Here is a 72089-nt window from a genome sequence, read left to right as displayed (position 1 = left end):
ATTTATCTATTTGAACCTATAGGGTCATGTGAGGCTCTTCTACAATGACCTATCTCAGTTTTTGACGACTCAGAGCCATTTTCAAATGGTAGCATTTTTTCACTTGGTGCAAAAATCGTTAGCTGAATGCAATGCAAAGTTGCAAGATGGGCTAGAGATAATTCCATTCATCGTGGGAACAAACTAGAATCACGAGCATGTCTAGGTGGGAAAATTTATGCTAGGTATTCTCCTATTGTGCCTCCCAACTAGCCAAGACGTCAAGAGCGATACCCTACTGGTGGGATCTCTCAAGTGCCCTGAGTCCAAAAAATTGTCAAACTTTGACAAATTGTTTCTTGTAATCCAAGATGTATATGATTTATCTATTTGAACCTATAGGGTCATGTGAGACTCGTCTACAATGACCTATATTGCTTTTTTACAACTCAGAGCCATTTTCAAATGGTAGCATTTTTTCACTTGGTACAAAAAGCGTCAGTTGCATGCAATGCAAAGTTGCAAGATAGGCTAGATTTGATTTCATTTGTCGTGGGCACAAACCAGCATTGTGAGCACATCTGGGTGGGGAATTTTATGCTATGCATCCTCCTTTTGTGCCTCCCAATGAGCCAAGATGTTGAGAGCCATACCCTACTGGTGTGATCTCTCAAGTGCCTTGAGTCTAAAAAAATGTCAAACTTTGACAGACTGTTTCTCATAATCCATGATGCATATGATTTATCTATTTGAACCTATAGGGTCATGTGAGGCTCATCTACAATGACCCATATCAGTTTTTGACAAATCAGAGCCATTTTCAAATGGTAATGTTTTTTCATTTGGTGCAAAAACTGCCTGTTGCATGCAATGCAAAGTTGCAAGATAGGCTAGATTTGATTCCGTTCATCGTGGGAAAAAAATAACATCACAAGTGCATCCAGGTGGGTAGGTTTATGCTAGGCATGCTCCTATTGTGCCTCCCAATGAGTTGAAACATCAAGAGCCATACGCTACTGGTGTGATCTCTCAAGTGCCCTGAGTCCAAAAAATTGTCAAACTTTGACTGACTATTTCTTGCAATCTAGGATGCATATGATTTATATGTTTGAACCTATAGGGTCACGTGAGGCTCTTATACAAGGACCTATCTCATTTTTTGACAACTCGGAGCCATTTTCAAATCGTAGCATTTTTCACTTGGTGCAAAAATCGTCAGTTGCATGCAATGCAAAATTGCAAGATGGGATAGAGATAATTTCATTCATCGTGGGCACAAACCAACATCATGAGCGCATTCGGGTGGGTAGGTTTATGCTAGGCATGCTCCTGTTGTGCCTCCCAATGAGCTAAAACGTCGAAAGCCATACTCTACCGGTGCGATCTCTCAAGTGCCTTGAATCCAAACCAAGTGAAGCTTCATAAGATAACACACTTTTCAATATTTCATTATGTTGCACAGTTAATCTTATTGAATAAATATATTGAATCTGAATTGCAGGGTCCAACAAAGCTAACATGAACAACAACACCACAAGTAAGTGGTTTGTTTTTTAAGTTTTTTTTTCATGTTAATCTGGGAAGATTCATCTGCAGTGTTATGTGTAACTGTGAAGGTGAGAAATTTATATTTTTTGTGATTCTGATATTTATTTTTTGTTTCAGGTGGATGACTTAGAAGAGGTCAGTGATTACTATCAAAATAGGGGTCGCTTTGATGAACTCATATCCATGTTTGTGATGAGCAACATCACTAGAAGGAACTTACATATTTATATATTCAAGATGATGAATATGATAATGTTGCCACTACTAACATGAACCATTCTCCAGAGGCATGGGATCATATGCAATTCAACGATGTTGTAGTTAAAGTGGCCAAGGTTGAATTGTACTACAAAGTTGTACACTTTTATTTGCAAGAACATCCAGATCTTATCAATGACCTCTTGAATGTCCTTGCCCTTAGGGTAGACCACACACTAGTGGTTGACATCATGTGTAAGGTATGGCTCTCAACTCTTTTTTTTGTTACTGTTTTTAGGATTATCGAGATGTCTTTCACTTAGGTATTAAGTTTTTCTAGATGTTCTCTTTCGCAATTGTATACACATAAAAATGGCTATGAGCAATTAAATAAATATTTTATATTTATTTAATGTTTATTCTTCTATTAAACAGTTAATTTGAAAAGATTAATTTGTTTAATTCATTTCGTGTCTTTCTATTAATTAATTTAATTAAAATATTTTATTAATTAATTCATCTATTTTATTCCTCTAATTAATTAAATATCTAATATTTAATTATTCTTCTGATCAATTAATTGAATATATAAATATTTAATTATTTCCTTCAATCATTTAAATATCTAATATTTAATGAGTATTCTTCTATCCTATAGTCCCAAATATTAAATTATTTCTAAGTTATTTAATCCCTTATCCAACTCACCTTCCATCTCCACTTCATCTTTCCTTTGCCAACTCATCAATCATGTGGCTAAAGATATTAATATTTCTTAAATATTAATTTATCATTTATCTTCAACTTCCAAATTTAATGAAATATTGTGTACGTACACATATTTCATAACCTTCTTCTATATTCTCTCCAACATCCCTACATCTTAGGAAGGACTTGAGTCCGATTATCCTCTCATGCCTAAATTTTCTCCAACCATCCCTAGATTCCCTCAGTCAACAACCCAGTCAAGGTGAGATGAGTGACACTTGTCTTCTCCTTCCCCCTTTCTCTCAACCTTAACCTTTGCTCATAGCCATCCAAATTTGCAAATCTGATCATGACTGTTGATCTAGGCCACATCATCTTATCCTCTCAAAGTCCAGAAAATCAGGAATTTGAGTTGAGAAAGAGTTAGTCTTCAAGTGAGTTTTCAAGCTAATCATTTGTGAAAATTTATGCATCCGTGAGTTTTAATCTTGAAGCAAATAGCATAATTATTTAGCATAGTCATTTAGCATTGCATATCATAGTATCAGTTAACTATCAGTTATGAGTCCATTCTTCATATGCCATCTTGGAAGTTATCAGTGCTTGTCTGAGAGCACACCATCTGCAACCGAGAACAGTGGAGTTAGGACACAATGATACATAAATCATGAAGGTAATAATAGTGTTTTTAATTTTATATCAATTTCATGTAGTTTCATTGGTTGAGTTTGGATTTCCTGTAGCATTTCCTTTATATTTTATAAAACTAACATGTTGTAGGTAGTATTCTGATGATGAAATTCAAGTCGACACATTTTGGTGCCCACCGTGGGGCTTAGAGCCTCGCATATTCTTTCTAATATCCTGTCTATTTCTCGTAAAAAACAAAATTTAACGCATTTGTAATACAGATTCACACTTGTGTGAGTTTTGATAGCACCTTTATTTGATAGGTTAGCGAATTTTGTCCTACAAGTTAGCACATTTTTCATTTAGGTTAGTGCTTTTGTATGTAAATCAATGCATTTAATCTTCAGAACAACGTTTTTGTCCTTGAGGTTAAAGCATTTTGTAGTTTGGTTAACGCTTTTGTCAGATAATTCTTGCTTCTTAGTCGACATAGCAGCATTTTTGTGTTTTAGGTTAGCGCTTTAGAGGTGAAAGACAATGCATTTGTTAGGATAACACTTTTATTTGCAACTGACAGAATTTTCTTGCAGGTCCAAATGTCCAAGAACTTAAATTTTTCAAACTACTAACATGTATGTGCAAGATTATTTTTAAAGCAAATTTCATGTATTTCCTCACCTGGTTAATGAATAGTTTTATTTTGCAAAGTAATACATCATGTCATGCTCATTTAGCTTAACTAAGGGAGATAAATTAACAACATGCAACTTGCATTTTTAGTGACTTCTTTAAAATAGTTGCACATAGATTTTAGAAGGCTAAAATAAACTTGTGTTTTCCATGCTTGATGAAGTAGTAGGTAAGTATGCACTAACCATCATATAGTGATCAGAAAACCAGACCTACTTTCTTTTATGTATAACCTTTAGAGGGCTTGCCTTCCTGAGCTACCTTGAGGGGACCAGTGAGAGGGGAACAACCCAAAGTGGAAACGGGCTAATACCGAGTCCTTCCAATCCACTCTAAATAAATCATGTTTGTGATGAAAGTCACAAGCAACATGTGCTGATAAGTTCATACCGACACTATGTTTACCCATAAACCCTATGGAGCGTAACCTCTATAGGCTAGGAACCTTCCGTATTTACAGAGCTAAAAGTGTTGCATGTATGGCCACATGACTGGAAGCCTTTACTAAAAACCACTTGTACTAGTTGCCAAAATCCTTCTTATTGTTCGCGCAGGAGGTCATATTTCTGAAGCAACTCACACACATATGATTCTTAGTATAGATATAAAGTTTTCCATGGAGAATTTTCATGGAAACTAGTGCTTGGCTGCCCCAGAGAAGTAAGTGCTGAGGGTGGAGCCAGTGGGGTCAAGCATCTAAATATCTGATTTGAATAGCGTAGCCTCAGGGAAACCCCCTATGAGATTCAACAATTATTGTCTCAACCTACCCTAGGATTTGTACTTGCTTATGCATTTTGTTTTTCAAATGCATTGTGTCTTCTATGTCTATGACATGTTCAAAATGGTCAAAATTTGAAGAAAATCATCATCTAAAAATGAGCAAAAATCCAACAACTTGCTGAAGGATTTGAGAAAAATCCTTGAAACATAATTAGAATAGCGCTTTCAAGCAACAAAATAGTTCTTTCATCCCATAAGTTAACACTCTTTGCCACAAGAGTTAGCACAAAGGCTTTTTAACATCTAAAAAGCATATCAAATCAAAATTTCAACATCAGTATCAAAACACTTCTTGAGTAGATCTGTCTCTAAACTATCACACATTTTCAAACTAGTTCAATAACTCGGTCACTAATCCAACAAGCTATTTCTGAAAGGTTTCCATAAGCATAAACATTCAACAAGCTATTGATTGAAGCATTTTAAGTGCAAAAATCAACATCATTGTCAAGTTTCTCATCAGGATATATCAAATCCTCTATCACGAAGCTTGATCAATTCATCTTGTGTTCATTATCTTGGATATATCTTTCCTATTTTGAACCTAGGTCAGATCAAAATTAGAATTGCACCAACTTTGGAATCAAACAAACTTGTAAACTATCAGATGCTTATATGACTTTTAAGTATCACATTAAGAAAAGAAAACCCAGTTATAAAGCTACTCAAAAAAGAATAAGATTCTTGTATATCAATCATAAAATCTTATTAAAACATAGGACATTCCTTCACCGTTTTCGTCACTATTTACATGGCTGCGGGACAGAGTTTGATGGAGAAATTTTGCAAGGACGTGCTTTTCAACAAAGAGACACTTTATCACAATGAACAAACAATAGTGGTAAAATCAACAAAGCATGTCTTCCTAAACCAATAATCACTTATTGAGTTGTCCTTTGGAAACTTCAAATTTTTTGAAGCAATCACATGCCAGTTTGGACTAGAGCTCAATACGAACAACTTAGAAAACAACAAAAACAAATGGAGGAAGAAGATAATCCGATATTCCAAACTTTTGGGTATATCGTTGTTGACGAAGAAGCGATCAATAACACCATTAGAGACCTTGAGAAAGATTTCAAATTTGATAGACTAATGGAAAAATTATTGGCAAAATAAAAAGAGAAATATCTTTTGATGTTGGCAAAATCAGGAGCTAAATTGCCACAAGACTTTAACATAGAAAGCTTGAAACAAGATGCGGAGGCAAGTAACACCCAAAACACAGATGATCTAAATAACAAAGATGTAAACAAAGAAAGTCATAAAGAGACAAGAAAAGAATGTGATGACACAAGAAGAGAGCGTAGTGATAAAATAACTTACGAAGAAATAAGGAGAAACTATATGGATAAGTCGTTGTTAAACCTTACTCAACAAATGCAAACTCTACAACAAAATATACAAGATATGCAAAATGGAACAAGCTCCAAGAAGTATTCATTGGAAGATATTTTCCCATATACTTCCGATAAAAATTTGAATATGGTACCATTTCCACAGCATTGCGAAATCCCTAAATATGACAAATACGATGGAAAATCTGATCTTCGGGATCACATTAGGGAGTTTTGTACACGATGTATGGAATTTGCACACGACAAAACTTACCTGATGCGTCTTTTCCCTAGGAGTTTAAATGGACAATCAATGGAATGGTTTTCAAGATTACCATCCATAATCAAATCTTTTGAAGAACTTGTGAATAGATTTATTTCACAATACTCCTACAATGTAAGGAATGAGATAACAATGCTGGATTTATGCAATGTTAAACAAAAGAATGAATCTTTTATGTTCTTCTTGCAGCGATGGAAACAGATGTTTAATAGGTATCCAAGAGACGTACCTGATCAAGAAAAGATGGACATATTCATTGATAATCTTATTAGTGAAATGAGTTCTCGACTAAAAATGCAATGTCCTCCCTCCTTCGCCAAGATGATTGAGAATGGTCTAAAAATAGAAAACGCAATGGTAAAGAAAGGAGAGCTAAAACTTTACAATAATTCTTACAACAATGGCAACAATGACAAACCCAAGTTCTGGTCAAAGAATAGGAATGCCATCAATGAAGGAAATGACGATAATAGTGCTACAAAACAACAACCAATTTTAATCTATCAAGTCAAATCCCAAACAATAACAATCAAGAAAGCAATAAAACCAATTTTTTCTTCTCCAATCCTTGCAGGAAATTCACAAACATTGGAGAACCATTGGAATCATCTTTAAAAACTCTTCTTGCAAACAAACTGATTGTTTTACCAGAAGCAAGAAGTTATGAACCACAAGTCAAGCCTAATTGGTGGAATGACAATTATTTTTGTAATTACCATTGAAATAAATGACACCAAATAAATGATTGTCAGGGATTGAAACACCTTATCCAAGATCTAATTGATAATGAAACTTTAGACGTATAAAAATGACCATATTCCTAAATGAATATCTTATGTTCATTTCTCTATTTAATTAAATCCAATTTAATTGAATTACTCTTATTCCTCTATTTAATTAAGTAAATTACTCCATTTATTTAATTAAATTCACTAGACCTCTTTTACCATTTAATAGGATAAATCATTTTATTCAATTAAATCCCCTATCCACCTTTTAATTAAATTCAAATTTAATTAAATAGTTTATCCTAAATTAAATAAATCTAATTTATTTAATTTCCCCAATTGCAACCAAATTGAATTAAATTCATTTTATTCAATTAAATCCTATTATCCCTTCATCCTCTTGCAAAATCCTACATCTCCCATTTGCTTCCTAAACCCTATTCCTAACCCCTTCTAGACTCTTCTAATCACTTCTAAATTAACCTAACCCATCTTCTAAACTTTGTCACATCCCTAAGCAAGGGGAAGTCACTTCTCAAACCCTCAAATTCTTTGAAAACCCTTAAAGGCTTCAACCACTTAACTTTGAAAGTCTCCCAAACCATTAACGGTTAACTCAACCCTCTATCATGATTAAAGAATTTCCCTAAACTCAACCTCCATGTAACCCAAGGGTCTCATCAAGCATTTATTGCTTTGACCATGGTTATCCTTAATCCTTTGCACAAGAGTTTATCCTTTGGGTAAAAGCTTTATCCAATGGGTAATCCTAACTTAGCTATAACCCTTACCCCTTAAGATAACCATGAGGTCTTCTCAAGTATTTAATGCTTCTTACATCTCCTCTCACCCAACCCTATGTTGCCAATTGTCACCATTTCATTGGTGAAAATTGTGAACATGGATTCCCAACTTTCAAACTCAACCCTTGATTACCTCTTTCAATCCTGGCCATTCGTTGCCCTATTTTTGCTATAAATAGAGCTCTCATTCCTCCATTTTAAGGATCCAAGTCTTTAGCATCATACTTATACTAAAATCCATCCAAGATTTAATATATCATTTGTGCTCATCATTTAGCCTCTCTTTTCAATAGGAATTAATCTAAATATGCATGTTTAGAGTATTTTGCTTATCATTTAGCTTAATCATAGACTAGTATATCTTGCTAGGATAGTCTTGCTACTAATTTTGTCATCTTATAGTCTAGGTTATTGCATTTATAGGATCATGCATAGATTAGGATGCATTTCATCTTAAAATCAACCAAAGCATCCCTTGTTCTTGCATTTGTCATCCCTAAACCACTTTGCTCAGTGATCTGAGAGCAAGGACATTTGTTTGAGGGACCTTGTGAGATAGAGAACCATGGAACCAACCTTGGGAAGTGGAGCCATACTTCATGACTCCATATATTTCACCAAGAAGTCTTTGTGGGTGTGTGAGCAAGGCTCCGTAGGTTTCATTTTTCACATTTTAAGTTCTATTGACCCACTTTTCCCGCATACATTTCTGGTGCCCACCGTGGGGCCCGACCCCATATATCAAATCGGTTTTTGAATTTAACCACTTTTGCATGTCCACGGGAAACAAGAATCGGTGCATGGGAAACATTCCCTAGCGCATCTGGTTAACAGTCTAGCGCATCCTGCTTACTGTTCAGCGCGTTGGGTCCATCTTGTAGCACATAAAGTCTTTACCTTAGCGCATCATCCCACTAATATTTTCCTTTAGGTCTCAGCGTGGGAGAAAAATAGAGCAGTGCATCCAGAAACCATCGTAGCGCATCCTGAAAATAGTATAGCATATCTCTGCCATCTTTTGGTGCATCATTGTTATATTGTAGCATGTATAGTTTGTTTTGTAGTGCATCATAGATAGATAGAGACAAGAAAAATAAAATCGGTAACCGAGGATAAAATTAGACTTGTTGAAGTCCACCAGTTATCTAACATTTTTTGCTTGTTATTTTGCAGGACTCTAATGATTTTATTGTAGATAGGAGCTTAGTTTTAAGACTATTAAGATAGTTAGAGTTTTTACTAACTTCATTAAGTTAGTTTAAAATTTGAACTTATTTTTCTTAAAATTGAACTCATCTTTCATTTGGGTACCTAAAATGAATCACAAATCATAATCTTTTCTTGCTTTTCTAGGAAGAAAATCCTTAATTTGGGCTTTTAAAAAGAACTAGCCAAATTTTCATTTTGCAAAGGGCTTAAAAAGAATGTCACCATCCTTTGGTGCCTAAAAGGATCCATTTTTAAAATTTGGGCAAAGTAAAGAATCACACTAAGTCACAAAAGTCAGTTACAATCAAAGAGGGAAGTTCTTCCCCTTTTGATCACTTTATTTTGTTGACCACACATCGCTTTTGTTTTGTTGACCAAGATCAAAATTTTGCTTTGCTGACCTTTCCTTTTCAATAAACTAGAAAATCATTGCTTTAAAGGAAATAAAAAGAACACCATGTTTTCATGGAGCAACATCTCCATATAGATCTTAGAAAATCACTGATTGGAAAGGTAAAAAGAACAACTTTGTTTGTCTTGTCTCGAAAGTAGAAGGTACATGCTCTCCCCTTAACTTGTTGATCAAAAAGCTAGACTACTCTTATGCTTTCGGTATTTCAACTAAATAAAACCCTTTAGCAGGCCTGCCTTCCCGAGGGGTTGAAATCAACTCTTAAAGCCATTTATGGCCAGTGTGAAGGGAACAACCTAAGTGGGAAATGAATTTGACGCCAAGTGTTCCAACCCACTATAATCAAAAGTGGAAAGTGACGAAAGTCCTTTTCAATGGTTGTGTGCAGCGATTAGCCTTCCCCTAGTATCCTTGAGATACGTAAAGCCTTTGTTCTAAAGGTTGGGAAGCCTCTTGAGAGAGTTCATCACTGATGGCTAAACTAGAAGCCTGATTACGAACCTTAGAAGTAGAAACCTTGAGCCGAGTCAGTAACCAGACATTTATAATATCATAGTGCAAGGGTGGGGAAGAATCCGCCCCCAAGATTGCTCACCATATATCTCCCAAGATAACTACTCAATTGTGAAGCAATTCACTTTGGGTTAATTTCTGGCAAAAGGCGAAAAAACGGGCGCCCTAGGGATGTTTGAGCTGACGGAGTATCGAGACTAGTGGGCTATGGTATTATTTATGACCCTTTAATAAAGAGTCTTTCTGAAGTGTATTATTTGTATCCAAACCTGTTAAAACATTGGGGATTTGAACACATCCTCATAGAACATACACTTATTGTTAGATTAAGCAAAATGGTTGTCTCTTTGGTGCTGTGTTTGCATTTATTACTTCAGAAAATCATCTATCAGTACTGAAAAACTCAAAACAAATTTCAAAAATTACAAACAACCGAACAAAAGAAAATATCAGGGTAGTCTAGCGCATAAAAGCAATTTCTTAGCATGTCTGATACATCTTTTAGTGCATCAAACCTTCACTTTAGCATGTCCAGTTTTAACAGTAACACTTTACCAAAATTTAGAAACAACGTTAAATAGTTAGCACATCCAAAAAAAAGTCTAGCGCGTCAAAACATCAGCTTAGCGCGTGGGAGTCAATCTCTAGCGCATCAGGTTTATCAGTTAGTGCGTGGAAGGCCCATACTAGTGCATGATCTTTTAAGTAAAAATAGAAAACAAATTTTAACAGTCTCAACCAATTAGCACGTAGACTGGGGCAGCCTAGCACATGGGGTCTTTTCCCTAGCGTATCAAGAAATTTCTGTAGCGCATTCAGTCTCGGTTTTAGCGCGTGATCAAACCCAGAAAAATAGGGGGCAAAACAGTGGACAATTTTAAAAATTTAGAAAGCATTTTTGGGAACATCCTTTCATCAGCATCATTTTCATCAAACAATAGTATAAAAAACAGAGCTTTAAAAACCATTTCTTGAGCAAATTTCGTGTCAAAACAAAAGTTGTCCAGAATCCAAAACTGATCGCATGATAAACATATCTATCCTATCAAAATCGGGAAACATCATCGCAAGTGACAGATAGGTCCTTTATTATCTCACAGATTATATCTCAAAAACACTTGTTCAAAATCTCAGGTTGTCAAATCAAGTTTCCATATCGAGAGACTTTATCCATATCATTTGACAGGCTTTGTTGTGAGGGTGCATCTAAACCTTCACTTTGATAAAGTAAAACTTGAGTTTTCAAAACAAGATCAAATAAATCCAAAACAATTCAAAGGAAACCATTAAATCACTTATGCATGACTAATCCCCATATTCTGAGAAGAAAGAATATTTATCATAACACCACGTTGAAGAAACAACAACCAAGTTTTTCTAAATTTGTCAAAAGAAATAAATTTATATACATCAATCGTCAACTCTTCAAATCTCATCGAACATTCCTTCATCACATCAAACTTTATATCTAGAACAAATCCAACGAATTTGACAAAGAGCCTTTGAAGACTAGGGCATATTGTCAAAAATCTGCATTTAGTCAAATCATAAACCGGGGAGGAAAGATCAATCCTACATTCTTTCTCGATGAGTGCATCACTTATAACTTCCCAAGATTACCACCACCAATCCCCGAGCAACATATCGAAGAGGATTTTGTCCCCTTTGTCACAGAAAGCTTCTCCTAAAAATCCATGTTACTCGCTCTCAACAAAACAAACAAAGCGAGCCACAAGCAGAATCTAGTATGAATCAGAGGTTATCAAATCCTTTTGAAGGTCCACATCTAGAGGATACTAACATTTTTGAGGAACTTCTTCAGGAATGCCAAGAAAGTGCTTCATTCCAAAAACTTGTGGAAAGACTCATGGAAAATGACAAGGAAAAGTACCTACTCATGCTTACAAGAAAAGGGGTTAAACTCCCTGAAGACTTTGACATAGACATGTTTAGAACAAGGTCTTAACAATACAAGTATCAAGAACGACAACGAGAAGGGGAAGCACGCGACCCTAAACAAGATATTCCTGAACAAAACATACCAGAACAACATACACCAGGGCAAAACATCCCTGAGCAACACATCCCCAAGCAAAATATACCGTTTCGTAGACCATTTTAACCCAAGATTAATGGAAGGGAAGAACTCTTCCCTCAGCAAAACAATGCGCCTTTGGTTGCCCTTACTCAATAAATGCAAATGTCACAAAGACAAATGCAAGATATGCAACAAGGGACAATAGTACGGTATTCACTAAATGAAATTTGTCCTTATCCATTTGACAAAAGATTGCACATGATCCCTTTTCCTCCAAATTTAGACGTACGTAAATTTGACAAGTACGATGGGAAAAGTGATCCTTGTGATCACGTTGGAGAATTTTGTACCATGAGCCTTGAATTCACTCATGACGACACCTATCTGAAGAGGTTATTCCCAAGAAGTTTGTGAGGACAAACAATGGAATGGTTATCCAAAATCACACCTCCTGTCAGATCATTTGACGAACTAGTCAACAAATTCATCACTTAGTATTCCTATAACATTCAACATGCTATAAACATGCTAGACGTCTGTAACACCAAACAAAAAAACAAAAAAACATTCATGTTATTCCTTCAATGTTGGCAATGTATGGTTTCACGATATCCTCAAGATATTCCTAAAAAAGAGAAAATGAAAATTTTCGTCTACAACTTGAATGGTGAGATGAGTTACAGGCTCAAACTCCAATGTATACCATCTTTCACTAAACTGATTGAAAACAACATTCAAGTAGAAGAAGCATGTGTCAAGAAAGGAATGCTCAAATTCTTCAAAGAAGGAACAGGTTCATCAAACTACAATAACCAAAATAACACCAACTTAGACAAATCTAGATTCTGGACTCAAAACAAAAACAATGGAAATGAAGGTGGCAATGAATCACATGATCCAAAATCTAAACAGCCAGTGCTCACATTATCAGGAAATCCTCAAGCTACAAAGAACCCCAAAGGTGCTAACTTGGACACTAACACATATGCACCGAATACCAATCAAGGTCAACCCAACACAAACAACACCAACAATACTCAAAACAAAACCACAAATCGAGGACCTAATAACAGTTCATGAGACGATGCCAACAATTTCCAAAAACGTGTCTTCACACCATTGGGACAATCATTGGAGTCAGCATTCAGAGAACTCCTGGTAAACAAGATTATCTCTTTGCCCACAATTAGCAACAATGAACCACAAATCAAACCACCTTGGTGGAATGACTCACACTTTTGTGATTTTCATTGCAACAAAGGTCATCAAATGAACGATTGCATGAGATTGAAAAACATTATTCAAGACATGATTGATAGAGGTGATTTAATGGTGGATGGTCTCAAGACAAATGGTGACCATGGAGCCTTTAAAAATCCTCTTCCAAACTACAACAAAGATGGAGCTTCAACCTCGAACGATACACATGGAGCTCGTATCAATCACATCTACAATAACACCATCAATCACATATCAGCTGAAGACAATCATGTAAACTTCATCACAATCCGAGACCAACATAATCATGAATCTGTCAATTTAACAACCAGAGCTCAAAAATATGTCTTGAAGGGCCACACAACAACAACAAACACTACACCAAAAATCCAATATGATTTAGTCAGCCAACTGCGCAAAACTCCTGCTCAAATATCTATACTAGAATTGCTGAAACTGTCACCAAAACACAAAGACATATTAGAACAAGCATTGTTGGAAACCAATGTACCTCAATATCTGGATGCTAACAAATTCCAAGCCATGGTCACTCATATGAGAGGGCCTCATAATCTCACCTTCTCAGAGCATGTTAATACTTCCTTAAGTCATCCGCATAACACTCCTCTCCATATTGAAGTCATCGTCTATGAACACCAAGTAAAAAGAGTATTGATAGATGGAGGAGCTGGACCTAATATATGTACCTTAAAACTTATCCGTGCATTAGGCTTCTCAGAGGATTCTATTGATCCATGCAAAAAAAATACTATAAAGGCATATGATGATGAGGAAAGATCCTCTAAAGGGACAGTATTGTTACCAATTCAAGTTGGCCCCATACAAAGAGATACTATGTGCCAGGTCTTAGACACAGACCTCATATACAATATTTTATTAGGTCAACCCTGGATACATGAAATGCAAGCAGTGCCTTCTACATATCACCAGTGTGTCAAATTTCCCTATAACAGACAAGAGGTCTCTATATCTGTTGATCACAATCCATTTCAACATTGTAATGCAATGGGGGCAACCCAGGACAGTTTGGTTCCCCATAATAGGGAAAAATAGAAATCCTCAACATCAGATCTACAGAAGGCAAAGTCTGAATCATTACCTGAAGATTTCAAGAAGAAAATGCAAATCAAAGAACAAGGCATGGGGGAATACTCTTTGGAACCCATGTGTTTGGCTAACTTACCAACATCACCTAGATCTCATGGATTACCTACAACATCAACACATCAGGTACCTCAGCCCATCACCAAATTTGATGTTACCTTCATCCAACTCGGCACTCTAGCACATGAATCAGAGGAAAAGGACATGCTTAGCTAGTTATATAAAGATGAGGAAGAAGATAACAGAGCAGCTGCTCTGGATATAGTTCCACCAACACACGTATATGGAAAGGGCTACTTAATCATGCAACAAATGGGATATAATGGTAAAGGACCTATTGGAAAATACAAAGGAGTCACTGAACCAATAGACCTTCCTTCATAGCTCAGTAGAGATAAAACAAGATTGGGTTGTAAACTCACTTTCCTACTAAGAAAGATACCATGCAAGAATCCAAAACCTCAATGGAAAGCAAAGAAGAAGTACAAAGAATAATCCTGGCAAGAAGCACTATTTGAGTTAGCAGAAACAATCTGCAAGGACCGTGAACGTCAAGAATAGAAGCAACATCAGGAGAAACTCCTCAATCACAAGAAGGCCATATCTATAGCAATAGCTCATATTCAAGCACCAATATCTAAAAAAGTAGAACTACCTCCTGATATCATTATTCCTCCCCAAGGAGGAACAATATATGAGCAAATACAAAAGGTAGAAGTAGGATCTGACACTGAATCAGAAAAAGCTAGCAAACTGGTATCAATCATCAAAGATCTATTTTTGCCATACAACATACCTATTTACAGCATTGAAAAGATCTGGGATGATAACTCTGAGACTAATTCCAATGAATATGAATGGGGTAGCTGCTCAAATACTACTAGAGATATTGCTGACAATACTAGTTCCATATCCCTTTCTCAAGAAGAGCATAATGCAGAAATTAGACTACCTGAATTTGGACCACAGAATATCTATGACGCTAAGGAAAGTGAGCAGAAACATTATGAACAAGTCTATAGAGAGGATGATACCATCGAAGACCTCGACAGAATCCTGAACTTCTTTAGCACCTGAACTAATCACAATGAAACCTCTGTCTTGACACTTATAGTAGCAGAACTTGATCCACCAAACGATTCCTTACCACTTATCTTTCCCGACCTCATTGACTGGGATGAACCTGAAATACATGATATACCAATTTTCCCAGATGATGAATCTATTATCCACTACCTATGCACCATTAACCTGGAAACAAGCTCTGCTAGTGAACACGTTAACGATGTCTGCAACCAAGGGAGTGCCAAGTCTCTCAGTCACAAAAATGAACCAAGTAAAAGATTTGATGCTGAAAAGCAATCAATGGCAACTCTAGATCACAAAAAAGTAAAAATAAAGGACGCATCTGAGGGTGAAAACCTTTATAAGGCACCTAAAGATGGGAGACTTGACACTCTTCCTGAACATTTTCATGAGCGATCACCCATATTGATTGAGACCACTTAATCAATCAACATTGGTACTACAGAAGCAACCAAAAACATACACTTGGCAGAATCTCTAACAGAGGAGGAAAGATCAACATTTATCATTTTTTTAAAAGAAAAGCAAATTAACTTTTCTTGGTCATACGCAGATATGCCCGAAATTGATCCACACTTAATCATGCATCACTTGTCCATCTCTCCAGGAGTTAAGCTAGTCAAGCAAAAGCTATGAACGATGAATCCATAGGTGGCACTCATGGTCAAAGCTGAACTTAAGAAACTATTAGATGTCAGATTCATTTGACCCATCAACTATGCAGAATGGATTTCCAACATAGTACCAATATCAAAACCAGACGACAGTATCAGAATTTGCATTGATTTCAGAGATGTCAACAAAGCCTGTCCAAAGGATGACTTTCCTTTGCCCAGTATCGACATAATTGTAGACCTCATAGTAGGCCATGCAATGCTCTCACTAATGGATGGTTTTTCAGGCTATAATCAAATAAAAATAGCCCTAGAGGATTAAGATAGAACAACATTTACCTATCCTTGGGGAACGTACAGTTGGAATGTTATGCCTTTTGGCTTAAAGAATGTAGGAGCTACTTATCAACGAGAAATGACAACAATCTTTCATGACATGATGCATACCTTCATGGAAGACTATGTGGATGATTTACTAGCTAAATCCTTCACCAGAGCAGAACACCTTATCATCCTAACAAAGATTTTTGATCAATTGGAAAAATTCCAAGTCAGACTCAACCCTAATAAGTGTGTCTTCGGGGTTACATCAGGCAAGTTACTAGGCTACATAGTCTCAACTAAAGGTATTGAAGTGGGTCCAGAAAAGGTACAAGCCATTATGGAGATGCCACCACCAAAGAATATCAGTCAACTCCACTCTCTACAAGGATGACTTCAATCAATCAGGCAATTCATCACTCAAGTAGCTAATAAAAGTCTACCATTCAATCACTTGCTACATAAGAATGTACCTTTCAGATGGGAAGCCAAGTGTGCTGAATCTTTTTATCAAATCAAACAGTATCTAATAAACCCACCACTTCTAGTACCACCAATAGAAGGAAAGCCACTCATTTTATACATTTCAACAACAGATATATCACTGGGGGCACTATTGGCACAAGAAGATCAACAAGGAAAGGAGCGAGCCATATACTACATCAGCAGGACATTAAATGGCTATGAACTCAACTATACATTCATTGAGAAGGCTTGTGTAACAGCAGTCTTCACTTCTCAAAAGTTCAAACATTATATGCTAGCACACACAATTAAGCTAGTGGCAAAAATTGATCCTCTCAAATATCTACTCAGCAAGGCAGCTCTTACAGGCCGATTGGCTAAATGGGTCATGATTCTCAGTAAATTTGATATCCAATACACAAAATGAAGAGCTATCAAAGGACAAGCAATTGCAGATCAACTAGCTGAAACACCACTACCAGGAAAACAAACTATGGAGATTGAATTTCTGAACAAAGACGTTCTTGCTATTTCTACCAAGCAATGGACCCTATACTTTGATGGATCCTACACACAACATGGTTCATGTGCTAGTATTCTCTTCATCACTCCTGAAGGACACACTATACCAAGATCATATCAGCTTATGTTTCCATGCACAAATAATGTGGCTAAATATGAGGCATTGGTTATAGGCATCAAAATGGCCGTAGAATGGAAAATCATGGAGTTAATGGTCTACAGAGATTCACAACTAGTTGTCAATCAAATCAACAATGACTATCAGACAAAAGATGACAAGCTACTACCCTACAAATGAATGGTGGATGACTTCAAACGGTATTTTGTACACATTACCTTCGAGCAAATACCAAGGTTGAATAACAAAGTAGCTGATGCAATGGCTACTATCGCTTCATTACTATAGATTCCAAAGCAACAGAGTCGTTATGAGTTTCTGGTAGAGCACCTGTTCTCCCCAGCCTATGACCACTCTAAATCCCATGTTGTCTATACCTTGACTGGTTTGGATTCCCCTTTGTATGGACTAATATATGATTATCTAAAGAACAATATTCTACCCATTGACCAGTCCCGAAACCAAAAACGTAACTTTATCCGACAAGCCGCCTGTTATACCCTTACTGCTGATACTTTGTATCGTTGAGGTCTAGATGGTACTCTTCTTTATTGCCTTGATCGTAATGAATCTGATTCCGCTTTACACAAGCTTCACGAAGGTATCTATGGCACACATTCAAGTGGGACTACTCTTGCTAAAAAGCTTCTAAGAATGGGATATTACTGGCTGACAATGGAAAAAGATTCTTATCATTTTGCAAAAAAGTGTCCTAAATGCTAGATCCATGGTAATCTGATACATGCACTAGCACAGGAACTGCAGCCATTTACAACATCCTGGCCCTTTTGTCAGTATTGACTCGACTTGGTCGGCAAAATTCATCCTTCATCTTCACATGGACACAAGTTCATTATAATTGCAACAGAATACTTTACCAAGTGGATAGAAGCAGTCCCCATGACCATAGTGACTAGAAAACAAGTTGCCTCTTTTATCTTAAACTATCTGATCTACAGATATGGTATTCCAAGCTCCATCATCACCGATAATGGACGACCTTTCAAAAACCAAGATGTCCAAGAACTATATGAACAATTCAAAATGCAACATCAGTTCTCTACACCATACTACCCACAGGGGAATGGTCAAGCAAAAGCATCCAATAAGACAATACTGAAAATCCTAAAGAAAGTAGTGAATGATGCAGGCAAAGATTGGCATGTACAAATCAATCCAGCACTTTGGGCATATAGAACTAGCATCCGCACACCTACAAGAGCAACACCTTTCTCATTGGTCTATGGATCAGAAGCTATTTTACCACTGGAGGTAGAAATTCCATCTCTTAAGAGTCTCTCTAAAAAGGCTTAATCCCAGATGAAGAGTATTGAGTCAACCGACTACAAGAACTGTAACTCTTAGATGAAAGACATCAGCATTCTTACACTCATCTCACAGTATAACAAATCATACATCTCATTTTCATGATACATCTCAAAGCATATCAAATCATACATCTCATTTTCATGATACATCTCACAACATATAAAATCATACATTTCATTTTCAAGATACATCTCACAGCATATCAAATCATACATCTCACTTTCAAGATACATCTCATGAACATCATACATTTACATCATTGCATTTCACTTCATCATATCATCTATCTAAGCATTGTATTATCATAAAATAAACACAAGCATATAGAAAATGCATCCATAACACATCACATGATCAAAGAAAATGGTGTCATATATATATATCAAAAATGATCAAAATGTAAAATATCTGTCATGTCTGTACCCCGTACAACCAAAAACAATGATAAAAAATACAAACGGAGACATCGTCTCTCAAGTATGACTATCTCCTGGAGGAGACAGTCTTGTCGCAGAAGTCCCAGCCCCTGGATCTCCAGGTGGATCATGTCTCGGTGGCCCTGTCATGCCTCTGCTCTCTGACCACGATCCAATCTCTTGAGATTGACTTGATCTCGACTGCGTAAAACTCTGCACTTGGCACTCCCTGGGCACCACAGCCTCATAATGTCAACAGTAGTACTCTGCCTCCTGGGCTCTCAAAGCCAGCTCTCTCAAGGTGTCCCTCATCGGACCACTTGCTGCTGCTCTCTGCACGCTCGCTGCAACCTCCTCTGCTTGACCACACCGCTCTATCTTAGTGTCATGCTTGGTGGTCAGTTGTGTAATCTAATGCTGATGCCCTAATAACTATGCCTGCAACTACTGCACTGTCACCTGTAGGGTCCTAATCTGGGCGTCCTCCACATGAGTTAGAATCTGGACTTGTAGGGGCACCTGTGAAGGGGTACTCCCTATCCCTCTACCCGTCCTTGGTGCTAGTGGAGGTAGCACATCAGTCCTCCTCCTCTGGGCTGGTCATCTCACCTCATCAGTCCCTCCTGCTACTGCTATCACCTCTCCTACCATCCCCTCACCCCCTGCTCCAATAGCCAAACCTCCTCTACCTCTATCCATCACAGCTCGTCGAACTGCTCTCTCCACCCCTCTATCACCCCTATCTCTACCTCTGTCTCCTCTCCTACCCCGACCTCCTCCACCTCCTCCCTCATCCTCATTTCCCTCTCCCTCTCCCTCATCCTCATCATCATCAAAAGCGGGCCTCATCTCCACTGGATCTGATATCCTCGCCATGACATGAGCTGCAAACAATCTGGCAAACTCATCCGTCATCCCAGCATCCAAAATCTCTAGGGCATAGTCCCATATCTAGCCTACTAATTACACAAACTCCTTTACGACCGCTGCACTGTCAATAGTCAGACCCCAATCTGGTATGTCTTGCCTCCGACACACATACAAACAGGTCCCCTGTGGTATCCCCTGCTACTGACCAAACTGCTGCAAAACTCTCGTAACTAAAAATATCTCGATCACAAAAGGGGTCCTCCCTATCAAAAATTTGGTCATGAAGATATATGGCATCTCCAACCCATCCTCAGCCCAAACCTCGCAACCTGTGTATGGTCGCCATACGACCGTATCAATGTCATCCAATACCCTCCTCCAATGCTCCAGCTTGCCCAGCTTCCATTGGACAACTAACCCCCTATATCCATATGCATAGGCATGTCCAATAGGCGTATCTCTATCCACCAGTGGCCTAGCTGCAGGAATGTGCTCCCAGTACCATACCTGTAGAAGTGTAATGCCAGCTGACAAACTGCCATAACCTAGGTATACTACCTCATGCAAGTCCCTGTACAAATGGGCTAGCATAGCCGATCCCGATGCGAACCTATGGCCCTGTGTCACCATCTCCTCCAACACCAGTCCCCATCCCACAAAAAGTCCCTTCGACCTGCGGTCGAGACATAAAAAACCACCTACAAAACTTGCCAGTACTGATGGAAGAGGCACATAGTCCAAATCCAGAAATTCCCGCCATAGAATCTCATATCCGCACACTGTATCATTGTGAAAAATCCGGCGAAGTGCCTCTGTCTTGCCCTCGTCTGACTGCTCATAAGGTATTAGTGCACCTACTACAGGTATGCGCAGGATCCGATAATAATCCTCTAGGGTCACTGTCATCTCCTATGTGGCAAAGTGAAAGGTATTCATGTCACTGTGCCATCTCTCTGCAAGCACTGTAAGTAAACCCCGGTTCATAGTAAACTGAGGCATATCCAATATGGAAGACAGGCCGCATCTCTCAATAATGTCTAGATCAGCCAGTACCAACCGTGGTATCAATGCCCATGGTCTCAGGAACCGCTCGTGTGACTGAACCACTCCCAATCGCTCCTGTCAAATAGCAAAACAAGTCCAATATCAATTTCCTCATCAAAACATAGATATCAAAATCAAAATCACATCATATCTATCCATATCAACTCGTAACACAACTCAAGTTTTCAAAAACCATATCAAACTTGTAACACAACTCATGTCCCCACATCACATCAACTTGTAACACAACTCAAGTTTCCAACCCATATCAACTTGTAAAACAACTCAAGTTCCACAATCATATCAGCTTGTAACACAAATCAGGCTCCACATATATTAACTTGAAACAATGCAAATCAAATCAAGTTTTTATCAAATTTCACATCAATATCTATGAATAACTTGAAAAATCGCAAATCAAACCAAGTTATATCGGCACTTATATTAGACAAACTATCAAAACCATGACAGCGAACACAGAAATGAAACATTTTACACCTATCCTAGCAAAACTGACCTTATCCTATCAATTTTCCTCACTCGCAAATCATCTTTTCTCACAAAACTGACTGCATTCGCTAACTAAATTTGGCTACGCGCTAGATTGTCATTTAGGTTAGTGCTTTTGTATGTAAATCAACGCATTTAATCTTCATAACAACGTTTTTGTCCTTGAGGTTAGCACATTTTTTAGTTTGGTTAATGCTTTTATCAGATAATTCTCGCTTCTTAGTCCACAGAGCAGCATTTTTGTGTTTCAAGTTGGTGCTTTTGTCCTTTAGGTTAGTGCTTTAGAGGTGAAAGACAATGCATTTTTTAGGATAGCACTTTTATTTGCAACTGACAGAATTTTCTTGCAGGTCCGAATATCCAAGAACTTAAATTTTTCAAACTACTAACATGCATGTGTAGGATTGTTTTTAAAGCAAATTTCATGCATTTCCTCACCTAGTTAATGAAGAGTTCTATTTTGCAAAGTAACACATCATGTCATGCTCATTTATCTTAATTAAGGGAGATAAATTAACAACATGCAACTTGCATTTTGAGTGACTTCTTTAAAATAGTTGCACATAGATTTTAGAAGGCTAAAATAAACTTGTGTTTTCCATGCTTGATGAAGTAGTAGGTAAGTATGCCCTCACCATCATACGATGATCAGAAAACTAGACCTACTTTCTTTTATGTATAACCTTTAGAGGGCCTACCTTCCCGAGCTGCCTTGAGGGGACCAGTGAGAGGGGAACGACCCAAAGTGGAAATGGGCTAATACCGAGTCCTTCCAATCCACTCTAAATAAATCATGTTTGTGACAAAAGTCACAAGCAACATGTGCTGATAAGTTCATACTGACACTATGTTTACCCATAAACCCTATGGAGCATAACCTCTATAGGCTAAGAACCTTCTGTATTTACAGAGCTGAAAGTGTTGCATGTATGGCCACATGACTGGAAGCCTTTACTAAAAACCACTTGTACTAGTTGCCAAAATCCTTCTTATTGTTGGCGCAGGAGGTCGTACCTCTGAAGCAGCTCACACACATATGATTCTTAGTATAGATATAAAGTTTTCCATGGGGAATTTTCATGGAAACTGGTGCTTGGCTGCCCCAGAGAAGTGAGTGCCGAGGGTGGAGCCAATGGGGTCAAGCATCTAAATATCCGCTTTGAATAGTGTAGCCTCGAGGAAACCCCCTGTGAGATTCAACAATTATTGTCTCAACTTGCCATAGGATTTGTACTTGCTTATGCATTTTTTTTTTCAAAAACATCATGTCTTCTATGTCTATGACATGTTCAAAATGGTCAAAAATTGAAGAAAATCATCATCTAAAAATGAGCAAAAATCCAACAACTTGCTGAAGGATTTGAGAAAAATCCTTGAAACATAATCAGAATAGTGCTTTCAAGCAACAAAATAGTGCTTTTATCCGATAAGTTAACATTCTTTGCCACAAGAGTTAGCACAAAGGCTTTTTCACATCTAAAAAGCATATCAAATCAAAATTTCAACATCAGTATCAAAACACTTCTTGAGTAGATTTGTCTCTAAACTATTGTTGGCATTATGTGAACTGGCATGAAGACATAATGATATTGTATGTTGTCATTGATGTCAATATGTGACATGGTGAGAACCGACAGATGAGATAGGTGAAAAGAGAGAGGAACCGGCATATGTATGAACCGGTTTATATACCAAAGTAAAGTGGCATATTTGTTCAAGATGAACCGACATGCAGTTATGGGAACTTGTTGGATTTTGCCAAGATCAAGAAGTCATTGAAATGTACAAGATAGAGACATAATATGGGACAAGAATAAACTGTATTCTCATCAATATAAAAATGATCAACAATCAACTGGATTATCTAGTTACATACAATGTAGATGAGCCTGCTTATATAGGCAAGGCTAGGGATATGTATGAGCACACAAATATGACATGTGGCTCAATAAGAAACAAGGGTAGGTAGGAAATAGGTGTGGGTAGGTAGGATAAATAATATAATATTCCACATGAGGTGGATCACCCACCGAAGGTGGAATTATCACTCCACAATAAGTGGATATGATAGTGTAATAACAATATCAACACCATAAGAGGTGGAATTTCTCCTACACACACTATCCCAATGTGGCACAAACACCCAAGTGTCTCATATCCAAACTACTATGAAATGCATTATCCTAAGTAAACTTAAGTAAGTGTAATAATATCCATGATGAATAATTATTTACACCAACACCCCCCCTTAAGTGCAACTTAGGGGAATGCACTTAAGTCTACAATGCAACTAAGCAATGCAAGATGGGTCCCGGCTACTAGGCCATGTTAGGTACCCATGAACAAATGCAAATGCATGCAAACCAATGCAATGAAATCTCTCACAAAGTGGGGAAAGAGAGAAAAACCCAATGGGAAAAAACCCTCCCCCAAAAGAGAGATGAAAGCTATACATGAGAACTCTCAAAGAAGAATGTGAGGAACAAAACCCCATGTGAGGAAAATGTCCCCCCCATATGAGAGAAGAAGAGAAGTCAAACTGTGATCATCCCTCAATGAAGAATCTGCACCAATGATAGAAGCTCGATGTATGAAGAAACTGCTCCACGAACGTCGAACAACATTCCTTCCCTTAGGAAGAAACAAAACCAAAGGTGTATCCATGAAGTCTCCCCAATCATGAAGGGAAGATGTATGAAGAAAACTCATGATGAAAGGAATCTCTGAAAACTGCTCAAGTGTCCCCATGTCGATGCTAAAAGATACCCCTTCCAAAGATGGTAAACTGTGCCATACTGCTGAAAAAGGAACTCCAACATCTAGTGAAGATGGATGTAGAACAATGTCCAAAGACTCATGTGTCTCCTCAAAGAATAAAGAGACCTCCTCCAACTGCTGTACATAAGTATCCACAATCATGTCAACCTCGAAAGAATGATCATGTAGAGAATGAACAAGAGGGTCAGAGTGTGCCCTCGCAACAATCGAAGAAGGATCATCTTCATCAAAGAGAAGATGAATGTCATCAATGATGTCTCCCAAATCTGCAATGTAGGATTCCACAACCAAACCTGCAATATCTGTCATGTAATCATCCCATGAATCTGAAGCTGGAAGACAAGGTATATCCTGCTGCACTGAATCACATGAAGGCAAAACTGTCGCACTATCCACATAATCAGGTGCAATAGGTGATGTAATATCAATATGAGGAGATGAAATACAAGACTCAAGAACTGGGTTACATGTGAGAATCCCCAAGTTCAAGTGTCCAAAGTTCTCCTCAAAATCTGAATCATCACAATAAGTGTGATCATCATGTGTAGAATCATCAAATGTGAAATCATCATCATCAACAAAATCTGAAAAGGAGTATAACCGAGATGCATGATCAACCACCCCAGTTGCAATGATTGCTCTAGTCTCCATGTCTCTAATAAAAACTGAGTCAGGTGTGAACTCCACAACTCTCTTAGTTGCGCCATGCGTGATTTGATAGATAGAAAGGAGATTGTTTGTCAAGTGGGGTACACACAACACATCATTGAAGGAGTTATCCCCAATGTCAATAGATCCTTTCCCAATCACATCCATGTATGTATGATTGCCCATCAAAATCTGAGGCATGGTGCAAGGCTCAAATGTAGAGAACATAGACTGTGAAGATGCCATATGATGAGAAGCCCCTGAATCTAGAAGCCATCTCTTTGAAGTATGATTTGTTGTAGCACATAGAGCTTGTCCTTTTCTTGTTCCAAAAGAGTGAGTCTTTCCACTTGTAGAAGCCATGAATGCTTGCCCTTTTCCTTTTGAATGTGAGGAAGTGGAAGTTGATGAATCATCCTTCTTGTAGACTTTAGGCAAATCAATGTTATGCTTTTTGATGATATGTGTGAGCTCATCAATCTTCTTAGTATGGCAACGATGTTCCTCATGACCAATCTTCTTACAATAAGCACAAGTAGGTCTCTCTCTCTTTGGTTAATTATCTTTCTTGGAAAAAGATGAATCTCCTTGTTGTGGAGAAGATGTTGCTTTGTCTTTAGGCTTTGATTGCCATTTCTTCTTGTTTGAGTTGTCCTTTCCTTGATTTCCTTTGTTTCCTTGATTTGCCACTAATGCTTGAGACTTAGAAGAAGCCTTAAGAATGCCCATGCTTATCAACTTAGTTTGTTCCATCATCAACATTTCATTGAAAGCATCAAATTTAGGCATTTTGTAGCTTGAACCCATTGTCATCCTATGAGTTTGGAAACTAGAAACAAATGCTGCATATTCTTGTGGAAGCTTCCCTATCAAGTTGAATATCAATTGAGTATCCTTCTTATCAATGCCACAATCTTTGAGTTGTGCCCTCAACTCATTTGCCTTAGTGACATAATCTTGTATAGTATCAAAGTTCTTGGGATCTAACATGGTGAGATCACTATCAATTTGATATCCCCTAATCTCATCAACTTGACCATACAAGTCTTGAAACTTTTGCCAAGCATCCTTGATTAGAGTGCATTTCTCAATATGAAAAATGAGATCCTTTGATACATACTTTCTTAAGGTACCAATTGCCATGATATTTTTAGTGAGCCAATCTAAGTGACCAACTGGATCAGCCTTAGGATCAACTGGAGCAACAATAGTTCCATCAATGTAATGAGTGAGTCCTTTTTCCATAAGTTTACTCCATGCATCAATTTTCCAAGTAGCATAATTATGTGGAGTTAAGAGAGGAAACTTAGAAGAACCCATAGCAGCAAAAAGGAAAGAACACAAGAGCACAAAAGCACAAGAGACACCCCCCAAATTCAATCAATCAAAGTACCCCCCCTAGAGTGATGATTTTGACACTTTATACTTAGTGCGATTACAATGAGCCACTTGCAAAACAAGGCAAAGTGGGCTTATGATGCAAATTTTACAACTTCTCAAATGAGATACAAGAGACTTCAATCAATAGTGCAATGAATCTAACTGAGATTCAAGCAAATATACAAGTACCAAGAGAGCCAAAAAAGGCCTAGATCTGAAAGTACAATTTCTACTTACAATGACATCAATCTGATAGCATCATGTGAAAGTAGACGAAAAAATACGCACTTTCAAAAAAAACGGCACCTAAAAAGGAGGTCGGATGACCCCAAACGAAGCCTCTGAAGTTGCAAAAACTGAGATTACTCAGGGACAATCACCAAAAACTGCATTTTCTGAAAAATCCATGCATCAAAATCAAAAAATTCTTTCACCACTGTGGAGAGCACGAAATTCTTGCTGATGTGGCGCTGACATCAGCAAAACACTATGTTAAATTTGACGGTCGTATGACCGTCACCAAAACTTCGCTGCCTGGCTGACTGGGGCGTCTGTACCGTACGGACGGATTACGTGGCCTGCTGACTGTATATGTTCCGTACTGTACGGAATTGTTGACGTGGCAAGGCTGATGTGGCTGTACGGATGATGCGTGGCTCGCTGACTGTGTCCGCGTGGCTGACGTGGCACCTGCAGGTGGTTCTCGGAGCAGCGGCGGACGAGCGGCGCCGAACGGAGGGAGCGGCGCGTGGTGCCGGGAGCTGAAGGCGGAGGGCGGTCGCGAGCTGGAGGAGCCGGCGCTCGGAGCGGCGCAGGCGGTGGAGACTGTGGTGCGGCGCGGGCGGCGCCGCCCAGGAGGAGGGGGAGCGCTGCGATGACTGGAGCGGAGGGAGGACGCCGGAGGCCGCCGGGAGGAGGCGGAAGCTGCCGGGAGGCGCTCGGAGCTGCGGACGGGTTGCCGCTCGTGGAAGGCGTCGGTGGCGCGCGGCAGTCTGCGGCGGTCTTCGGCGCGGTCAGACAGACGGTACACAGACGGTACACGGCGCAGATCGGATGGAAGTGCAGGTACAGTCTGCGGAAAGGTACGTTGTGCAGTGCCTGCAAACAGGTACGTGGGGTACGGGGGGGGGTCTGCGGACCCCCCAAAAAATATTTTGATTTTTTTTGCTTTGCTTTTCAAATTTTTTTTGATTTTTTTCGAATTTTTTCAATTTTTTCAATTTTTTTTTTTTGATTTTTGATTTTTGAAAACAAATGCAGAAAATTGAAATTTTTTTTGAAAAAATATATATAAAATTCGAAAATCTGTACGAATAGCAAAATTGGGGAAAAAATTTTTCCTCACCAAAATAGGCCAACTTTATAACCAAAATTCATGGAAATGGCCTTCCGGACGCAATGGAGAGGTCAGATCTGGTCTAGGACGCCTCCAAATGATGATGCTCCTCAGATCTGCCTCTTAACGTTGCAATAATGCCTCTTCAAGACGAATCAATGAGACTCCAATAGCTCTGATACCATGTTGGATTTTGCCAAGATCAAGAAGTCATTGAAATGTACAAGATAGAGACATAATATGGGACAAGAATAAACTGTATTCTCATCAATATAAAAATGATCAACAATCAACTGGATTATCTAGTTACATACAATGTAGATGAGCCTGCTTATATAGGCAAGGCTAGGGATATGTATGAGCACACAAATATGACATGTGGCTCAATAAGAAACAAGGGTAGGTAGGAAATAGGTGTGGGTAGGTAGGAGAAATAATATAATATTCCACATGAGGTGGATCACCCACCGAAGGTGGAATTATCACTCCACAATAAGTGGATATGATAGTGTAATAACAAGATCAACACCATAAGAGGTGGAATTTCTCCTACACACACTATCCCAATGTGGCACAAACACCCAAGTGTCTCATATCCAAACTACTATGAAAGGCATTATCCTAAGTAAACTTAAGTAAGTGTAATAATATCCATGATGAATAATTATTTACACCAACAGAACTGGCACATGGAAGCATTGTGTTACTACCGGTTGGTAGGTAGTTTCCACTTCAGGATTTCCGGTTGGAGTACCTCAAGCCTGTGTGACTCAATCGGTGATCTTTGTGTGATGAGTTAGTAGTATAATGGAGAACAGATCGTGTTGCCACATAAGCTCTATGCACGTGAAGGATCTTGCATGAAGAAGACTATTCCTATCTACCTCGAGAATGTGTGAAGTCTGTCAAATGGTGATAACGTGTGATGGGTTATCAGCTGCCATGAAATCGATGGAAAATGGATGATGGAGAATGTCTTGAGATCGATTCAAGATTGTTGCATTTAATGCAGTATGATTCAACGGTCAGGATTGAACCGCTTGAATTACTTAACCTAACAAGTTTAGGGTTTAGGGTTTTTGCTATCGACCTGTCTGTTTCCTATAAGGTCGATGTTGTGTTTCTTTCTAAGGTTGTTGGCAAAAGTTGTGAGTGTGTATCCAAGGGAAGTGATACACGATTCTTGCCAGACCAAAGCAGAGAAGAAATACCTGCAAAGTGAATATGCAGAAGGAGAAGAGGAGCCAAAACGGATCTGCATTAGCATTGAGTGCCATTATCAGATCATTGTAATTCTTGTTGATCTTTAACCACTTGAACTGTTGTGAAATCTCTTAACAGGGTAGCCTTAATTGGGCTTGATGCAAAATCCCTTAACAGGGTAGTCTTAATAGGCTTGATTCAAATCCCTTACCAGGATAACTCGAGGTTAATGAGTTCTGAGAAGCTATAGATCTCTGCAGATCCTTTAGCTGTTGAGTTCTTGAAATCCTCTAACAAGGTAACCCTAACCAGGTTTAACCCTTAACCGAGTATTATAGCCATCCCTTAACTGGGTGATCCCTAATAGGATCGGTTCCTAGCAGAACCTATTGTAATATCTTTAACCGGACAAGGCTCCTAACAGAGCGGACTTCAAAAGAGTTCAAAAGCAACTTGTGGGTATTCATCCCCACCATGGTTTTTCCTAGCTGGGTTTCCACGTGAAAAATGTGTGTCATGTGTAATGCTTTTATCTTGTGATGCTTTGTTTTTACCTATTGAGCATATGATGGTTCTATGTTTTATGCCTGTCTATAAAACATATTGAAATCACTATTATGAAGATCTGATGTTAGTTTACCTATTCATGCATGAGAGCATAATGGTACTATAGTATCAATCTAAGAGGAAAGCTTAGTGAGTGACCGGTTTATGACTGTTTGAGCTATACTAGATGTTACCGGTTGCACTCTCTTTTAACCAGTATCCCTATTTGTTAGTCATCTGGAGTATTTATTGTCAAACTGGTTTTGGACTGTATTTGTGTTTGTACTAATTCACCCCCCCCTCTCAGTACTGGTTTGGTACTAGTGGTTCATCATTGAGTTATCAACTATCACACATTTTCAAACTAGTTCAATAACTGGTTCACTAATCCAACAAGCTATTTCAGAAAGGTTTCCATAAGCATAAACATTCAACAAGCTATTGATTCAAACATTTTAAGTGCAAAAATCAACATCATTGTCAAGTTTCTCATCAGGATATATCAAATCCTCTATCACGAAGCTTGATCAATTCATCTTGTGTTCATTATCTTGGATATATCTTTCCTATTTTGAACTTAGGTCAGATCAAAATCAGAATTGCACCAACTTTGGAATCAAACAAACTTGTAAACTATCAGATGCTTATATGACTTTTAAGTATCGCATTAAGAAAAGAAAACCCAGTTATAAAGCTACTCAAAAAAGAATAAGATTCTTGTATATCAATCGCAAAATCTTATTAAAACATAGGACATTCCTGCACCATTTTCGTCACTATTTACATGGCTGCGGGACAGAGTTTGACAGAGAAATTTTGCAAGGACGTGCTTTTCAACAAAGAGACGCTTTATCACAATGAACAAACAATAGTGGTAAAATCAAGAAAGCATGTCTTCCTAAACCAATAATCACTTATTGAGTTTTCCTTTGGAAACTTCAAAATTTTTGAAGCAATCGCATGCCAGTTTGGACTAGAGCTCAATACGAACAACTTAGAAAACAACAAAAACAAATGGAGGAAGAAGATAATCTGATATTCGAAACTTTTGGGTATATCATGGTTGATGAAGAAGAAACCAATAACACCATTAGAGACCTTGAGAAAGATTTCAAATTTGATAGACTAATGGAAAAATTATTGGCAAAATAAAAAGAGAAATATCTTTTGATGTTGGCAAAATCAGGAGCTAAATTGCCACAAGACTTTAACATAGAAAACTTGAAACAAGATGCGGAGGCAAGTAACACCCAAAACACAAATGATCCAAATAACAAAAATGTAAACAAAGAAAGACATGAAGAGACAAGAAAAGAACGTGATGACACAAGAAGAGAGCGTAGTGATAAAAGAACTTACGAAGAAATAAGGAGAAACTATATGGATAAGTCGTTGTTAAACCTTACTCAACAAATGCAAACTCTACAACAAAAGATACAAGATATGTAAAATGGAACAAGTTCCAAGAAGTATTCATTGGAAGATATTTTCCCATATCCTTCTGATAAAAATTTGAATATGGTACCATTTCCACAACATTGTGAGATCCCTAAATATGACAAATACGATGGAGAAACTGATCCTCAGGATCACATTAGGGAGTTTTGTACACAACAAAACTTACCTGATGCGTCTTTTCCCTAGGAGTTTAAATGGAAAATCAATGGAATGGTTTTCAAGATTACCATCCATAATCAAATCTTTTGAAGAACTTGTGAATAGATTTATTTCACAATACTCCTACAATGTAAGGAATGAGATAACAATGCTGGATTTATGCAATGTTAAACAAAAGAATGGTGAATCTTTTATGTTCTTCTTGAAGCGATGGAAATAGATGTTTAATAGGTATCCAAGAGACGTACCTGATCAGGAAAAGATGGACATATTCATTGATAATCTTATTAGTGAAATGAGTTCTCGACTAAAAATGCAATGTCCTCCCTCCTTTGCCAAGATGATTGAGAATGGTCTAAAAATAGAAAACGCAATGGTAAAGAAAGGAGAGCTAAAACTTTACAATAATTCTTACAACAATGGCAACAATGACAAACCCAAGTTCTGGTCAAAGAATAGGAATGCCATCAATGAAGGAAATGACGATAATAGTGCTACAAAACAACAACCAATTTTAATCTATCAAGTCAAATCCCAAACAATAACAATCAAGAAAGCAATAAAACCAAGTTTTTCTTCTCCAATCCTTGCAGGAAATTCACAAACATTGGAGAACCATTGGAATCATCTTTAAAAACTCTTCTTGCAAACAAACTGATTGTTTTACCAGAAGCAAGAAGTTATGAACCACAAGTCAAGCCTAATTGGTGGAATGACAATTATTTTTGTAATTACCATTGAAATAAATGACACCAAATAAATGATTGTCAGGGATTGAAACACCTTATCCAAGATCTAATTGATAATGAAACTGTAGACGTATAAAAATGACCATATTCCTAAATGAATATCTTATGTTCATTTCTCTATTTAATTAAATCCAATTTAATTGAATTACTCTTATTCCTCTATTTAATTAAGTAAATTACTCCATTTATTTAATTAAATTCACTAGACCTCTTTTACCATTTAATAGGATAAATCATTTTATTCAATTAAATCGCCTATCCACCTTTTAATTAAATTCAAATTTAATTAAATAGTTTATCCTAAATTAAATAAATCTAATTTATTTAATTTCCCCAATTGCAACCAAATTGAATTAAATTCATTTTATTCAATTAAATCCTATTATCCCTTCATCCTCTTGCAAAATCCTACATCTCCCATTTGCTTCCTAAACCCTATTCCTAACCCCTTCTAGACTCTTCTAATCACTTCTAAATTAACCTAACCCATCTTCTAAACTTTTTCACATCCCTAAGCAAGGGGAAGTCACTTCTCAAACCCTCAAATTCTTTGAAAACCCTTAAAGGCTTCAACCACTTAACTTTGAAAGTCTCCCAAACCATTAACGGTTAACTCAACCCTCTATCACGATTAAAGAATTTCCCTAAACTCAACCTCCATGTAACCCAAGGGTCTCATCAAGCATTTATTGCTTTGACCATGGTTATCCTTAATCCTTTGCACAAGAGTTTATCCTTTGGGTAAAAGCTTTATCCAATGGGTAATCCTAACTTAACTATAACCCTTACCCCTTAAGATAACCATGAGGTCTTCTCAAGCATTTAATGCTTCTTACATCTCCTCTCACCCAACCCTATGTTGCCAATTGTCACCATTTCATTGGTGAAAATTGTGAACATGGATTCCCAACTTTCAAACTCAACCCTTGATTACCTCTTTCAATCCTGGCAATTCATTGCCCTATTTTTGCTATAAATAGAGCTCTCATTCCTCCATTTTAAGGATCCAAGTCTTTAGCATCATACTTATACTAAAATTCATCCAAGATTTAATATATCATTTGTGCTCATCATTTAGCCTCTCTTTTCAATAGGAATTAATCTAAATATGCATGTTTAGAGTATTTTGCTTATCATTTAGCTTAATCATAGACTAGTATATCTTGCTAGGATAGTCTTGCTACTAATTTTGTCATCTTATAATATAGTTTATTGCATTTATAGGATCATGCATAGATTAGGATGCATTTCATCTTAAAATCAACCAAAGCATCCCTTGTTCTTGCATTTGTCATCCCTAAACCACTTTGCTCTGTGATCTGAGAGCAAAGACATTGGTTTGACAGACCTTGTGAGATAGAGAACCATGGAACCAACCTTGGGAAGCTGAGCCATACTTCATGACTCCATAGCTTGCACCAAGAATTCCTGTGGGTGTGTGAGCAGTGCCCCTTAGGCTTCATTTTTCACATTTTAAGTTCTATTGACCCGCTTTTCCCGCATAAAGGAACTATCATAGTGGATAGCCATAAGAAAAACAAATCGCACCTAGCTTTGAAAACTCCACTTCCAAAATATGACAAAGGTGAACAATCCCAATTAAAAGATGACAAAGGAAAAAGCCAAAGTGAACTACACTTATACATATGATGATGTGGTAAATATCATCATTGTTAAAGATAATCCACCTTCAAAACCAATCAATGTCATTACGAGAAGCAAAGTGAAGGTCACCTTTCTAGGTATAACAAAAGACTCAACATCCACTTTACAACAATACAATTTAGTAGAGAAATTACAAAGAGTACCTGCTCAAATATCAATTTTGGAACTTCTCAAAGTTTCACCTATGCATAAGGAAATTTTGGAAAAAAATTTAGTAGAAACGACAATTTCAAAAGACTTGGATGTGGATTAGTTCCAAAACATGGTGGGACACCTTATAGCCCTTCATTGCTTATCATTTTCTGAAAATGATGATGCGTCCTTGCAACATCCTCACAATGCTCCTTTACATGTTGAAGTCACCATTAATAAAAATCATCTCAAACGCATACTCATAGATGGTGGAGCGGGCTTAAACATTTATGCATTAAATTTAATAAAGCTTTGGGATATTCAAAAAATGCAGTAGATCCAAAGAAGGCTTATGATGAAGTAGAACGTTTTTCTAAAGGAACTGTGGTGTTACCAATCAAAATAGGACCTGTGGAAAAGAATACATTATGTCAGGTTTTAGATTTGAACCTCTCTTACAACATTCTTGTGGGAAGGCCAAGGATTCACACCATGCAAGTAGTTCCTTCTACATATCATCAATGTGTAAAATTTTCTCATGAAGGACAAGAGGTCACTATAATTGTAGACTCTAGCCAATATTGCAATAATCTGAAGTCAACACAAGATACAAGAGTTCCACAGAAAAGGGAATCAATAAATCCCACCAAAGAGATTCAAGAAAAGTTATGGGAAACCTTTGAGAACAATCTCAAATTGAATGATGAAGGAATGAGAAAATATTCTTTGCATAATTTTCCACTTTCACCTAAGTCATATGGAAAGCCTACAAATATCTAATCAAAGACCTCAGAGAAATCAAAAGACATGCTTAACAGAGCATTTGTTAGAGCTGGAACACTTGAAGAAGAAACCAAAGGCAAGGACATTCTTGGTTGGTTGTACAAAGATGAAAATGAAACTATAGCAATAGCTGCAGAAGTCAATATTCCCATAGAACAATATAGCAAGGGTTATAAAATCATGTAAAGAATGGGATATGAAGGAAAAGGACCAATTGGTAAGCGACATCAAGGTATTTCAAAACCTATTTCTCCCCAGTCACAATCAAAAGAAGATAAATCAGGATTTGAATATCTAAAATCAAATCAAAAGCAACATAATCATCAAGAACCAAAGTGGAGAAAGAAATCAGTCTCTAAAAAATAAAAATGGTAAGAAAAGCTACATCAAGCAGCAGAAATAGTAGCCAATAAGCGGAAACAAGAAGAACATGAGAAACAAGAAGAGGAGATTGCAATCAAAAGAAAAGAAGAATCTGGTCAACAAGTTCAAGGAATACGAGCAAGTGCAAAACCGGAACAAGATATTCTAGAAGCAGTGAAAATCGAGATGACACAAATCAAGGAACTTTTTGCACCATACAACATTCCTATGTGGTATAGTGGTATAGTCCTAGACAATGATTCAGAGACAGATTCAAATGAATATAAATGGGGTCCAGATGTCTCATCTAGTATATCAAGTGAAGAAAAAAATGAAGAGCAAGCAGCTATCACAAAGGAAGACTTGTCTATTACAAAACAAGAGATGGAGTTAGAAAGAAGACAAGAAGAACCCATAATCTAGAGAAAAGAGGCATATACAAGACAACAAAAGAAAGGGGATGACAAAGACAAAGAAGTAACTCCACACGAAGTACAAACAGATATGGATCAAGCATCTGGAAATATCATATTTCTATCAAATAAAGAGCAAGATGTACCAAGGTATGGCAGAACCATAGAAGAACTAAGAGATAGTCAAGTAGGATTGACTATTAGTCCAGAAAAAGCTGAGTTTGAAAGAAGACAAAAGCTAGCAAAAGAATTCTCTATATCATGTACACAAGTATGTCAACTTCAAAATGCAAATGAATTTATTGAAAATAATCAAGAAGGAACTTGCAGTACTAAAGATGTGTGTGTTGATATAATCCATTCCTTTAAGGGACAAATGTCAGATGAAGAACCATTTGAGTGTGAACTACAAAATACTAATACTGATTTTGTTAGAATTAATTGGAGAACACTTGGGGGAGACTATCCTTAAGATCATTCAATCTATGACATTACCTACTCTACGCCAAATTATGACCATTATGTCATGAACTTTGAAGCACCTAACGATGATAATGATTATGACTTACCCCTTCTTCATCCTGAACTAATTGATTGCGATAATCTAGAAAACCCTGAATTAGATGTCTTTTCCAATGATCATGACTTAGTTGTATATCTTAATGTTGTCAAACCCATAACACCTAAGATATCTTCCATTGCGGAATCAAGTAACGTTTCTTACAGTTAAGAGAATGCAAAACTTTCCAGTCACAAAATTGAAATAAAACAAGGAAAGAGACCTACTATTGAAAACCATTTCATGGCAACACTAGACCAATCAAAAGGGAAAATAAAGGACGTATCTGATGGTGAAAACCTCTTGGAGGTGCCAGAAGATGGAAAGTTTGACATTCTCCCTGCATATTTTCAAGAGAGATATGCTATTCTAATAGAACCAATAGAAGCAATAAACATTGGCACATCAAAGGATCCCAAGATACTTCATTATGCTACCTCATTATCAGATAAAGAGAGGAAATAATGCATAGAATTCTTCCAACAAAGACAAATAAATTTTGCTTGGTCCTATGTAGACATGCCAGGACTTAATCCGTATCTTATAATGCATCATCTCAATGTGGATTTAAAAGCAAAACCAGTTAAGAAAAAGCTAAGGAAGATGCCATAATGTTCTGATGCCAATAGCTAACAAGATGAGAGGAGGGGGGGGGGGGTGAATCATACAAACTTAATCTTCCATAAAATCAACAGATTCAACCTCGGTAACTTATACTTAACAATATAACCAAAAACTGCTAAACATGCAAACTCATAAACACATAATCATCATAGCACATATAACACCAGATTTAACGTGGAAACCAAATAGGGAAAAACCACTATGGGATTTCAGACCCACTAAGAAATATACTCTTCTAGAGTATGCTCGGTTAAAAGCAAATCCTGTTAAAGATTACAAACACATTGCTAGATGTAACCCGGTTAAGGGATTTCCCTCAGATCTGTTAGGATCTTCACTTTGTTAGAAGTGACCTTGTCAAAGGATTTCAAATGCTCATTTAGAATGTTACCTTGCTAGAGGGTTTATAAATAAGACTGTTAAGTCCACTCGGTTAAGATATTTCCCGTCACTTACAAAATAAACAATAGTAATAATATATATCTGCAACTTCACATCTAAAATGCTAAAGCAGATTCTTATTTGCTCAAAACAATCTTGTCATAGGACTTATCTTGTCCCTCTGCTGGGCTCCTTACTATGTTATTCAAAACAGGTCTTCAAGCTTCTATGCTCTGTAATCACTATGTAGCATCCCTGTGCTTACACTTGCCCACATACATGGTTCATCAATAATTTCTTATTTATAAACAATTTGCAACCGCTAAATCTCCTTGATCACATTTCCTATGTCAATCTTAGCCATCAGATCTTCAATCTTGACTAGGTTTAATGTATCCTTCGATCTGAAAATGTTTTACCTTGCCTTGGAACTTGTAGTCCTTCATAGGAACCTGTGCTAGGTTATTGCGGTTTAATCTGCACTGTAGATCTTCCTCTTGATTTTCCATTGTCGTAGATCCTTAACAAACTTCATGCGCAACATACCAATCATTTATACATCTCTAGCTCATCAGCATCCTTCATTAAATAATGCTTTTGTCCATCCAATGCGATTTGTCATAACTCGGTTGCAACTCAGTAAATACTGAACTTCACTCAGTAGACATTCTGCCTTCATTAATTGATATCGATAACCTTAGGGTTTACGGACTAGGTTCTTTGCTTGGTGACATAGTATAGTATTAACCTTACAATCAACAACATATGTAGGATATCAAAACAATCTAAACATCATGATCTCATCATTGTCTAACTCGGTAATAGTTGCCCATTGAATATCTTATTTCCCCTCTTTCTTATCACATTCTTTCTGTGTCTTTTACCGACATCTTAATTCTCTTCAAATCAATCTTCTCAAGATATGGCAACATCATACTGAATCAGAAAATCAATTTCTTAACATCAATGACAAAATAATGTTATAAAGATAGTTATCATCCTTTTTCAGTTATATCAAATAATCTTCAACAACCTTCTCAATATCTTTAATGAATATCAACAATCTCCTTCTATTGAAATGCCAACAATCTCCCCCTTTGGCATTGATGGCAAAACCAACTTTTAAATGGTAATACCAACAAGATATTCAAATTGATTTGGATTCAGATTGCTGTTAGACTTCTCCTATTATCCTTGAGCTATTAAAATCTCCTAAAATCTTCTCCCTTTTTCATTAGGCTTCTAAGCTATTGTCTTGCATTTAGTCTTCTCCCTTTTGTAGTAATCTTCTCCCCCTGTCATTAGTCTTCTGTTATCTTCTTCATTTAGGGCTTTACCAGTCAGTCAACCATTTAGTCTTCTCCATCTTTGACAACAATGCCAAAAAGTAAAAGAACTAAATCATGATTTCTTCCCCTGTGAAGTGATTTGCCTTGCTATGTATCATCTCAGTCTCGATCAGAGCAACTTGTCTCTATTCACTATTTCCTACACACGTTTAGAAAAACCTTCTAAAGTGCGTAAATCAACATCAATCCATACATAATTCTGTAGATTCATTGAATTGATGCTTTCACCAAACTCTGTAAGTGAGTAGAAGATAGGGGTAGGACCCCTAACTTGCTTCTGAGATACTCAAAAGTGTCCCTTGGCAGTGGCTTTGTGAAGATGTCTGCAATTTGCTCCTTTGAATTGATATATTCCAGCACAACTTTCTTCTCTTGAACTTCTTCTCTAAGATAATGATACTTTATAGAGATATGTTTTGTCTTAGAGTGCATTTCCGGATTCTTTGAAATGTTAATGACACTCGTATTATCACAGAATATAGTTACTGGCTCGAAAACTTTCTCATTTATACCTTCCAACAGTTGCTTGATCCATGTTATATTGGTACAATTCAATGCTGCAACAACATATTCAGCTTCTACTGTTGACTGTGAAATACATCCTTATTTCTTACTAAGCCAACTCACTAGTCTTTCTCCTAAAAAGAAAGCTTCAACACTTGTGCTTTTCCTGTCATCTATGTTGCCTGCCCAATCAACATCAGTATAAACTTTTAAATCAAAATCATTCCTCTTTTCATATACTAAGTCATAATCTTTAGTGCCTCTCAGGTGTCTGAAAAATTCTCTTGATTGCTGTCATATGGGTCTCCTTGGGATCTGCAGAGAATCTTGCAACAATACCTACTACATGTGCTATATCCGGTCTACTATGCACAACATATTGTAACTTTCCAATCATAGATCGGTAAAGTGTCTCATCAACAGATGCAGATTCATCATTCTTTGATAGTTTACAGTTAGTACTCATAGGAGTACTTATTGGTTTAGAATCCTCCATTCCAAATTTCTTCAAGATTTCCTTTATGTACTTGGATTGAGTAATGAAAATCTCATCTTTCATTTGCAGTATCTATAAACCTATAAAATACTTTATCTCATCAATTAATGACATCTCAAATTCTTTGCACATTTCATTTCCAAAGTTCTTGCATAAGGAGTCATTACCACAAAAAATAATATCATCAACAAATATGGCTGAGATCGGTATTTCATTGTCCTCATCATTCTTCATGTACATATTGTTATTTTCACTTGCCCTTATAAAACCAATCTTGATTAAGTAAGAGTGCAGTCTCTCATACCATGCTCTAGGTGCTTGTTTCAGACCATATAAAGCTTTGTTTAATTTACATACCCGATCTTTACTCTTGTCTTCAACAAATCCTTTAGGCTGTTCAATATAAACTTCTTCTTCTAATATACCATTCAAAAATGCAAATTTAACATCCATTTGATATACCTTGAATTTTTTGAAAGCAGCATATGCAAACAATGTTCTTACTCCCTCAAGTCTAGCCACAGGTGCAAAAGTCTCACCATAATCTATTCCTTCTTCTTGAGCATAACCTTTGCAAACTAGTCTTGCTTTGTTCTGAATGACCTCACCTTTTTCATTTACCTTGTTTCTGAAAATTCACTTTGAACCAATTACATTTTTGTCCTTCGGTCTTGGGATCAGTGTCCATGTGTCATTCTTCTTGATTTGATCAATCTCTTCTATCATAGCATTTACCCAATCTTCACTGTTAAATGCCTCTTTTACTATTCTCGATTCAAATTCAGATATTAGACATGTGTTATGTTTTAGTTTGTTCCTTGTCATCACTGGATCATCCTTATCTCCTATAATCTAACTTGATGCATGATGTCTTCTGACATATTTGGCTAATATAGGTTCGGTAGGTTCTGTATGATCTTCTTCATCACTCAGTAATTGGACATTATCTTCATTTTCTTCAGCAGCTTTCTCGGTAGGATTTCTCGGTTGAACATAAACAAATTCTTCATAATCTTTTGGTTCTTTGTAATTTCCTTTGTCATTTCTTCTGGAGTCCAAAGCTCTGATACCAATTGTAAAGTTCTGATGCCAATAGATAACAAGATGAGAGGGGGGGGGGGGGTGAATCATACAAACTTAATCTTCCATAAAATCAACAGATTCGACATCGGTAACTTATACTTCAACAATATAACCAAAAAATGCTAAACATGCAAACTCATAAACACATAATCATTAGAACACATATAACACTAGATTTAACATGGAAATCCAAATAGGGAAAAACCACTATGGGATTTCGGACCCACTAAGAAATATACTCTTCTAGAGTATGCTCGGTTAAAAGCAAATCCTGTTAAAGATTACAAACACATTGCTAGATGTGACCCGATTAAGGGATTTCCCTCAAATCTGTTAGGATATTCACTTTGTTAGAAGTGACCTTGTCAAAGGATTTCAAACACTCATTTAGAATGTGACCTTGCTAGAGGGTTTACAAATAAGACCGTTAAGTCCACTCGGTTAAGAGATTTCCTGTCACTTACAAAATAAACAACAGTAATAATATATATTTGCAACTTCACATCTAAAATACTAAAGCAGATTCTTATTTGCTCAAAACAATCTTGTCATAGGACTTATCTTGTCCCTCTGCTGAGCTCCTTACTCTGTTATTCAAAACAGGTCTTCAAGCTTATGTGCTCGGTAATCACTATGTAGCATCCCTGTGCTTAAACTTGCCCGCATACATTCTTCATCAATAATTTCTTATTTATAAACAATTTGCTAACCGCTGAATCTCCTTGATCACATTTCCCATGATCAATCTTAGCCATCAGATCTTCAATCTTGACTAGGTTCAATGTATCCTTCGATCTGAAAACATTTTACCTCGCCTTGGAACTTGTAGTCCTTCCTAGGAACTTGTGCTAGGTTATTGCGGTTCAATCTATGTTGTAGATCTTCCTCTTGATTTTCCATTTCCGTAGATCCTTAACAAACTTCATGTGTGGCATACCAATCATTTATACATCTCTAGCTCATCAACATCCTTCATTAAATAATGCTTTTATCCATCCAATGTGATCTATCATAACTCGGTTGCAACTCAGTAAATACTGAACTTCACTCGATAGACATTCTGCCTTCATTAACCGATATCGATAACCTTAGGGTTTATCGACTAGGTTCCTTAGGGTTTACCGACTAGGTTCTTTGCTCGGTGACATAGTATAGTATTAACCTTACAATCAACAACATATGTAGGATATCAAAACAATCTAAACATCATGATCTCATCATTGTCTAACTCGGTAATAGTTGCCCATTGAATATCTTATTTCCCCTCTTTCTTATCACATTCTTTCTGTGTCTTTTACTGACATCTTAATTCTCTTCAAATCAATCTTCTCAAGATATGGCAACATCATACTGAATCAGAAAATCAATTTCTTGACATCAATGACAAAATAATGTTATAAAGATAGTTATCGTCCTTTTTCAGTTATATCAAATAATCTTCAACAACCTTCTCAATATCCTTAATGAATATGAACAATCTCCTTCTATTGAAATGCCAACAGATGCATCCACACATCGCTCTTCTTGTAAAAGCAGAGCTAAATAAACTATTAGATGTGGGTTTCATAAGACATGTTGCCTATCCCAAATGGTTTTCAAGCATTGTACCAGTGTCAAAGCTAGATAAAAGCATAAGAGTCTACACCGATTTCAGATATTTGAACAAAGCATTTCCCAAAGATGATTTCCCACTACCCAACATTGATATAATTATGGACTTATCAGCAGGGCATGAGATGTTTTCATTAATGGATGGATTCTCAAGATATAGTCAAATAATAATCCCCCCTAAAGATCAAGAAAAGACAACATTCACATGTGCATGGCGTACTTATTGTTGGAATATTATGCCATTTGGGCTTAAGAATGCAAGAGTAACTTATCAAAGGGCTATGCCAACAATTTTCTATGATATGATACATACATTTATGGAAGATTATGTAGATGATATACTTGCAAGATCTCATACAAGACAAGAACATTTGAACATCTTAAGAAAGATCTTTAATGGGATGGAAAGATATCGATTGAGATTAAATCCAAAGAAATGTGCATTTGGAGTAACCTCTAGAAAACTTCTTGGGTACATTATATCAGCCCATGGAATAGAAGTAGATCCTGAAAAGGTCAAAGCCATCATGGAGATGGAGTCACCTAGGAACATAAGTCAATTGTGATATTTACAAGGAAGATTGCAATCGATCAGAAGATTTGTCTGTCAATTAGCAGATAGATGTCATACATTCACTCATCTTTTACATAAGAATGTTCCATTCAAATGGGATTAGAAATGTGAAGAGGCTTTTATGCAAATCAAAGAATATCTCATAAATCCTCTAGTACTAGTATCACCAATCAAAGGGAAACCATTATTTCTCTATATCTCGGTGACAAATGTATCATTAGGCGCTCTCCTAGCTCAACATGATGAATAAGGAAAAGAAAGAGAAGTGTATTACATCAGTAGAACACTTGTCGGCTATGAACTGAATTATACATCAATAGAGAAGACATTTCTAGCAGTTGTATTTGCAACTCAGAATTTGTGACATTATATGCTAACTCATTATGTGAAACTAATAGCAAAGATAGATCCACCAAAGTATTTGCTGACAAGTCAACTTTGACAGGTAGACTAGACAAATGGGTTATAATAGTAAGTGAATTTGATATAGAGTATGTTGATTGAAAAGCTATCAAAGGATAGGTCATTGTTGATCAATTAGCTAAAGCACCTTTACAAAATGACATAACCATTGCACATTGAATTTCTTGATGCAAACATTCTGACAGTAAGTACAAAATTTTGGGAATTATACTTTGAAGGTTCTTATACACAATATGGCTCAGGCGCATGAATTTTATTCATCACACCTCAAGGACACATAATTCCAAAATCTTATAGACTACGATTTCCATGTACAAACAATACTGTAGAATATGAAGCATTGACTATTAGGCTCAAAATGGCTATTGAGTGGAATATCAAGGAATTACATGTCTATGGTGATTCACAGCTTATCATCAACCAAATAAATGATGATTATCAAACTAAGGATGACAAGCTCATTCCCTACAAATAGCTAGTAGAAGAGTTTAAAGAACACTTTGCAGAAGTATCATTTACTCAAACCCCAATCAATGAGAATAAAGTAGCAGATACAATGGCTACAATAGAATCTCTCTTGTAGAATCAGGAGAATCGACAATGTTACAAATTCCTCGTGGAAGATATCTTAACCCCTACCATTCAATCCCATCATACCTACATGATTTGCCATATATCGGGGATCAGCCAATCCTTATACGGCCAAACCTATCAGTACTTAAAAGAGAATATCCTTCCTCCTGACCTATCCCACAATCAAAGAAGAAATTTTATTCATCAGTCATCCCACTATACTATTATTGTCGATACCTTATATAGGCGAGGTCTAGATAGTACTTTATTAAGATGTCTTGAATAAGAAGAATCTGAGAAAGTTCTTAACGAATTTCACACAAGTATTTGTGGCACACACTCAAGTGGATTAACACTGGCTAAGAAACTTCTTCGTACAGGTTACTATTGGCCTACTATGGAGAGAGATTCATTCACATATGCCAAGAAATGCAAACAATGTCAGATCCATGGTAATCTCATTCATGCACTAGCATAAGAATTGTATCCTATGGTCGGATCATGACCATTTTCTCAATGGGGCCTTGATTTGGTAGGAAAGATAAATCCTTCATCCTCTAATGGACATATGTTCATTCTGACTGCTAATGAATATTTCACTAAATGGATTGAAGTAGTACCTCTGACAAAAGTGATAGGAAAACAAATATCATCATTCATCTTGAATTATATAATCTATCACTATGGAGTTCTTATGACCATTATCACTGACAATGGATAATCATTTAAGAATTAAGATGTGAAGGAACTATGTGAGCAGTTTCATATCCAACATAGGTTTTCTAATCCATATTATCTACAAGGAAATGGTCAAGCTCAGGCATCAAACAAGACTATCTTGAAAATATTGAAGAAAACAGTCAATGAAGCTGGAAAAGATTGACACATTCAGCTAAATCCTGCTCTTTGGGCATACCGAACCAACATCCGCACACCAACAAGGGCAACTCCATATTGCTTAGTCTATGGATTAGAAGCCATATTACCCATAGAAGTAGAGATACCTTCTCTACGGGTTTCCTTGAAAGGTCTTATACCAGAGGAAGAACAATGAGTCTCTAGACTCCAAGAACTTGAATTGATCCAGGAACGTCACCAAAATGCAATAAATCATTTGAAAGTATATCAACAGAGAATGAAAAGAAGTTATAATCACAGAGTCAAGCCACACATTTTTCAGATTAGATATATAGTTCTAAGGGAGAATCCAAGAAATCAACAAGACCAAGAAAAGAAGGGTAAATTTGAAAAAAAAAGGAAAAAAAAATCAAAATATGAAAAGAAACAAATACAATAAATTTAGATGGTGAAAACTTGGTAAACAGGCGCTATCTGAAAAGTGAGTCCTTCCATCTATGAGATCGCTTTGCGCACCTATCCACTCCATCGTATCCAATCTATCACTTCCTAGCTTATCCATTTCATCTTTTGCATCTATTGCTTTGAACCATTTAGCAGGAAATATGCCGCTTACCAACAATTATCAATCTTTGACATACTTGTCGTAGTCACTATCTTAGATTTTATCAGAATCAATCAATTTGCATTTTATTCCTGCCATGGTTTGGATCTTGATCAATTCATACATCCATAATAAATTTTTGTTTCCGCTGGGGACAAAATCCTAATTCCTTTTGCTAAGGTGATCTTTTAAATCTTTGAAAATCCAAAAACATTTGGAAAAATTAGAAAAACCAAAAACACCTAGGGTTTTGAAACAGATAATGAGCAACAAAGCAGCGGAGGTCAAGGTATCTTATGACAACTGAATCGTGAAACTTAGAAAATGAGGAATCAACCAAGAAGTAATAAAGGATTATCAAAGATCATTCATCAAGATGATTATATTAGTTAATGACCATTAGAACATGTGAATGACATGCAAGATTAAGTGTTTATTTCTTAATTTTATTGCTAATCATGTACTCTATGTGACTCAAGGACGTCCATGACTAGAGAAGCTATGACGAGGCATGATTATTTTATTTGATTGTTGTCTGTGGTTTATCTCTTACTAAAGTATGTACTTGTCTAAGGATATGATTGGCAAAAGATCAAGGAGGACGTTCCAAGTCATGCATGAAAGGGGATAATCCTTGTCTGTTTTGCAAGCAATACTCAAGTCAACTTGATTTGTTATATCAAGTTGCTTGTATTAACTTGCTATATCAAAATCCATTTAGAAATGCTCAGGTCATCTTGGATCATTATGTCAAGTTGCTTGTATTTTCTTACAACATTTTAAAGCTCAATGATGAAATCAAGCACTGTTACAAGACAAGCATATGAAGAATGGAAGTATCATTTTTAGTTAGATCATTTCATTAGCTCATTATTCATTTGCATTATAAGAATTCAATGTCAGTTGCATTATAAGCATTTCATTTCATTCACAAATCAACAGTCATGAATAAAGATTGAGTATACTTGGACAAACAAAAAAACAATTTGCATTTGATCATTGTAGGTGCATTCATTTTTAGAATCATTTTAATCATCATCCATTTCATTTAGTTGCATTTTAATTATTGTATTAGTTTGCGTTCAATTAAGTGCATTTCATTAATCATTTAGTGTATCATCATTATTATTTGTATTATCATTCATTAAAAATCATTTAATTACATCTTTGCACTTAGATTCATAATCATTATAAGCATTACATATAAAAAACAAAAAATATTTGAATAACATATTGCATAATCATTCATTTGCATTCCCATATAGATCATTGCATTTGCATCATTTCAGTTAGTAATCATTTTCAATTGCATCCAAGGTCATCAAAATAAACAATCAAAAGCATTTATCATTGCATCATCATATAAAGAAACATGCATAATAAAGATCATCATAATATAGAGTCCATGTCTGCATATAGATCATCATAAAAAACAATAAAAGTCCAAGTATACAATGATATCGGATCAAAAGTACAAGTGCTTCATCAATACAAAGTCAAGTCATGACTGTCCTGTACCACTACCACCTGACTCTGTCTGTCTCTGTGGTTGTAGGTGAGAAGATCCTCCAAATTCCTATCTCCCACGATCACCACTCCTTTGAGGAGGTCCCATGACTCCACCATTGCTAGTATCCATCCTCATAGTGGTATGATAGTTACCTTCTCTCTGGCTCTTTGGCTCTTTGGCTCTCTGGGACTAAATCCTCATATAGTCGTTGCCAATGGGAAGTCTCCTTCCTGACCCAAACTAGTGCTCTAACAGTATCAGCTGAGAGAGTACTTGATCCAACCTGCTGAATGTGATCAAGGAGGCCCTAAGTATCTTGTTGTCTCCTAACAACTTTGTCTCTCTCTGTCATGAGTGTCTATACCTATGCTCTAAGCCGATCTATTTGTGCTCTGAGACTATCCACGGTCTCTTGCTCTAGCACATCCTGTTGTGGCACATGAACCCCAATCCCCTCATCTCCACCTCCCTATCCACCTATTGGAATCTCAGTCTGAGTAGCTCTCAGAACCCACCATCTAATGAGTGGAACATGATCCTTTGGATCCTCATACTCTCCACCATGAGCTATAATAACCCTAGGGTCTGGTTGAATCTGACCAAAATCAATGCCTCTCCTGCAATCCCCATCTAGTCTATTCATCCTACCTCCTCCTATAGAGGGTAACCCTCTTGGTGATCTCATCCCTACCAATATCCCTCCCAATCCATCCAACCTCTCTCCCACCCATAGGAAACGATCTCCCAATCTTGCCAACTGGTCCAAACGATCCTCCACGAATTCTCAATCGACCTCCTCTCTGTCCGGGTCTCCTACCACCACCACCTCCATCTCCACCCTCATCTCCATCCCCTCCGGCCTCCTGAGCAGCTCTAAGCTCTCATCTCTGTCTTTGTCTCATGATATTCAGATCATCTAAATCATCCTCCTCATCTCTTGAGCTGGGAGGAGGATCTGCTGGATTGGTAAGACGAGGAAATGGGTGTGCATACTGAGCATAATCTACAATAACCCCAAGATCTAGAATGTGCAATCTCATTTCATAAGCCACCCTAGGATTAGCCAGAAACTCTACACGTGCTATCTAAAATGACAAAGAAGTTCCCCAATCTCACCTATCTCTGTATCATCGTGCATATATCATGACACCAGTAGGCATAGGTTGAATGATACCAAACTGTCTCAGAATGTGACTAATCAACTATCTCTCAACAATGTATGGAGTCCGACCAATGAGATATCTACTCTACATAATAAATGGTAATTTATGTGCATCATCCATCCATGGCTCACAATTGATATAAGGTCTCCAAATAACACTATCTAGTGAATCAAGAACCCAACGCCAATACTCCATCTTACCCAACTTATGCTGAGTAAGGATACCTGCATACAGATAAACATATGGCTGCCTCTCACCACAAACTCTATGATGAATAGGCCGAGTAATAGCAATGTGCTCCCAACACTAGATTTGCAAAAGTGTGCATCCTGTCGACAGACTAACAGTCTCATCGAAAATAACTTGATGAAGATCATGATACAAATGAGCAAGCATACAAACACCCCATGCATATCGAGTCCGATGCTGCATCATGCTCTGAAGAATCTTGCCCCACCCAACAACAAAAGCTCGAGATCTCTTGTCTTGACAGATGAATCCCCAATCAAACCTACAAGAATCACATGGAGAGTCTCGTAATACATAATATCCTGCCATCAGATCTCTCCTCTCGAAATGCTCTCATCACCAAATACGGCTCTGCACGCCTTTGTCCCTCCATGATCCTGAAAATCATACTGAACTAACTCACCGATCGCTGTGATGTGGAGAATCATGTACACATCCTCAAGTGTCACACTAATCTCACCCGTGGGCAAGTGGAAAGTGTTATACTCACTATGCCATCTCTCAGCTAACACTGTGAACAATCCCCTATTATGGGTAATATTAGGCATGTATAACAAGTGACATAATCCATAGGCATCTATATGTCTCACCTCTGCCTGTGTAAGCTCTGGCACTAAGTGCCGCATCGCCGGGAATTTCTCCTGAAACTGGAGAACATCAAGTTTCTCCTGTTTGCCAAGATAATTCGATCATCAATCATCTATTTATTAAATCAAAGAGATCACTAATCTCTCACATCAACAATTGGTAAATCTTTTCACATGAAGCAAATTAGGCTATCAAATCAATTTAAACCTATCAATCATGGTTTTCTATCAATCACTGAGTTCAATTAAACTTTGCTATGCTCTTCATCAGAAACTAAATCGGTTTCTTAGAGCTAATCTATCCAATCTAATCAAATCGATCAATCATTTATCCTATCAATCTACATTATCAAATCAGACAATCAAGTACCTATTCATCACAATTGCGCATCAAAATGCCTAAATCTAATCATTAAAGTGAATTTTTACTATGAATAACATCAAACACATTCATCTGAAAAAAAAAAGCGCTAATCTTTTTAACAAAAGCGCTATTCTATTGAACGCAGGCGCTGAACCACACATATGCATGAACCTTTTTCACAAAAGCGCTAAACCTTTGAGCATATCCATGAAACAATCAAAAGCGTTGTCTTAAACATCAAACGTGCAAACACTAAAAGCAAAAGCACTGACCAAGCAAAAGTGCTAACATAAATCACACATGCACTAACAAAATGAGCACATGCACTAAACTTATCAAATGCGCTAACTTTACATGCAAAAGTGCTAACAAAGAAAACAAAAACGCTAAACATAAATTCCAAAAATCGCAAAAATTCAAAATAGCCAAAAATGTGCCAAACAAACATAAAAAATTATACGACAAGTTGCAAAAATTTCGGGATAAGGTACATACTGAATACCCATACTCAGGAGGTCGTTGATATTGTCGAACGCACTCAAATCGATGGTTCTCCAACAAAATCACCATTTTGCCACCTCACCAAGACAATTTCTTCACAAAGCTGACAAGGATGCAAATGAAATTAAAACTAACTTTGGTTAATTTTATATTTACTATTCGGAAGGGTAATTAATGTTTTTCAATGGTTTATTATATTTATTTTTCATAAATTAATTTAATTGATGGACCTTTTCAATTATCGTGAGATCAATCACTTATCCAAAATTTTCAACAAATTCATGATCAATCTCCCAAGGGGGTACACAATCAGGATTTTTATCTCCATCAGGCACACTATCGACACTTGATTTAATCTTTGAAACAATGTTGTCTTGACATCATTTCAAAGAGGGGCAAAATGTATACACATAAAAATGACTATGAGTGATTAAATAAATATTTTATATTTATTTAATGTTTATTCTTCTATTAAATAGTTAATTTGAAAAGATTAATTTATTTAATTCATTTCATGTCTTTCTATTAATTAATTTAATTAAAATATTTTATTAATTAATTCATCTATCCTATTCCTCTAATTAATTAAATATCTAATATTTAATTACTCTTCTAATCAATTAATTGAATATCTAAATATTTAATTATTTCCTTCAGTCATTTATGATAGTTCTGATACTTAATATAAGTACAGATCTAATAACCAACAAGATGAGAGGGGGGGGGGGGGTGAATCATAAAAACTTAATCTTCCATAAAAACATCAGATTCAACCTCGGTAGCATATACTTCAGTAATATAACCAAAACTGCTAAACATACAAACTCAAAAGTATATAAACATCATAAACCTCATAACACCAGATTCAACGTGGAAACCCAAATAGGTAAAAACCACTATGGGATTTCGGACCCACTAAGAAATATACTCTTCTAGAGTATGCTCGATTAAAAGAAAATCCTGTTAAAGATTACAAACACATTGCTAGATGTGACCCGGTTAAAGGATTTCCCTCAGATCTGTTAGGATCTTCACCTTGTTAGAAGTGACCTTGTTAAAGGATTTCAAACACTCAATCAGAATGTCACCTTGCTAGAGGGTTTTATAAATAAGATTGTTAAGTCCACTCGGTTAAGAGATTTTCTGTCACTTTCACAAAATAACAGTAATAAAAATCTATCTGCAACTTCACATCTAAAATGCTAAAGCAGATTCTTATTTGCTCAGTACAATCTTAGACATAGAACTAATCTTGTCCATCTGCTGGGCTTCTGTACTATGTTATTCAAATAGGTCTTCAAGCTTATGTGCTCGGTAATCACTATGTAGCATCCCTGTGCATACACTTGCTCCCATGCATTGTTTATCAATAGTTTCCTATTTATAAACAATTAGCTAACCACTTAATCTCCTTGATCACATTTCCCATGATCAATCATAGCCATCAGATCTTCAAACTTTGACCAAGTTCAATGTATCTTTCGATCTGAAAAATGTTTTACCATGCCTGGGAACTTGCATACATTTCTTGGAACTTGTGCTAGGGTATTGTGGTTCAATTTGAACTGTAGATCTTCTTGCCGATCTTCCATTGCCATAGATTCTTAACAAACTTTATTTACGACATACCAATCATTTAATCAGTTTTAGCTCATCAGCTTCCTTCATTAAATAACGCATGTAAACATTTAATGCATTCTGTTACAGCTTGGTTACAACTCGGTTACAACTTGGTAAATACTAAACTTCACTCGGTAGACATTCTGCCTTCATTAACCGATAGAGATAACCTTAGGGTTTACCGACTAGGTTCCTTAGGGTTTACCGACTAGGTTCTTTGCTTGGTAACATAGTATAGTATTAACCTTACAATTTATAACATATGTATGATGTCAAAACAATCTAAACATCATGATCTCATCATTGTCCAACTCAGTAATAGTTGCCCTTTGAATACCTTATTCATCTTCTTATTCATCATATTCTTTCTGTGTCTTTTATCAACATCTCTATATTCTTCAAATCATACTTCTCAAGATATGGCAACATCATACTGAATTAGAAAATCAATTTCTTGACATCAATGACAAAATAATAATATCAAGATAGTAAACATCCTTAATCAGTTATATCCATAATCATCAACAACCTTCTCAATATCCTTATTGAAATGCCAACAATCTTCCATTGTCTGTTATAATGCCAAATGCTAACAATTTAAATATCTAGTATTTAATGATTATTCTTCTATCCTATAGTCTCAAATATTAAATAATTTCTAAATTATATAATCCCTTATCCAACTCACCTTCCATCTCCACTTAAACTTTCCTTTGCCAGCTCATCAATCATGTGGCTAAAGATATTAATATTTCTTAAATATTAATTCATAATTTATCTTCAACTTCAAAATATATATCACATGGAACTAATCAATCAATTGAAAAGCATATACCATCCATGAAGAACACTTAAAATATATATTGAAAATAGATAATCAAACCAATTGATTTCAATATGTATCATCCATCAACTTTGATATTTCTAGAAAACAAACTGCATAAGTGTTGTATAAAATTGTCTTGATAAGATCATAAAACTTGAGGTTTCTCCCCCACTTGTTCTAAAAGATCCTCCATTTATAGATGATGATTAAGTTTGAAAGTGAAAGGGCATACCCTTTCATTAAAACTAAAACTAACAAAAACTAACTAAAAACTAACTTCCTAAAAACTGTCTTTACAATATGAACATATTATAAAAACATAGAAAAACATGACTCTGGGCTTCAACTTAGACATCGGGTCTAATCTCCCAGCATCTTGTTGCAGTTTTGGATATGCTCCAAGTACTTCTCTGACTTATATGTGTTTGCATCGTGGATGATATCCCTGACAATGACTTCCAGCATGATAAAGTATTCCATCTGTTTCACTGTCTCTTTCAGTTCAATTCCATCAATTTTGGCAATATCAAGGGTGACATTGAGAAGACTATGACATTCTGAGATCCAAACATCTTTATCCTTTATCTCACCCTTCTGATAAGTTAACCGTGGGAAACCATGTTGAACAGTGTCTTTGCATTCAACATATTCAAATTGTAATTATTCATCAAATTTATTGTGTTTAGCCATCAACCTCTTTATTTTTTCAATTTCTTTTAGTTCTGCTTTGGCCATTGTTTTATCATGCAACCTTGTTCCCAATATGTTTGAAATTCTGTTGTATGAAACTGCATTGTCCATGTTATTTTGAAACACTATCTAGAATTCTTTCAGAAAGCCTTGTAAAACCTCAAATCTTTTAGTTAGCAATACACTAGTAGTAGCTACCCTCACACTTTGCATCTGTTTTAATATCCTTTCATTTTCTTGTTGCAACTCCTCGCAATTTTTTTTCCATTGAGAGCTATCCAGAGTAAGAACAATTAGCACATGTTTCCCACTTCTCCTTAGCATGTATTCATACAATGCCTTGTGCTGGTTCCTCGCCCTCACTACTCTGACCATTTGTGCTTTATTGAATTTAAAAATATCCACTCCTTTATCAATAGAAACAATTGGATCAATTTCACCAACTTTTAGTTTCATCATATGGCCAAAGGCCTTGTCAACATCAATGATATTTGGTCTCTTGTGGGGAGGGTACAAAGCCCATAACCTCAAAGATTCCTCATCCTGATCAAATCTTGAACCAATAAATACATCATTTACACCTTGTATATCCAATTTAAATTCATTGTTTTCTGAATGCAATAAACTGTCAAAGATAAAAGAGGCACTGAAATCCCATCTGGGAAACAAAATCACCCCAGCCTTTGTAAGCAGTTGCCTCCCCTTTTGAGGGGTCATTGTGGTTATCTCTGCATCAATTTCCTCTTTTAATTTCTTTAACAACTCGACCTCATTATCAAGCGTTATGTTGGGAATAGAGTCCCTCAATTTCTTCCCTTTAAAATTGTACAAGAATGTTTTAAATTCTTTAGAATGAATAAAAACATCACCAGCAACACAAGCAGAAAACTCCTCTAGCCGAGAGTCAACATGAACTTCTAATGTTGTGTCTATTTGGCCCTACATGTCTGGCTCTTCTTTCTTCTCTGGCATTTTCCATCTAAAGACAACTGCATTCTCATCAGATTCACTTTCTGCCTCCTCCTCCTCGGTTTCAATTTTGTCGAGTCTCCATCTCTTTTCTACCAGTTCATTATTGAGTTGATCAATTATCTCTTTGGCCTCTGCATCCTCCATGTTCCCGAAGATATCTTCAGCCTCAATACTAACATGCAGATAACCTCCCAAGTTCTGGCTCTTCTTGCAAGACTGAATGTATCCTTCAGGATTATAGTTTTTCCTCGCATAATGCTCATACAAATTGCATTATTCTATCAGGTTCTTATCAATTATTTCATAAGCTTTGGTTGACACTATGGTGAAATCACCAAAACTCAATGTCCCAGGCAAGAAGGCTTTCTTACGCATATCTGCAAAATATTTAGGATTGGACACACTCAATTGCCTCACAATCTGTAGATAAGCTATTCTATCTGGTACTAGTTTTGGCAACATGTAGGGGCTCCCCTCAAATCCATATACTCTAAAACATGTAAAATCCTTATTCACAAACCAGTCCCCCCAGTTATGATCAACAATGTGTCTTTCATCATAATCCTTGGGTCTTAGGAACCTCTTGATCTCATCAAAGATAGACCCTTCACATGAAATCCCATACATTCGGTACAATGGCATCACGAAAAGTTCTTCAAACTTAATATAGTTGGATCTCATATATTGAGAATCCCAAAGAGATGTCCACAATTGGACGAACTGCTCCTCACCTTCCCTGTTCCTGGTGTGATGCTAAAAATGTGGTAAATAGAAAGGCATACACATATAATGAGACAATAAAACATAAATGAAAAGCTTAATTGAAAAATAGGTTAAAAATGCAAACCATAAGCCTTCCTTGAAATATCCCATTTTCCTCTATTCTTGAGGACCTTGAAGGTGTTGGCTTGATTGGCTCTCAGCAGAGCAATGACCTTCAAAGTGGCAACTCAAGAGTTGAGTAGCTACTTGATCATGTTTGATTATGCAAATGATATAAAAATGCAATGTTATGATTAATCCAAAATGCTAATTACTAGATGATTGAAATGAAAATTGCCTATAGTAATGATTCTAAAGCTATGAATGCAAGGGATTTTTATTGCTCCAAAATGGGGGATATTTATAGGAATTCCAAGGCCAAAGCTGAGGTGGCAGGAATCAATGGTCCAGATCTGATCTGAAGATATCAAGGGCCAAGATTGAGGAAGTTGAAGAAGAGGTTGGAGACACTTTTCATCTCTGTGGTGAAAAGTGTCAAGGAGCCTTGCTCATGAGAGGGCAAATGTCCAAGGGGGGAGACATGGCAAAAGTGCCATGTGTCTCAAGGGGAGAATATCCACACCATGGGAGGTTAGTCTAAGGAGGTTAGAATGTGCAAGATAGGATAGGGTTAGTTAAACCTAGGGTTAGGTGGAATGGGTTAGGTTAGGGGATGGTTAGGTTAGGTGGTTAAAAGTTAGGAGCCATGTGCTCATTTGAATTTAGAAATTCAAATAATTTGAAAATGATAATTAATCTCAACAAACTTGATTTTGTTAATCTTAATTAAGGATTAGAAGAATTGATTTATATGGGGGGACATTAATTAATTTATAATTAATTAATCAAAGGGGGATATGAAATGAACTATATAAATAAATCATGTAGATTTATTTACTAGTAGATGAATAGAGAAATTAATCAAATTGCTTATGAATTCAATTAATTGGGAAGGGGAAATAATCAAATAATTGCCTATTTAATTAACTATCTTCAGACCATTTTTAGGTGTATACATTTTGCCCCTTTTTGAAGTGATGTGTGATGACGCATTGGTTCAAAGAAAACTCGATTGATGATGTTGTTGTTATTGATTTTGATAAGATGCAAACTTGATCTTTATTTGATGCGGATTTAGTTTCGATGTGATACTAATTCAATTTTCAGATGATAAATCTCGATATGATGCGTATTTGATGCAATTTTGATCTTTGAGATGATAAATCTCGATATGATGCCCCAGACGCTGATTGATATGATAGATATTGATGCGAGGATGCTCCCTCGAGAGATGAATCGGATAATTTTTTATTTTTTCGCGATTTTTATTTTTATTTTTTTAAATTTTTACTACATTTAATCATTTTTCGATATTTAGAGATTTTTCAGAGTTGATCCAATTCATTTCCTGATACGATATTTGAAAATGATGCCCTTCCAGGTTGATTTGTTGATTAGATGATTAAAAATTAGTGGAATACCAATCCCACTTAAATGCCCCATTGTGAGTTTAAAAGGGTGAATTCCTTTTACCACTCTTCATTTGTGCACTCTAGTTTGTTTGAGAAAGTTTCTCTGCAAGAAGCAATGGCGATCCCGTACCACCAGCATGGGTTCGAGCGAGTTCGACGACATGAGCATCCTCTAGTACGCACTTCGAGAAAACCTAGTTTTGTTAATTTTTAGGTGATTTTTGAAAAATTAAGCTATTTGTATAAGAAATCATTTTTTAGTGTTTTCGCCAAATGGGTCTGTAAAAGAATTACATTTTTGAGATGGGTTTTTTTATTTACAAAATGGGTTCATAGGATTTTTTTGAAAAAAAAATTATGCGTATCCCAAAAAAAATAAAAATTTATTAATGCATTTATCATGTTCTTTGCAGAAAAAAAAATCATTTTTTGTTAAAAAAAACCAGTTTTTGCATTTAGGGGGTGGTGGCCGCCACCGCGGGCGCCACTGCGAGTGTCGCCAGTGCCATTGGGCGTCACCGCGGGGGGGTGGTGAGGGCGACAACAATTTTTTAAATTTTTTGGTTGTTGACAATTTTTGGAATTTATTTGGCGATTTTTGGATTTATTTGGCAAATTTTTTGATTTATTGATTTGTTCGAGATTTTGCGATTTGTCGTGAGTTTTTGATTTGTTGATGATTTGATTTGATTTTTACAATTTTTTGATTATTTGATGATTTTTCAATTATTGAGAATTTTTGCATTTTTTCGATTTGGTGATTTTAAGAAAATGATTTGATTTGCCAATTTTTGAAGAAAATGATTTGATTTGCCGATTTTTGAAGAAAATGATTTGATTTGTCGATTTTTGCCATTTATTGAATCTTTCGATTATTGATGAATCGATTTGATGAAGAGGTTGGATTTGTTGTCAATTTGATTTGATTTTTTATTTTGATAGGGTAAGATTTGATTAGCTATCTAATTGATAAAATTAGATGCTCCTGATTGATAAATTTGATGATCATTTTTGATTATCTCTATGTACATGCAAGATGAGATAGGATTGATAATGACCTCATGATATATGAGCGCCATTGATAGGGGCCCAACAAGATTTGATAAAAATCTCAATTGAGCAAGATAGACTGGTAGATAGATTGATTTGATAGATAGATAAATCAAGAAACTGATATGATGAAATGATATATTGCAGGAGCACTTTAGTGTTCTCTAGTCTCAGGAGCGCTTCCCAAAGACATGGATGCTGATACCCCACCTTAGCCAATCGGAGTGAGACTACATTGGCAGGTGTGGTTTATCTTCCCTTCTCGACATGCCCAACCCTTGATAAGCTAGGAATTATTGACAGCCTTAGCAGAGCATTGGCATAGCGAGCACAACACTTTTCATTTGCCAATGGGCGAGATGACGGTGACACCCAAGGATGTCTACCGGATATTGTACATCTTTGTGATGAGCGAGCTAGTGTATTATGATCTCAGTGAGCGGGATGGGACAGATGCACTTTGTCGAGTGTTCGAGGATGATGAGATAGGCAAATATGACATTGCGTGGTAGGAGATGCTAGAGCTAGGTTATGCCACATTACCCACTATTCTCGCTGGATTCATTGGTTTCCTTTGTCCTGATCAAAGGTCAAAGGGATTATCTGTTGGATGGGGTCATCTTCTTGACACATGGGACCCAATTTGCATGGGGGTCATGCATGCTAGCGCACTTGTATCATGACCTGCACCGAGTTGTGTACCAGAGATCAGCTGAATTATCAGTAGGGGTGACTGTGCTTTAGATATGGGCCTGGGAGTACCTTCTTATCACATGACCATTGGTTGACAGAGATAGACCTGTAGGGAGGCCTTATGCTGACGAGTATCTAGGTATCATTGTCCAACAAAAGCTGGGCAAATTGGAGTATTGGCGATGGAACTTGGATTATTTGGATACTGTGATATGGAGACCAAATAGGGATTGTGAGATTTGTCTTGAGGATGTAGTGGAGATGTCGTATGTATTCCTGACACAATACCTAATTGGATCGACACAATATATCATCGAGCGATTTCTTTATATGAGGGTGTTGAGACAGTACAACAAGATACAGGGGATACCATAGGGTACAACCCATTATGCTCGCAGGAGACTAGATGTGGTACTTGGGGGCCCTCTATTTCATATGACCAAGCATGTGCAGAGTATCGATCATTGGGGCCACTAGATTGGGATTATCTTCTAGGTGTGATGGATAGCGGGATGACAAATGAGTAGGTCGTGCATTGTACTGTACATAGGTTTCTGAGGCTGACACGTCCAGATGAGACAAAGCCAGTTTTAGATGAGGATGATGAAAGGCTACGACACAGAGCTCCTAGGTGACGGAGGGATGGTGTGGGGGGGAGGAGGTGGAGGTAGAGATGATGGCAGAGATGGAGATGGATATGGAGGAGATGCAGGAGATCATGGTGTTGGAGATGATGATGGGCGTATGGGGGAGATGGTCAAGCAGTGGAAGTGGTAGCGACAGGCACACCAGGAGCTAGTAGTTCTAGATATGCCAAAGATGTATATATAGATTGGATGGCCCAGGTGGTCAAACGGAGGAGATCAGGTCCAGGGGATCAAGGGCATCAGGTCCCAGAGTAGGAGGTTCACCAGGTTGAGCAGGTACTTATGACAGTATCACAAGTTAAGCAGCCATAGGCAGAGGCACCTTGACGAATCCTCATTAGGATGTCGTCTCATCAACAGCAAGCTCAGATTATGGACTTACAAGCTCAAGTTCAGTAGCTAAAGAGTCGACTAGTAGAGAGGGAATCTTAGATGGCCCAGTTAGAGGTTTTGATGGCTTCTCTCATAGTCAGGAGAGATGTAGCTAGGGATAGGTGTTGGCAGGCTGAGACATAGGTACAATTGTTAGGAGAGTCTATTTCAGGGAAGACTACCCTGAAGATGATGCGCTAGGGGATCTGAGAGGCTGAGTATTATAGGACCTTATACTTTACTGTCATTCCTACTGATCGGAGGGTTATAGGATATTCATAGTTGAGTAGGAGATCAGGACAGAGTCAGACTGAGAGTCGAGGAGTGACAAGGCCACTTCAGAGAGATTCCCTAGGTGGGGACCTAGGTACAGGGGTACCAGCTGGTGTTACTATACCTGCCACATTAGGACAGAGTTTCGCTCCGCTTCCTAGTGGTCACACTGATATGGAACATTGATTCATTCATGTACACACCTTTTTGTGATGATATATTGATGATTCCTGTGATGTATTTTTGTAATGTATCTCATATATTTTTGTGATATCATTGTAGTTTGGACATTGATCTTGTTTTGATGATCTGATATGCAGTCGATCCTATTCGCTCTACATGACCTATGAGATGATGGATGGATTCTATTTGATATAGGATTATGTTGTGCAGTTACTTTCATGATGTATACTTTATTTTCTATATGGTTATGGATTCTAGATGATGGATACATACTTTTTATACGATGATGCAGCATTTACATGATGGTATGCAAATGCAAATATGTATGGTGATGCTTATAAGTGCTATGTGATATATGTGCAATGCAATGCATTCTATATTTATGATATTTTTATGAGTTTCTCATGCATGTTAATATGAGATGGATGCAATGCAATTCCATGATGCTACTTTATATGATTTGAGACTAGATGAATGTCATGCAATGATCTAACAAAATGAATGAATGAGTGGATGCTTTATATGAATGATGTCTTAGTATGCAATGGTTACATGAGATGAACTAACTTATCATGCAGGATGAATGAATTGATTATTTTTGTTATTGTCCAATGTACTCAATCACGTAATAAGAGAGATAACACCATGTTAGTCTTTGGCCTTGGAAAAGATGAGTGTTGTGATCCCATGCAAAATGAAATACAAAGCTACTTTAAAAATGCAAATGCAATGCAGCGATCGGACTGGTCATGGAGTCATTGCTTTGTTTCATCATTGAGCCCTTAAAATGTGGGAAGTGAGTGCAAACATCAATGGTATAATTGAACCATGATGACCATGATGACTTGAGCACTACTTTCCTAGGTTTTGATATTGCAAGTTAGCATAAGCATCGAGGTATAATTGAACCAAGATGACCTAAGTGTTGCTTGTGTAAAACTGGTAGTATTAACCATTCCTATATGCAAGTCTGAAATGTCTTCTATGATACTCCAATGATCATGTCCCGAGATAAATTTGCACATATTAACGATTAATTTACAGACAACAGACAAGAAAAATGTCATGTTCCTTCCTTGTTCCTCTAGTCAAAGACATCCTGGAGTTACTCAGAAATCATGATAGCAAAAATCAAAATAAAATAGTTGAACCATTATTGTCAAAGTGTTAAAATCATGACTCAAGATATATCATCCATTGATATGTGTTTTTTCATGTTTAGATTGATATGTGATAGTTTATGGTTGACAATGTGATTTTATGTTCAACGTTGGATGTGTCTCAGTTTTTTGCTTGATCAGTGTTATCTAACTGTTGTTCTACCTGTTTGATTAAACTCAAAATGTGAAAATTTTTTCTCCGAGCTAGGTTCAATATTTTTCCCCCAGTCTAGAAACAAACTTTATTATGATATACCCAATTATCCAAGCCATGATGAGAAATCACCTGGGATGCCTGCGTATGTACAAAGGCTTTATAATGGATATGAACAACGCTGATGGAAAAGAATGCAAGCAAAAGGATGCATGAACCAATAGATGGAAGAGCTAGTTGACAGATGGTGCCTGTTTGCTAGGTTTTCACCATTTGTTTTTATTGCACTTTTACTCATTTTTTTAATATTATTTTTGGATTTTTCTACTTTTTCACTATTTTTGGATTTCTGCTTTTTCAGACATAAAACTTCTTCAGGTGCATGCTATTGATGGGTTTGTCGAGCTGATCCCTATCTTGTGTTGATAGCTGATATGCTCCTGACCCAAATACTACTATGACCACAAATGGACCTAACCAGTTTGGTTCAAACTTTCCTTTCTTTTCTCGATCTGACTAGTTTCATGGATTTTCCTTTAGTACTAGTTCCCCAACTTGAAAGACTCGTGGTTTGACTCTGTGATTATAACTTCAACACATTCTTTGTTGATATACCTTTAAATGATCAAAGGCATTTTGTCTTCATTCATGGATCAATTCTAACTCTTGCAATCTAGATACATGTTGTTCTTCATTTGGGATAAGACCTTTTAATGATACTCATAGAGAAGGTATCTCTACTTCTATTGGCAGTATTGCTTCTGATCCATAAATAAGAGAGAAAGATGTGGCACCTGTTGGTGTGTAGATACTAGTATGGTAGACCCATAAAGTAGGGTTCAATTGAATATGCCAATCTCTACCAACAACATTCACTGTCTTTTTGAGGATTTTTAAAATAGTTTTGTTTGATGCTTCTTCTTTCCCATTCCCTTGTGGATAGTAGGGTGTGGAAAATTTGTGTTGGATCTTGAATTTCTCACATAATTCTTGGACATCTTGATTATTGAACGGTCGCCCATTATCAGTGATAATGGTCATGGGTATTCCATAACAACAGATGATGTAGTTTGAGATAAATGCAACAATTTGTTTTCCTATGATATTTGTGAGAGGCACTGCCTCAATCTATTTTGTGAAATATTCAGTAGCTACAAGGATGAATTTGTGACCATTGGATGAAGAAGGATTTATCTTTCCTACTAGATCAAGACCCCATTGGTAGAAAGGCCAAGATATTGCCAAAGCATGAAATTCTTGTGTTGGTGCATGAATCAAATTCCCATGGATCTGACATTGTTTGTATATTTTAGCTATCTGAAAAGAATCTCGTTCCATAGTTGGCCAATAATAGCCCAAGCGTATGAGTTTTTTTGAAAGGGTAAGACCACTTGAATGAGTGCCACAAATGCTATTATGGACTTCATGTAAGGCCTTCTTAGATTCTTCTTGTTCAAGACATCTTAAAAGAGTACCGTTTAGACCTTGTTTGAACAGGGTATCCGCGACAAGAGTAAAATGGGAGGATTGGCGAATAAAGTTTCTCTTTTGGTTCTTTGATAAATCATGAGGTAGGGTGTTATCTTTCAGGTATGTGTAAGTTTGTCCATAGCGGGAGGAATCATTCCCAACAAGGTGATAGATAGTTTGGGAATTAGGACAATTATGAGCAGGGTAAAACAATTCTTCCACCAGGAATTCATAACGCTCTTGATTTTCCTGTGTCTGAAGTAGAGAAGCAAGTGTTGCCATGGCATCTGCTGCTTTGTTGTCATTCCTTGGAATTTTCTCAAAAGTTATTTCTACAAAATATTTCTTGAAATCATCTACCATCTTTTTATAAGGCATTAATTTGTCATCCTTTGTTTGGTAATCGTCATTAATTTGATTGATGACGAGCTGAGAGTCTCCAAAGACTTGGAGTTGTGTAATGTTCTATTCTATAGCCATTTCGATACCTGTAACCAAAACATCATATTCTATTGTGTTTTTGGTTCATGGGAAGCTTAATTTGTATGCTTTCAGAATTGTATGACCTTGTGGTGTGATGAATAGAATACCTGCTCCTGATCTGTGCTGTGTATATGAACCACCAAAGTATAATTGCCATGTTTTTGTGGTGACTGTTAGGATATAAGCATCAAGAAACTCAATGTGTAAAGGATGATCATCTTGAAGTTGTGCCTCAGCTAGCTGGTCTACAATGACTTGCCCCTTGATAGATTTTCTATCTACATACTCAATATCAAACTCACTTAGGATCATGATCCATTTTGCTAATCGTCTTGTCAATGTTGGCTTGCTAAGCAAATACTTCAATGGACCAATTTTAGCTATCAACTTGATGGAGATAGATAGTAGATAGTGTCTTAATTTTTGAGAAGCAAAAACTACTGCCAAGCATGCTTTTTATGTTGGGGAATAGTTGAGCTCATATCCTACTAATGTTCTACTAATATAGTAGATGGCCCGTTCTTTTCCTTCATTATCCTGCTGTGCGAGCAGAACTATTGGCTAGCTGATGATTGTAATGTATTCATCATTTGTTGTCATTGATGAAACACTCTCTCTCACACATATGATTATATTGACTACTGGTGTAACTTCAATTGTTTACTCTGTCAATCAGTATGTTAGAGGTTATACTAAGAGGTTTATCTCTAACCAGTATGTGCATAAGAGACAATCTGTGATTATACTAAGTCAACATCAAGATGAAGATTAAGATGAAGATTAAGATGGAGATCAAGCAGAGATTTAAGGACAACAGTTCATATGTTTTATTCAAACCAGTATTTGGTAATTTTGTGATGAGTTACCACATTTTGTGATGAGTTACTTGTACCGATTGCTTGGCGGAAATTTTTGTGATGAGTTATGATCACTTGTCTAGATACACTACACCTAGGAAATTGTGTTATGATTTCTTAAGGCCGACATGAAATCATAAGGTCTATATATTGACATCGCAATGAGTTATTTGATATAGTGAAAAGTGTTATGTTATGTGCGAAAGGAAAAAGAGTTAAGTTGCGGAGTATGCAGAAGAGCAGTATTGAATATGTTTAGAAGGATCTGATTAAGCAAGTATTGTGCTACTCAGAATAGATAAAACCATTCTTGTTGTTTTCTAACCACTACAGCATAATCAAATCCCCTAACTGGGTAAGCTCTAACAAGCTTCAATGTATAAATCCTTTAACATGGTGATCCATTAGTTTGGATTCAGAAATCCTCCACCGAGGTTACTCCTAACAGGGCACTACCTTTAACAGGGTACCAGCTTCTAATCAAGCTTTGGGATCTCTAACAAGATTCACTCCTAGCAGAGCACTTTGTAGACCTTAACCGATCAGATATCTATTACTGCAAATAGTTAACTTGTGAGTTCCATCTCACCGTGGTTTTTACCTATTTGAGTTTTCCACGTACAAACACTTGTGTTATGGTAGATGTTGTTATATCATTTTGGATTGCATACATTGTGTTTAAAAGCTTTGTTAAGTTCATCTACGAGTTAGTGTTTGAAGTAATTTTATTTTTGGTGTCACTGATTCACCCCCCTCTCAGTTCTTTTCAAGTCCATCAATTGGTATTAGAGCCTAAATTCTTTGAAGTCTACTTGCTTAGAAGAGAGCCTTGAAACCACCATAGGGGACATGAGCTACTTCGAGGTGGCTAGAGAGATAGAAGCCAGCAGAAATGAGGGTCAAACTAAAAGCTTCACAAGCCAAAAGGAGAGAGCTAATTGAATAACTATTAGAGATATCTGATAATAGTTCTTTAGATGAAGCCAATATTGATGCTTTAGCAGAGGAAGTTGAAAAGTTAAACAATGAGAAACTGAATCTGAGGAGAGAGCTAGAAGGTCTCACTATCCGCATGAGTCAAGAATTGGAATCCAGAAGAGCTGTTGAAGATCTTATCCAGGAAAGAGATCAAGAGATTACAAAGATCAAATGAGAAAGTGTCACTATGCATGAGCATTTGATTTCTGAAAGAGAAGAAAAAGAGAACCTGCAGCTAGATCTTGAACTGGCGTCATCTCTGAGAGAGAACCTGTCAAAGCATAATGAAGATATCACCAAACAACTTACTGAAGCCAATGAGAAATTGGAGAAGTTCACAAAAGTTCTACCATGCTGAAAGAACAAATTCAATCACAAAGAATGAAGGGTGATATCTTTGGACTTGGTTTTCACACAACTGAAAAAGGTGAATCCTCTAGTACAAAGAGAAACAATCCAAAGAAAAAATGTGCTCCTAAGATCAATAAGCCTACCGGTCAGAAGGTCTTTAAACCTGTTTGTTTTGTTTTCTATAAACCTAGTCACACTGCAAATGTTTGTAGAGACGAACCTAACAAAAATGCAAGTTACAATACTAATGCTAGGTATGTGTCCAAGAAATTTGAAGGTCATTGCTTCACATGTGGAATGTATGGACATAGATCTATTGAGTACATATATGGAGCAAAAAATCTTGTACCACACATGCATCCAAGACCAAATGGTTACCAGATGAGGAACTTTGACAACTGGGTAAACCTGAACTAGCAAAGACCCTATGACAACTGGTTTAGTCCATTTGAGATGGAAAAGGTAATAAATGTTATTTGCACCATCTATAATAACTTTGGTCATCTACCTATGAACTGTAGAAGAAGAACGGGAAGAGGAAATGTAGGAGCTTGGAGATCATCTGGTATGACCTGTTATCACTGTAACAAATCAGGGCACTTAGCAAAATTCTGTAGATCCAAGATTAGAAAACCAGTCAATTCTTCTAAGGATCAGAAAGGAAAGCAGAAAGTTAATGTTGAAGGAACCAGAGAGGAAATAAATTAGATATGGAAGAAGAAAAGTGATGACTCACCTGGAGAAGAAACTATTCCTTCACCCAGTGAAGAGAAGCCTACACCAATGACTTAAGCCTTTTTAATATGGCTAAGGGGAGCTTAATGGTTACAATACCTTTGGACACCTTGTGAAAAATGAGCGGGAAAAGAATTTTGAAAGATGAAATTTTGGTAACTTTTTATCAATATGTTATCAACCGGTTTTCCCCTTGAGCGGTGAAATTAGGGTTTGTAACCCTAACAGGTGTGCATTTAATGCATTAGGTAAAAAGGATAAAAGCAAGTTTTACTTTGTCATTTTTACCCTAATGCATTCTAGAAAGAAATTTGGAGCACTTGCTGAGCTGAGAAAGATTGTTTTGCTTTTAATTGCCAAATTGTTTCGTGATTTGTGAAATTAAGTTGAATTGAAGGTTGCAAAAGGTCAAATTGGTATGCACTTGGGCATTTTAACTGGTAAACAGGGCTACACATGTGAAACAAGGTATTGCTTTGAACATACTACTTCGAATATTGTTCATCTGAAATAGAATCAACTTCAAAGGCTGTAGAGAGGTTAATGATTACTTCTGAGCCTATGGAAGCTGTAAAGGTAGAATAGAGTGTTTCATATAATGCATTGTCACAAGTTCCGAGTGGAGTTTTGGTCAAAGGTGATTTGTCTAGTTAAATTATCTACAAGATAGAAGATTTAGGATCTCTATACATTTACACATAGTTGAAATCACTTTGTGATGAGAACGGTAAGATTAAGACAAAGTATGCTAGGGTTTTTGAAAAGGGTTTTTGAAATGCTGCTTATTTTCTTGAAGATTTCAAAAAAGCGCATATCATAATATTTTTGAGTCAAGTTCATGGAGAACACATGTATTTAGAAAGAACTCACACAATTATAAAGGAAGCCATTTAGGCTATGACTGGCTATTTCTCAATCGGTGAAGTACCTGAGTTAAGGAGAATTTATAAGGATACTCTTCAACAACGACTTTCCTGGAATTGGTGACATTAGGATGGGTGGTTGCATGAGATATGCCTTGATCTCGTTGCATCCTCACATTGATAGTCCCACTTGAAATAAACATTTTTGCGCAATAGATGAGTAAATGGTTGACATTTATCTGCTAGTTGAGGAACAAATCTTCTGATTAATTGGAGTCTTCCTTGGAGTGATCTAAGTTGACTGATATTCTTGGGAGATGCCATTTCCATGATTTCTTTGACCTTAGCTGGATCTACTTCGATACCTCTAGTTGAAACAATGTATCCCAATAACTTTCTTAAAGTGACACCAAAGACACATTTCTTTGGATTTAGCTATAGCTTGTACTGTTCTAATCGGTCAAAGATCTTTTTCAGTATCTCTATATGTTCTTCTCTATTGTATGATTTGGCCAAGATGTCATCCACACAGTCTTCCATGAATGTATGCATCATGTCATGGAATATCATTTTCATAGCTCTCTAATATGTGGCACCTGCGTTCTTTAGTCCAAAAGGCATGACATTCCAGCTGAAAGTACCCCATGGACATGTGAAAGTTATCTTTTATTGATCTTCAAGTGCTATTTTAATCTGATTGTATCCATAGAAACCATCCATTAGAGAAAACATGGACTATCCAGTCGTTAAATCTACAATGATGTCAATGTTAGGCAAAGTAAAATCATCCTTTGGACATGCATTATTAAGATCTCTGAAGTCAGTGCATACTCTAATACTTTTGTCTGGTTTTGAAACAGGAACAATGTTTGATACCCATTGAGGATATGCTACAGGTCTGATGAATCCTACATCTAGGAATTTCTTTAGTTCTACTTTGACCAGGAGAGAGATATGTGGATGCATCTTCCTTAATTTTTGTTTCATATGTATGTCAATGTCTAGAATGGTACCCTCATTAGAATGACCTCACACAAGGAGCTCCTGATCATCCTTGATTAAGTCCAAGTCAGCCGAATGTGATTCTAATTCAAGTGGGCTAGTTCCTAATGTTTTCCCTACATACCTGTGAACTACATCGACTCCTACATCTTCTTCAAAGCAATTTTCTTCAACCGGTTCTTTAGAATGATAAGAATCCCATTCTCATTCATCAGAATCTATCTCACTTGCAGCTTGCAATCTACAAATTTGTTCATATAGCTTTTGATGTGTTTCTTCTATTTTTCTTGCTATACCTTTTCTTATTTCATATTCAACTTCTTCTGGACTGAGATTGAGTTCTTTCAACTTTGCTATTAGCTCTCCTTGACTTGTATTAGCTTCTTTCTTGTTTTGAATAAGAGGTAATTCTACTTGGGAGGTATCATTGGTTTGTTTCTCTTGTTGATTAGGAGAATGCTTCTTTTGCCATTTCATGTTTGCTTGTGCTTGTTGCTTTGCAGATGCTTATTCCTTTTCAATTGCAAGTTGATCTTGGCTATTTTCATATTCTTCTTATTGTTGGCTAGACGATGTGTCTTCTAGTAGAGTAACTTGTCCATACCCTAAGCCTAATTTGTCTATAGCCTACTGAGTATGAGGTTGGATAGGTTCTGAGATACCTTCTTCTTCTTCTTTTTTCCCTATAGGACCTGTTCCACTGTATCCCATTTTTTGAAGAATGTTAAATCCTTTTCCATACTTTTCAATGGGTATTCTGACATTGTTGATCTTTTGTTGGACTTCTTCATCCTTGTATAGCCACTATAACGCATCTTTGTCTTTTGTTTCCTCTGATAAGGTCCCATAACTAATAAATGATCCACCAAATATTGGAAGATGTTTCACAATTGGTTGTTGTTTAGAGTTTGATGGTTTTCAATAGGATTTAGGAGAAAGTGGTAATTGGGATATTGAATATTCTCCATTCCCTCAATCTCTTAGCTGCATTTGTTTTTCCATACTCGACAGAATTAGGGCAAATGATTTTTCTTTAGTTTGTGTGCTTGAAGATTATGCCTCCCTATTATGAGGAACACTGACTTCTTGAGCTGGTTTGAGATTACTACAATACTGAAATGGATTTGAATCTGCTGAGATCATGATTTCTTGTCCATTGTATGGAAATTTTAGGCACTGATGATATGTGGATGGAACAACTTGTATGTTATGTATCCAAGTTCTTCCCAAGAGTATATTGTATGATAAGTCCAAGTCTATAACTTGGCATGCTATGTCTTTCTGCAAAGGTCCCACTCAAATGGGCAATATCACAGTTCCTTTAGAGGAATGCTCCATCATATGCTTTGATGGTGATCTTTTTTCAAGGATCAACTACAACTTCTAAATAACCCAAAGCACAGATAAGACTCAATGAGAAAATATTTAATCCCACTCCACCATCTATTAGGACATGTTTAACGTGTGTCTTGTGAATGAGGACTTCAATTGGCAAGGGAGTGTTATGGGGATGTTGCAAGGACATGCCATCTTTGTCGGTAAATGATAAGCAGTGAGGGGTTGTGAGGTGTCCCACCATGGTTTGGAATTGATCTATATCAAGATCTTTGGACATTGTTGTATCTACTAATGCTCTTTCTAGGATTTCTTTGTGTGCAGGGGAAAACTTTAAAAGTTCAAAGATGGATATTTGTGCAGGTGTTTTTTGTAATTGATCCACTAGATTGTATTGTTTTGTAATTGATGACATGTTTGTTGTAGGACCCGGCAAAAGCACTTTGGCTTTTCTTTGTGTGATAACATGAGCGGGTTCTTGATGTTGTTTCTCTTTAACTACAATCACATTTACCACAATGTCATATGCATGAGCATAGTTTACCTTTGCTTTACCTTTACCATTCTACCCTATTGATGATTCACCCTTCTCATAGTTAGGAAGTGGAGTTTTGAAATTTGTGTGAGATTCATCTTTTATATGTCCATCCATAGTTATCACTTCATTATCAATCAAATCTTGGATGACATGTTTTAATTGTTGACAAGCCTCTATTTGGTGTCCTTTGTTTCGATGAAAATCACAATAATGGTTATCATTCCACCAAGCAGGTTTTACCTTGGGTTCAAAGTTTCTTGCTTCTGGTAAAGTAATCAATTTGTTTGTGAGAAGCATTTTTAATGCGGATCCAAGGGGTTCACCAATGTTTGTAAATTGCCTTTGAAATAAATTTTTGATAGTTGCTTTTTGGTGATTGTTGTTTTGCTGAGCTGTTACTGAGTGACTGGATAAACTAAAATCGGTTGTTTTGGTTTCACATTGTTGTTATCCACTATCCCATCATTGACGATATTATGATTTATATTCCAAAACTTTGGCTTATCATTGGTGTTGTTGTTGTTAGTGTTGTTAGGAGGGTGAACTCCTTCTTTGTATATTTTCAACTCACTCTTCTTTATCATGGCTTCCTCCATTCTGATTCCATTATCAATCATCTTTCCAAAACTTTGATGTCCTTGCATTTTTAGATGATAACTCAATTGATCATTTAGGTTATCGATGAATATGTCCATTTTTTCATACTCTGGCACTGTACGAGGATATCGTGAAGCTAACCATCTCCATCTCTGTAAAAATATCATGAAAGGTTCTCTACTCCTTTGTTTGGCGTTACATAGGTCTAGCATTGTTACTTCATGTTTTATGTTGTAAGAGTATTGTGAAACAAACTTATCCACCAATTCTGAGAATGATCTGATTCTAGGTGGAAGTTTGGAGAACCATTCCATAGCTAGTCCAGTTAAGCTTTTTGGAAATAATCTCATCAAGTAGGTATCCTCATGTGCAATTTCCATACTCATTGTACAAAATTCTCGTATATGATCTTGGGGGTCAATGCTTCCATCATATTTTTTGTATCTAGGAGTTTCAAAACCTATAGGAAATGGTATCATGTTTAGATTTCTGTCGAACGGATAAGGACAAATTTCTTGAAGTGAGTATCTTCTAACATTTCCTCTTTGCATATCTTGAATTTGTGTTTGCAGTGTTTGTATTTGTTATGTGAGAATTGTGATAGGATTATCAACATGATTTGTTCTTGTATAACCATGATTTTTCATTTGAGGAGGATCTTGATCTCCTCTTGTATCATCTCTACCCCTTCTTGTATCCTCATTGGATTGAACGTTATTTAGAATTTCTACATCATCCCTTTTGGGAATGTAAGTTTCCTCATTGGTTCTGGTGTTACTAGGAATTGACGTGTTATTAATTTTGGGACTAAAAATATCCTCATATTGTTCATTATTAAGGGGGGGTCACTTCTCTTTTGTGTCAATTTGTTCACATCAAAATCTTGGGGGAGTGTAGCAATAGATTTTGCTAACATTAGGAAATATTTTTCTTTTTCTCCCTCCAATATTTTTTGCATAAATTTATTGAATTGAGGATCTTTTTTATATGTCTTTGACATGATGTTATGTTATTTCCTCTTCAACTTGTATTTCATCTTCGTGTTCCATGTTTCTATAATCTTCAGTTATTTCAAACGTTTCTATTTTTGTTTCTATAATCTTTCATCTCTGAGCCCTAGTTAGAACGGGCATACACGTGTTTTGAATGTTTTGCGAGATTTAAATCTTGAGTAATGTGTTGCAATAAGTGATCAATTATTGAGGAAATGATCTTTTCAAGTATTTCTTTGTTTGCAAGTTTTTTGATCTTAGTTTTGGAGTGCAAGTTTTATGATAAAGAACGAGGTTATTCTAATCAAGCATTGTAGTTTCATGATAAAGGATGATCGATCCTGATGAGAAACTATGTTTGAACAACCAATTTATCAAATAAAATGCGATGTGGCACTTTAAGGTGTTAGATCTTTAAAGTTGTTTGAGGTGAATACTTGAGAACCTTTAGCATGCCTAGTCTTGAATCTGTTTTGACAGAAGATAACCACCTACTGTGGGGGGTTTGCTTGGGTGAGTTGAGTAGGGTCTTTTGACTTCATTGATTGAATGACCCAAGAAGATGACCTAGTCTCTATATTTGACTATCTGAGAAATGGGTCGTTTATGTTTTTTGATTTTGATGTAGTTTACCAGAAACACTGACAAAATGACTAGGAACTCTGCTATATTGACCAAAAATGCTGACAAACTTACCAGAAACACTGCTATACTGACCAGAAACACTGCCAAACTTACCAAAAATGATGAGCAATAGACCAGAAACTCAGTGTCCCAGGCAAGAAGGCTTGCTTATGCATATCTGCAAAATATTTAGCATTGGACATGCTAAATTGCCTCACAATCTCTAGATAAGCTATTATGTCCGGTACTAGTTTTGGCAACATGTAGGGGCTCCCCTCAAATCCATATACTCTAAAACATGTAAAATCCTTATTCACAAACCAGTCCCCCTAGTTATGATCAACAAGGTGTCTTTCATCATAATCCTTGGGTCTTAGGAACCTCTTGATCTCGTCAGAGATAGAACCTTCACATGAAATCCCATACATTCGGTACAATGGCATCACGATAAGTTCTTCAAACTTAATATAGTTGGATCTCATATATCGAGAATCCCAAAGAGATGTCCACAATTGGATAGACTGCTCCTCACCTTCCCTGTTCTTGGTGTGATGCTAAAAATGTGGTAAATAGAAAGGCATACACATATAATGAGACAATAAAACATAAATGAAAAGCTTAATTGATAACTAGATTAAAAATGCAAAACATAAGGCTTCCTTGAAATGTCCCATTTTCCTCTATTCTTGAGGACCTTGAAGGTGTTGGATTGATTGGCTTTCAATGGAGCAATGACCTCCAAAGTGGCAACTCAAGAGTAGAGTAGCTACTTGATCATGATTGATTATGCAAATGATATGAAAAATGCAATGCTATGATTAATCCAAAATGCTGATTACTAGATGATTGAAATTAAAATTGCATATAGTAATGATGCTAAAGCTATGAATGCAAGGGATCCTTATTGCTCCAAAATGGGAGATATCTATAGAAATTCCAAGGCAAAGTTGAGGTGGTAGGAATCAACGATCGAGATCTGATCTGAAGATATCAAGGGCCAAGATTGAGGAAGTTGAAGAACAGGTTGGAGGAAGAGACACTTGTCATCTCTATGGTGACAAGTGTCCAAGGGGGGAGACGTGGCAAAACTGCCATGTGTTTCAAGGGGAAAATATCCACACCATGGGAGGTTAGGCTAGGGAGGTTAGAATGTGCAAGATAGGATAGGGTTAGTTAAACTTAGGGTTAGGTGGAATGGGTTAAGTTAGGGGATGGTTAGGTTAGGTGTTTAAAAGTTATGAGCCATGTGCTCATTTGAATTAAGAAA

Source organism: Cryptomeria japonica, chromosome 3, assembly GCF_030272615.1.
Source record: "Cryptomeria japonica chromosome 3, Sugi_1.0, whole genome shotgun sequence".
NCBI classification, from domain to species: domain Eukaryota; kingdom Viridiplantae; phylum Streptophyta; class Pinopsida; order Cupressales; family Cupressaceae; genus Cryptomeria; species Cryptomeria japonica.
Note: the sequence above shows the minus strand (reverse complement) of the source record.